This window comes from Setaria viridis, chromosome 1 (genome assembly GCF_005286985.2).
Source record: "Setaria viridis chromosome 1, Setaria_viridis_v4.0, whole genome shotgun sequence".
Lineage (NCBI taxonomy): Eukaryota > Viridiplantae > Streptophyta > Magnoliopsida > Poales > Poaceae > Setaria > Setaria viridis.
The window spans coordinates 33,715,354-33,785,395 of record NC_048263.2 but is presented as its reverse complement, the minus strand read 5'-3'; the positions used below and the strand labels follow the sequence as shown (position 1 = coordinate 33,785,395).

Here is a 70,042-nt window from a genome sequence, read left to right as displayed (position 1 = left end):
GCCACCGGTGGTAGTGTATCTGATCCATCCTCTGGCGTGGCGAGTTCACGCGGGATGACGCGCGATCCCTGCTTAAGTTCGTGGAAGATTCAGTGATCCAATCCTCTCGCCGAGCTCAGGACAGGCTCCCGCGGTGCTGGGCTGGATTCAGGCTTGCACGAGTAGAGACGATATGGTCCGGGACAGAGAACGCGTGCTGCTAGCTAAGCTGGGGGCTACGCGCACCTGCGATGGCGACGGCCTACTCGATCAAAAGCGACCGAAAGCGACCCGGTTAAGCACAGACCAGAACTAAACTACAACTCCAGACTTGCACTCAACATTAGTACTTTACAGTTATAGGGTGACGGTGGATATTCAATTCTTTCTTCACACAGTTCCCCCGTTCTGTAGTAGACTGATAACTGTACCCATCAAAACCCTGCAATGTGCCGAGGCGTAGTTATCCTGAATGAAGTTTTAAGTAGGCGCACATATTCTAGTCTCCAAATAAAAGAGAGCGATTTTTTCCTAGGAAATAATTGCATTTGAGGGTACTGAAACCTTCCCTTCTAATCCGAATGGGAGTCTGTTAGGACATTGCAATTCTAACTGCAGTTGTATATTTGGTATCAGTGGCAGTAATAAAATTCTTTAGAAATTGGTCACTCTGGAGCTTAGACCTTAAATGCTGCTGCATCTTACAATTTTTGACATTTTAATTTGTCAAACTGACTCAAATCTTCTGTCTGAAAACTGGGAGAATGCCCCTGCATATGAAAACTAGTAGTACAGCCAAAAGTAGCTTAGTTTCTGCTGACGGCATAATCTAACCGGGAGAGAGGAAGGAATAATCCCTGGTCTGGAGAACAGCCGGCAGGCCATCGCTGTACATGTCTTGCGCTAAACAACACGGACCAAGCCAGCCAATCATAAACAGCAGCCAAAACCACGCTGAAAAAGAACATAAACACAACAGCCTATTTCCTGTGGCGTGTATCACTCTCTTCAGAACAGAACAGCCCAATACAGGCTTCTCGGTGGATTCTTTCCGTCCAAAAGAAAAACACTTGCAGCGATTCCGTGGCAACAATTCCTCCTCCAAGCAAGTTTCTTTTTTATGTTCCTGGCTTCCTGTCTCTGGGTCTGGGACTTTATATAAAGCGAAGCAACTCCTGCTATAACAAGCACACAGCTCTCGGTTCTGCAACCAGATCTTGCACTAGCTTCCCTTGCCTCTCTACAGTCTGCAGCCTGCACGGCCATTGGCAATTTGGCATCAAGAGCCACCAGACCTTTCTCTTTTCTAGCTACCTCGGCGGCCATGGAGGCACTGGTCTGTGTGGCACTATGGGCTGTGACCTTGGCCATGGTGATGACTTTCATCATGTGGGCATACAGGTGGAGCCATCCGAAAGCCAACGGCCGGCTGCCTCCGGGCTCCCTCGGCCTCCCCCTTCTCGGGGAGACCTTGCAGTTCTTCGCGCCGAACCCTACCTGTGACGTCTCCCCATTCGTGAAGGAGAGACTGGGCAGGTACCCAAGCAACCAATCTTCACATGTTGTCAACACAAAGCAGCTAATAAGAAGATTGATACCATTTAATGTCTGAATTATTTGGTTGTGTAGGTACGGAAACATCTTCAAGACGAGCATCGTCGGGCGGTCGGTGGTGGTGTCCGCGGACCCGGACCTCAATTACTTCGTGTTCCAGCAGGAGGGGAAGCTGTTCGAGAGCTGGTACCCGGACACCTTCACTGAGATCTTCGGCCGCGACAATGTCGGCTCCCTGCACGGCTTCATGTACAAGTACCTCAAGACCCTCGTGCTCCGGCTCTACGGACAGGAGAACCTCAGGGCCGTGCTCCTCGCCGAGACCGACCGCGCCTGCCATGCCAGTCTCTCGTCATGGGCGAGACGCCCCAGCGTCGAGCTCAAGGACGCCATTTCCACCGTAAGAAGATATAACACCGTGTCTCTTTTAGCACGACCATCAACTTAGATTGCGTACTCTTGACGCACGATGAAATTAATTTCCTGCAGATGATATTCGATCTCACCGCGAAGAAGCTGATCAGCTACGAGCCGTCGAAGTCGTCCGAGAATCTGAGGAAGAACTTCGTGGCCTTCATTCGCGGGCTCATCTCCTTCCCGGTGGACATTCCCGGCACAGCCTACCATGAGTGCATGCAGGTAATATGCTCGCAGAACCGCACATGCATGCGGATGCAAGTTGAGCAACGTAGGGAGCAAGACAGCACACATGAATGTCAAGTCAAACAAACGACCGTTCACTCACATGCACGCGGTCAAATGATTCTGGAGGAATCTGTTCCGCTAAGCTTCTTACCACAGCGCTACACTGCTTTAACTGATCCTAAGTAAATTTCATGCATTTAGGGGAGGAAGAACGCCATGAAGGTGCTCAAGAAGATGATGAGGGAGCGTATAGCGGACAAGGGTAGGCAGAGCGAGGACTTCTTCGACGTCCTGATCGAGGAGCTGAGGAGGGAGAAGCCCGTCATGACGGAGGCCATCGCGCTCGACCTCATGTTCGTGCTCCTCTTCGCCAGCTTCGAGACGACGGCACTGGCACTCACGCTGGGCGTCAAGCTCCTGACCGAGAACCCCAGGGTGCTTCAGGCACTAACGGTTAGTACTGGACATTGAAAAACTCCATCCGCGATTGTTTACTAAACTCGACGTACGTGGTGTGTGCCTGATGAAGCAGGCAACAAGGCCTGGCTTGTGCCGGAAACAATTGACCAGAGATGATTCTGTGTTGTGTGGCCAGGAGGAGCATGAGGCGATTGTCAGCAACAGGAAGGACAGGGATGCCGAACTCACGTGGGCCGATTACAAGTCCATGACCTTCACATCTCAGGTGAGCCTAACCGGGTCTAGCTAGCTAAGATACCGCACGGATTGCTGAGGCAACTTGAACCGTTAAGAAAGCTTGCTCGACATATCTTACAGCCACGGTAACCAAATGGCGATATAACAACTTTGACAGAAAAATGCGATTGTGCAAGTGCATGGTCAGTGCTTCGTGCCTGTGAAACCAAATGCATGGTCTGCGAGGAAGAAGATATATACTAATTAGCTTAATAAGTAGCTAATAACAACTGTGAAAAAGATAATCATGTGCATTTGAAATTTTGAATCACTAAAAGGAACAAACAGAACCAAAATAGATTTGAGTATACAAAATGCAATTCTTAATTTAACTGACAGCCGGTTCTTTTGATGCTCATGAAGGTTATACTAGAGATAGTACGATTGGCAAACATTGTGCCAGGGATCTTTCGGAAGGCCTTGCAAGACATTGAGTTCAAAGGTACATATATTTATGAAGAATAATAAAAACCATGATATTTTTTAATAGAGAATACTTTTTTAGTTTTGGGATACTTAGAAAACATATTTTAGATATTTGTACATCCGGTGGATGCAGGCTACACCATTCCGGCAGGCTGGGGAGTGATGGTGTGTCCTCCCGCTGTGCACTTAAGCCCTGAAATCTATGATGATCCATTGGCGTTTAATCCTTGGAGGTGGCAGGTTTGTGCCCTTTTTTCTTTGTGCAAAATTGAAATAAAATATATCCATATATCTCCTATGATACTGAAAATTAGGGTTCCAAGAAGAGTAGAATATCGAATTAAATAGCCTCTATATATAAAAAAATAGTTTCAGATCACTTTAGGATTTTTTTTACAGTACCACCCATGCCCATCGAACCTTGATGATCCTACCTGAAGTCAAAAGGCTGCTGTCCACATTAAGGTGTATCATCATTTTAGCAAACTAACTAGCTACTAATATAAATGAGGATCCAAATAGTGGAGATTGCAATCAATGATATATATGTGCTTGAACTCTCTGGACCTTTTTCCATGTTGTAGCTTGCTTGGAAGGATATAAGAAGATCCCAGAAAGAGTATAAACACATGCATGGTATAGCCGAAAGTCCTAAACTCACTAGCATGCATAATTGGCAACCAACTGCACCAATCACCTTGGAGGAGTGAAGGCAGTATTGGAATATTTTGCAACAGATTGCATGTGATTCTGACCACCAAGCCCTAGCATGTCTGGGTTTTAGGGTTTTTGCCCGACAGTTCCTCAATGCGGCAGCAGGTGAACCATGTGCTATATATCACATACTCCCAGTGAAAAGCAGAAAAAGAAATGTCAAGGGGGACATAACACAGGAGTAAATAATCTTATCTTGCCTATCTAGCAAGGGGATGAACCTGGAACTGCAGTAATAAGCTCAGTTCTCTGTTTGTAGATTGCTACGTGATACGTCTACATTGGGATGGTCAAGTCAGCTTATGGGACAGCATATAGTCAAATGTTACTTAATATACGCTGTTCCATTAAAAAGAGACACGTAGCTATAAAGAAAGGAGGCAACCTTATTAGAGCGATAACAATAGAGACATTGTTCGCATCAAGCAAATAAAATGTAGCAACTTGGAATAAGATATTCTCATATAGGTAGAAGCCTCCATGCATGCATTCGTAACTCGTAAGACAAATGCATGAAAATAGTGTTCAGTTTTTTACTCACCAATTTATCTGAAGTCTGGGCAATTGTTGTGGGTATAACTTGTGCAGGACAAGGCGGAAATCACCGGCGGAACGAAGCATTTCATGGCCTTCGGTGGGGGTCTCCGGTTCTGCGTGGGCACCGATCTCAGCAAGGTCTTGATGGCAACCTTCATCCACTGCCTGGTTACAAAATACAGGTATCAGTACGTGAATACGCATAACATTGTTTTAGATGCTTTCTGAAAAAAGTGGAATTTATATTTAAAGATAAATCTGATCATTGCAGTTGGAGGACCATAAAAGGAGGGAACATAGTCCGTACCCCGGGCCTCAGTTTCCCTGATGGATTTCATGTTCAGCTCTTCCCTAAGAGCTGACGCCGCCTTCTGTCCCGAATGCAGCCGTGTTCTTTGATCGACATGGTTGCTTGCAGCCAACATATACAGCAATAATATAAGTGGAAAAAAAAAGATAGCATATTTAGGTGACGAAGCAGTATTATACATACATGAGCTCATTGTAGGGACCTCCTTGTTAGTGTAGTATAGTTTTGAGACCAAAGTATATATTTAGGCCTCTGATCCAAACAAGAGGTAGGTGTTTGTACTTTGGGTCCTCCCGTACGTCTGTTTCCCGTGTGGTGAGTGGTCTATGCGGTCTAACCATATGGTGTGTGTTATCTAGTGTTCATCTGTCATTGACAAGCGCTAACTTAGCGCTTGCCTATGTAGTCACCATGATGTTTTGGCATGGATGCACATTGCAGTGTTTCAAAAGTTATGATATACATAAGTTGCTCGGTTTTGTCTAAGTTTGAGCCAAAAATTTGTTACTATGGTACTACCTATATATATGCATAGAGATCGATATCTTGCAATCCAATCAATACATCACAATCACAAAAGAGAATTACCGTTGAGAAAAAAAACTAAGTCACTTTACAAATATGCAAACCATTAGTTAATCTAATATAAGATTTCAAGGGTTTCGGTCTCATTAGAGCAGGGAGACAGTTTCAATTTGAAGCATGAATCAAAATATTTTCTAGTCCCTTTTCGAACTGATGAAAATGAAATCCCTAGACGGCCGGACACTTTCCTCCGAGGGCAACCGAAAATTTGTGAGCGGCGAGGTACAGTTTCCTTACCGGACGGCCGCTCCGCCGTCTCCACTGCACCATGCGCGCGTGCACGGAGTCAAGAAGAGAGCTAGGTGCGATTGGTTGCCTGCACCACCTCGAATACGAGCTCCCCACATGCGAGATTTTCTGTTTGTTTGGTTTGCGCATCTGCTTGATCAGGCTCTGCACGTGCAAGATTTCCTCCGTAGCCAGGCTCAGCCGGTGCGAGCAAATCGACTGTATCTGTCGGGTCAGGCTCGCGTGGTGCAGGTAATTAGCCATCTAATGATATTATTAATACATTATTAGCACATATTAAATGATATTAATAGATTTCAATTAAAATTAAGAGTAATAAGATAAACTAAGAGCTATAAGATAATAGTTTCCCCGTAATAAATGTCATTATGATGATTATTTATATATTTTCATCTCATGCAACCCGTCCTCGTACTAGCAACCAAACAGCTTCTCGGGAGAGCCTGACTCATGCGAGCAGGCAAACAAACACCATGCTCTTGTATGCAAATAGGCTTGGCTATAGGGAGCCAGGTTGGCTGGTGCGAGTCAGGCTAGACTCCTCGAAGCAACCAATCGCACCCCTAATGCATTCGCCCTCGTCGCTCGTCGGCATCCATGCCTAAAGCAGGTAGCGCAGATCTGGCCTTGGTTTCCGCCGGTGCGAGCCATCGGCCGCCACCCGGCCACTGCTCCTCGCTCGCCTGTTCCGCTCCCGATCTCTCGGCGATTCGGCGTGCGCTCGCCATGGACACGAATGCAACGACGTGCCTGGCTGACGGCGGCGGTGTCGTGGCGCCGCGGACTCGGGCCGGCCACAGTGATTCGGCTGTTGATTGGGCTGTGGTTTCAGTGCCCCCAATGCAAGAAGGATGTGGGCTAGGCTAATATGGACACGGATGGAGTGGGCCGTCCACGTGGACGGTCGGCCGGCCCGGGCAGAAAAAAAGAAAATGACGAACGTCACAGTTCAGTCCCCAAACATGAAGTCAGCCCATCCTCGCAAAACAAAAGGAAGTCGGCCCATATGCATAAGTTATTTTTCACAACCACGATAATACAAAAACTATACCACATAACAATAAATATTTACTTGAACAGTACAAAATATATTATAAAGCAATAAGATTCAAAGATGGATAATCAAATATAATATAGAACATGCAAACAAACCCAAAATATTCTACCAAACAACAATTTTCACTACTAGAACAATACTAAATATACCAGATAAATATAATAGTAATTTTGCATTGGAACAATCCAAAACATACCACAGAACAATGAACTTTCGTATTTTTGAACAAACCAAACATAATAGGGAAAAAATTAATAAAATTGACCACCAGAACAGTGCAGAATATACATACCACTTAACAATGATTCATCATTACCAGATGCTAGATATGTCTCACTGACCACGTTGCTGTAGGTATGTTATTACATAAAAAAAGTGGAGATTTCCATGCCCCCCACTTGACTGCAAATCGAAAGTAGATTCCGAATAACTAAGCTCTGCAAGATATCAAATTTCTAGTCCTAAAAAGATATCGAAATTCAGCTTTGTAATAAAAAAAAACAAAGTTTCATATAGTATGGAGCTTTTCACGTTGGCTCATTGGCCGTCCCGCTGTGAAGCTATCTCCTCCTGGCCCCGCTGTTCCGATCGATCAAACTATCTACCTTCTCTTTGTTGGCTTGCTGGCAGCAACATTGTAAACGTCTTGCTGCATAAAGGCACGACAACGATGGGCCTGTGCCGTGTCTGCCAGTGACACTGAGGACTCGTGAAGAGGGGAGATTGTCAGAAGCGTAATGGCCTAATGGGTGAGCTTGTTATTAGCATATCTCCCACAGTCCCATTCTTTACCTCTCGGTCCCTAGTACCTAGATCAACCTATATCTATCTCGTCTCTTTGCCATGGCGGCTGTATGAGTCATGTGAGAGCAGAGCTTGAACTTCTCTAGGCGCCCAGTTCAGAAATCGCGGTGGGGCGCAGCAAAAACAGTGAGTCCCATGCCACGATTAGCGAGTGAGGTGAGGACTAGTGAAGGGAAACACGAGAGCAGGGCCGTACAGTGGCTGGTGCAAGGTGTGCGATGGTTCAGGGCCTCCAAAAATTAAGGGCCACCAAATCTTCAATTAGTACTAATTGATGCTTGATTAAATAGGAAAAAAACGCTGCCCATGTACCTATGAAAGCCCAGCAACTTGAAAGCCCAATACATATGCATGAATGCCCTTGAGGTCTTGTGACGCTAGCTGATTGAATTGATTTCACTGGTTTGGCTAGAACAAGAGGTAGGTTAGTTGCTTGAGTACTATCTTTACTATTTTTGCATTAATATTTGATATGTTTCTTAAGTATTATAAGAAATACCATTTATATAAGTTTTATACTTAAGTGAAAATGTTTCTTTGATTTTGTCGCATTTTCAGATTTTAGAGCCGCCTTATGAATTTCGTTCCAGGACCTCTAATTTGTAGGTACCTGCACGAGAGAAAGAGATAAAGTCTGCCTTTCGTGTGGGCGAGCTCGTTGACTCTGCATCGACCATCGAAGCCGTGAATGCAGAACACTCTACAGTCTAGCTAGTGACAAACCAGCCACTGCTCGAGATTGACTCGATCATGGGCGGGTCCCTCTTTAACGATAGCACTTGCCGAAATTCAGGCATAACAGCATAAGCCTTGGGCGATATCCCCGTCACTGACGCTAGCGGCTGATCGGCTACGCACATGCTGACATGACATAACGTTTGGCGGTGGGATATCCTATAAGCAGCAGGGTTATCCGAACTCTTTTCTGATCCGAACTGTGCTAGATATTTTTTGCTGGTGCAGCTTGCTGCCAAGCGCACAGCACGTGAAGGCACTGCATCTTTTTATGACGCCGGAATTTCCCCGGAATGGACCGCCCGAGCGCCCACCGGCTCGCTGATTGCGCCGTCGTCGGGCGAAAGAACGGAATACGACTGGGCACTGGCGCACGGCATGGGCCGCACGGCGCGCCGCCGCGTTGATCGAATCCTCCGCTCTGGAGTGGCCCGGCCAGATATTTCTCTTGGCCCTCACCCCTTGGAACCTTGAGCCTAGGAGCTGCAAGGCGCGTGGAGTCAGCAAAGCGCGGCGCTTTTGATCCGGGATCGAAATGACGTACGCGACCACCAATTCACACTTTCGTATGAACAAAATATCTCATTCTCTGCAGCACAACTTTGGGCCACCTTGGCCCCGTCAGTGTGCAGCCCATCCTGACGTGACCATGTCACTTGGGCACGTCAGCATTAGTTCGGTTGCCGGTAACAGATCGCAGTTAGTTACACGGCGACGGCGTTATATAAGCTAGCCAGCCAGCTTAGCGCCTAGCTTCGAGGCTCGCTAGATATTTCCAGCCAGCCGCGTTCTCCACCAGCAAGCAAGGAGACCACGCAGCAGCGAAGGCCGCGCGCGATCCACGCGTGCCTCCGCCGTGCGCGCGCGTCGCGTGCGGGGCCAGACCAGATGGACGACCTGGCAGCGCTGGCGCGCGGCGAGGGGTGGACGGAGGAGCGGCACGCCGCGTTCCTCGACCGCATGGAGCTCTCCTTCGTCCGGCAGGAGCTCGCCGGCAGCGACGTGCGCCAGGCGTCCCGCAGGCTGGGCCGCCGCCCCGCGCCGCAGGCCTCGGCTCCGCTCCCGCTCGACCGGCCCCTGCCCGACAGCGCCGTGGAGTCCAACCGGTCGGGGCCGGCGGCGGCCCGGCGACGCGCGGCCAACGACAACGACGCGCGCCGGCCCGTGGATCCAGCCGCCGCAGGTTGGTGAAGGCTCGCGCTTGCCTTTCGTATCGCAAGGTGAAAAATGTACGCGTCCAAGTCATTTGTTCCCGTGCATAATACAAGTAGCGCGTTGAAAGGCAGGAGTAGTACGATCACGGGCGTGTGATATGAGAATACGAGAGACGATCATGCTGTGACCCTTAACTCTGTCATGCGCCGGCTTTTTAGATGAGGCAGAAACGCAAACCGGTTGAGCCATGATCAAGATTCAAGACAGCGTTCCGCGGCGGCGTCGACATGACACACCTACTGGATCGATTGCTGCGCCACTGGCCTGTCTAACTGAAACAGGAAGCGTTTCTACTGATGTTCTTCTAACCATTTGTTGGTGCTAACTGTCTAGCTACTTGACTAGTTAGCTGTTTGTCACGATCTCGTTGAAGGAGACATAATTTGTAGGATGAACTGGATTTAGCGAATGCAGTACTGCGGTGATGTCTCCTTTTACCTCTCTTGTTTGCTTGATTTGTAGGTTTTTCACGAAACTCCTGAACAAGATGGTCAAACTCAGAAGAGAAGTCCCTTTCTACGAACGTAAAAGGTCCATTCTTTCTTGTATGGAGGGGATGATGTTTTGCTATGCATTCTTTGATCTCTGCTCTTTTTTTATATATACATGTTTTTATAGTTTGGGCAGCTTAGAGCTATTTGGCATTCAAATTCGAGATGAAGAGCTGTATCACTTTTACCAATCACCGAATTATTTACTGATTAGTTGTTAGCTTTAAGCAAAGCTTCTTTCTATCATGTGAAGGTGGTCAGACCGTCAGAGATCTAACAACCGCAGCAGCGTATGTGTAAAATCCGTAGTAAAGTACTTACCATTGGACAAAAGTACAGGTAGTTAGCAGAGATCATCGTGCTCCTAGCAGCAAGTACTACTCGCTATCATGCCACCCTCGTTTCGAACTTATTAAGTTCTCAAGCAACATCCTTTGTCGCGCCGTCCTCGCCAGAGTCAGAAGGTATTGAATTGAAGCTTCCTTGTAATATCTAGGCATGCAGAACACTCGTTGCAGAAAAATTGCTCGAACAAGAGTGCATTGATCTTTGCCAAACAGCTTGTTCAAAAAAATGCCTCGTCACGGGAGGAATTAAACCCGAGACCTTGCGGCTTGCCTATCAAAAAAAATTTACAAGCTCGTGTCCTGTCTACAGAAACCGCTGACGACTGGTACGAAGATATCGATGCACCACGGAGCTGATTACTCATCATTATCTAAAAAAAAGTGAGCTGATTAGTGTGCACAGCAGCGCCTACTTGGGATTGGGAGTCACAATATTTCGCAAATGGGCCTAGCAGGCCAAACATCACGGCAAAAATCTACCTACCAGCGATGCAGAATCTTGCCGACAGACTGGGCTGGTAAAGCCCGCCCAAATGCGTTGACCAGGCCTCTTTCAACCATCGTGTACAGAAAATTTTCTATTGTGAATCGCAGGGCTTTACCCTTGAAATTCTCTGCTGGCCGTGGGCCGCAGAAGGGACTTGGAAATAGTTTTAGTTTTCAAACCAGCAATCGACGCGCCTCGGTAAAACCTCACCAGCTGCGTCATTGCCCCAAGCGCAAGGGGATTTCCAACGTCACCAGAGGCCTAGGTTTTATACGCACAGCTCGGGCGGGACGCGCAATTGCTAATCCCCGCGGTGTGGTACTAAAAAGAAACCGACGACCTACTACTGCCACGATGATCCCCATAGAGTTTCGCCATTGGGCTATTCGCTCTCTGACCTTATGACGACCATGGGCCTGAAAGTCCGGCCCAGGTAATCACGGGCTCTAACTACTTCCGTTTGATCTTTAACCGGCGGGCTGAAATCGGATTCGCTCAGAAGTGGTTCATTTCAGAGCCGAGCTAAATTATTGTCGCCTTTTCCTTCAGCCCTCGTAGCGTCTAGCCCCTACGGAATGATCTTTACTTAACACTGTTCCATACACAGTCATCCTACAATTAGCCTTGCCTACAAGGAGTAGTGAAGTATTTTCTCGAACACTTGGCTAAATTCGACTGGACTTTGGAAACGAGATTAAGCTGTCGTAAAAGGGTAATTATCAGGTAGGGCACATGGTCTGAATCATGCATGCAAACCCACAGACAAATTCACAATCATTCTGAGTTCTGACAGGCGCTGTAGGTCGTGGGTCTTTCTCCCTTCGAGCTTATATATGGCCACCGCATATGCCATGTCTGGTGTCTGCTTGCCATCGTCCTTAACATCCAGGAACATTTGGGCTCCTTGACTTTCTGTTGGGCTAGCATTTCAACATAGGACGACCACCACACGCATGACTTTGTTGAGCACCCCCAGCGACCTTAAAGTCGTCCTGCCGACTTGTCCACATCTCAATAATCTGCCCTAAGTCAACCGCGAGGCAGAAGACGATGGTCCTCCACCCAACCAACTCCAAAAACCTAGATAGATTCTTGGTACATGAAGGATGCTAACAGCTTTGTCCGTACTCTTGGTTTGTGTTGTAGCCAGTGTATCTTTGTAAGAATCATGTGAGATTTCCCTGTTCCAAACAGGGTTACATGGTTGATGCCTCGATGAATGATGATGCTATGTGTGTTAAGATCGAGCAGGCACTGTTAAAATAGGGCCCTCTCGGTTCTTGGATCTGAACTGCCAGATTGGATTTGGTTTTGGGCGGGTGGCCTGCGGTTACACATCCATTCAGGGCCCTTGACTTGAGATGGGATCTGTGAACAAAGCTTGCTTGCATGGGGCCCCTGAAGCAATTGGAGTTGGGAGGTTTCGAGCTGTGCAGCTCAGGGGCCGTTTGGTTCCATGCTAAACTTCAACCCAAGTTACATCGAATATTTAGATATTAATTAGGAGTATTAAATATAGATTATTTATAAAACTCATTACACAGATGGAGGCTAAACGGCGAGACGAATCTGTTAAGCCTAATTAGTCCATGATTTGACAATGTACTGCTACAGTAACCGTTTGCTAATGATGAATTAATTAGACTTAATATATTCGTCTCGCCATTTAGCCTCCATGTGTGTAATTAGTTTTATAATTAACTCATATTTAGTCATCCCAATTAGTCTCCGAATATTTAATGTGACACGGATTAAACTTTAGCTCCAGGATCCAAACAACCCTGAGAGTCTTTGAACCTACTGAAACCATGTCAACATCAGCCTTGACCTCTTCAGGTCATGCTTCACTTTGCCGCTGTGGAAGGAAGACAACTACAGCATAGTCCTCCTCGTGTAGTCCAAAATATCATTTCATTTTTATCTTTAAAATAAATATAATAATTGCATGCATGGGCCATACGGCCCATTGTATTGGTTGCTGGTCGGTCTGGCCCGCCTGGTACTACACACACATGCTTTGAGCGTACGTCTCTCCAGCTTGAGCATGGATGGCGTGTATAAACTTTCAAATGGGCTCTAAATTTTGTTTTGTGCTAGTACGGTCATTTCACACTGGAAGCAGCAGGACGACGACGAGACAAGGTAGCTGCCTCCTGGTTGGGGCCCCACTCTCCACTAAGATTTGGGGTTGATGCATACACCCGGCGACAGTGATGCCTCGTTTGGTTTTTTCTCATTTGGCTGCGCCTTCGCAAACACGAGAAGCTAGAATTATTTTGTCCGTCAGCAACAGCTTTACAAGGGAGAGAAAAAAAATCCTGAACAATAAAGTATTGATGTGGCAGCTTCATTCCACATGCTCTTTTGGACAACTAAACCTTTCCAATAACTTGATAACAAGCTTTGCTAGTTGTAATATCATCACCTGATCACATGTGCAGTACATAATGCTTGCTAGCTTAGCTACTACATGTTGGCTGTCCCTGGGAATGTCGCGCGTCAAATCACAAGTTGGTGTAACTGCATCCACAGACACAGGATCTCAGCCGGAGCAGCTGCCCTAGAAGAGGGCTAAGGGATCATGCATGCCGCCTGTTCATATGAATGTCATGGATCGGAGCTGATTAGAAGAGAGGTTACGAGTGCTTGTAATGATGGATTATGCCACTGGGTATGCGTGTTAGGTGAGGCAGATACGCGAGGGCGATTTGATTTGACCCAGCTCTCGCACGCCGGCCGTGTCATTCCTTTTCTGATGCTCCCCGGGACTAAGTTTAACTATAAAATAACATGAAGTGGAGATGGTGAGGACTGAGGGGGAGATGAAGGTGACAGTCAGAGACTCGTGTTAGAAGTAGCTTGGGAGATCGAGATGGCGCATTGCCGCGCCTGTCTCGTCAGTTTCGGCCAAGTTTCCTGCAGCTGCACCAACGGTAAGGTTAAAAAATGGGAGCAGCTTAGCTTTCATAGTTAGGGGAATCCAAAGGAAGCTGCGTATACTTGCAATTGCAACGTCGAGAAAAATCTTCCTTTTTGACATCTACTTGTCTATATTTCACGGGTGTAATCTTCTTTGATCTTTTATATTTTAATCAACAGCTGGTGGAAAATACTACGACGAATATGCCTGATGCGACTGGAAAGACTTTAATTTGCTGGGATTTTACCGTGTCCTCCTCGCAACCGCAGTAATATCTTTTTTGAAAAGATCAACCGCAGTAATATCTGAACAGCCGTCTATCTGAACATAGAATAATTTACAGTGTGTAGATGAGACCATAATGGCTTTTTGGCGGTGCGAGTCTGCTTACATCTTTTTGTCCCGACCAAAAGGAGGCAATGCAGCGTAACGTATCCTTGAAGCTATCGTAGCTTTGCTCATCACCCAGTCCTCAGGTTCTCTATCCCTAGCTTTTACAAGTGGAATGCGTGACGCGCCAAATTGTGCTAGTCCTCTCACCCAAAAAGATGAGGAGTTTCAAAGGCGGATCAAATCATAAAAAGAAAGCCAGTAATGATATATCACATACGTCTTTTGCTCAAACTACCAAATAACTTCCCTAGCAACCACGCCACAGGGAACGAAGCTTAGCTTTTCTGAGTTTTTGTGCTACGAAAGTTCACGAGATTTGGCAGTACTTGCTTCCGTACTACTACATTCCATCGCAGGGTTTTGGTGTCGCCTTGCGCTTTAGAAATTAAAAGCGCTTCAGGTATGGAATGCTTTCAGAGTTCAAAAGACGTGTTCTGGACAAAGTCACAAAGATGAACGAAAAGGACGCATCCATGCTTTAGAAGCCACAACGGTAATTAAGTAGGACTATGATCGCAAAACCCTTTTTCGACCGGTTCGCTTTGTGGTACGCAGTCCAAAGCACATATGTTCAGCCAAAAGCTTTTGGAACAGTGTCGCGACAGTGTTTTGGCCATGTTTCCAGGGGGAGCTCAGCTCGATCGTCGGGAGCTGCATGTGTTTGCTCGGTCCTCTGTTGCCAAGCTATTTTGACGAGCCACCGCTTGGACCTTGGCATGCACGGCGAGCACAACAGCTCCTGTGTGCTGTCAATGTTCGTCTGCCATCCCGGAGATTGACATGTTCTTGTCCGAGCGATTCGCTGAATATTTTCAGACATCGACGATCGTTCGCTGCTCGTCTCGCTGGAGCTCACTTTTGACCTTTGGACATCTTTGTTCCAGCTAGCCGTCAGTCAGTCAGCCCATGAGATGAGAGTTAAGATTCGATCCGCCTCTAGTAGTCTACTTTATTCCTGTCGTTCCCTTGTTTGTCTATAAACATGTGTATCTGAAGTTTTGAATAGCAACGCACTAAGAAATTTTGTCTGAAAACGATTGACTTTGTTGAGACCTGCTTGACCTCTCGGCCGACGGTCACGCTTGACCAACCACTATTTTCCCCAGCTAGGACAAAGCAACCACTCCTTGTCCTCTCGCTGTACCCCTCATTCTCCCACTTGCACAAGTTTTTCAGCTCCCCATGAGCCCATGATCAAATCTCAGAACCTTACAATGCCCCCAAACAGCAAGAGACAACTCCAGAGAGCAAGGAGGAAAAACGAAGAAGAAGCTGACAACGATGACACGAACAATCGTAGAGCACCTGTATATACAAAACACTGACGTAACATGCAGCAGTACAGGCATGGATGGCGTTGAGCGCTTAAAAAAAACGGAGGAGAAAGTGGCAGTTGGCCTGCCTGATGCGAAAGCGGAGGTGCGCGGCAGGGATCCGGGGTGATGCGAGAATCCACTACCGCGGAGAGGGGGAGGTGGAGGCGTGCAGCCCACGTCGAGGTGCCACGGGATTAGACAACACCTGGGCCCCCTCCCCGGATTTCGTCGCCCGATCCGTCCGTCTACCGCGGTGAAAATTTTCTGTCACCGTGCGTGAACGACGGGCAGGTGAAACTGAAACTGAGACGCAGACGCTGCCCGATCCTCAGGGCGACACCTCACCGTCTGACTAGTCACTCTACGCGACGGCCAAGTCGTGTTACGTGGATTTCTGCCCTTTCTGGTGACGTTTACCAGCAAGAAACCGGTCTGCACGTTGGGCTCTGCTTTTTACCTGTTCAGGAACGCAACTCTCGGGCATAGTATTGCCGAACCAGCCAGAAATACACCGGGAGGAGATAACCAACAGGCAATACACCATACAGGCATGGCCACCGACCAGTGACAAAACCGGCTCGAAACGACATTTTCAAGCGAAATCTATGCGTCCGGACGTTTTCACCTTTGTGGAAAGGGCGGTGGCCAAGCACAGCAGCTTACCTGGTCCAGTGGTCCATTCCACTAATAAGTCACAGACAACCGTCTCCTGTCCCGACCTAACAAAGCGCACAAACAAGGAAGCGAGCCAGCCACACGTCGTCGATCGCCCTACGAGAAAACGCCTGTAAATAGGTTGACTAGGGCGTGCACTAGGCTACAAAGCCGCAAGTTTTTAAGGCACTCGCTCCGACCTAGAGACAAGAGGCCGGATATGGCAAGACCACCGCATTCCTGGTTGCGGAAAAAGCCAGGGCTCATTAATTGACGTGACCGAGAGATGAAGGCGGCTTGGTCCTAGAGGCAAAACGAAAAAAGACTTAGGGGTGGTTGGATACCTCCTGCTGAAGTTTAGCGCCTGTCATATTAGAGGTTTAGATACTTAGAAGTATTAAATATAGGCTAATTATAAAACTAATTGTATAGATGGAGTGTAATTCGCGAGACGAATCTATTAAGCCTAATTAGTCCATGATTTGACAATGTGGTGCTACAGTAACCATTGGCTAATGATGAATAATTAGGCTTAATAGATTCGTCTCTCGAATTAGCTTGGGGTTCTGCCATTAGTTTTATAATTAGCTCATGTTTAGTCCTTCTAATTAGCATCCGAACATCTGATGTGACACTACTAAAGTTTAGCACCTAGTATCAAACACCCCCTTCATTATCAATTAGTATTAAAGATAATTACAGGACATTTCATGAAAGGATGTGGACCGACACTTTCATGAAGGGCCAACTCGCATGTGACATGATGCCTTTCGGACATGTCCTTCCCCTTATATAAATATTTAACCAGATCATTCATTCAATCAATGGAGAGAATCCTCATATTCATTTTTCAATCTCTCTTTCAACTCTCAACACGTTATCGCTCACGTTTGCTCTGTCCTTCCATTGAGTTTGGCCAACAACACAAACTTGCTTGCTTCTGCAATAATGGATCGACTTCAACTATGGTGCTTTCCCTGCATCAAGTATTTAAATAAAATAACTGGAGGCATAGCTACATACCAAAATTTTAAGCTGCCTCACAAAGTTTTATTTGATCAATAAATGACAATTTCTGGAGTTTAAACTAATGCAATGACATGATGCTCATGTTTATGCATATGATTAAGTCTAATTACAATTTAAACACCCAGGGTGGTACACATACGGCTCCCTCCATTGCAGTTAGTACGTGAAAACTTGTCCACAGCCAAATATGTCCCATCTGTGTTTGGTTATGTTTTACACATAATAATATCACCACCTCAGCATACATCATGGGCATTAGAGACCCACAAAAGGTATTATTATCCATCATTCATATAATACCTTAGGTCTCTTATGGGGATTTGCATACAAGCCTGCATGTTGATAACACTTTAAGGATAATTCCATGCATTAGGGGGAGATTAATACCACACGTACAGTGCCAGAAATCCAAAATGAATTCTACACACATTGTCTTCACATCCACGTACATATCAAAGAATATATGAACCAACAGTTTAGAACATCTTTTATTTGTAACACATTACAAATAGCCTGCAAATGCATTTGCTTATCAAAAGTATCATCATATCCAATCCCTACAATTAGTGTGCCAGAAAGAGTGATGATCTAACAAGATCATTCAACTCCCAATTAAAATAAGAGGGGGAGAAGTATGGTCACTACGGATATAGCTTATTACAAGCATCCGCGGAAATAGGGGGAGACATCCTCCAAGATAGTAAATGCAAATCAACATCATGCATGTTGTTAGACACTATGGATTTTCAAATCCAAAGCATATGAATGTTCAGCATTCAAAAGCCCAGTATATGTGCACATAAGTTTAGGCACTAGGTTATTAGAATACCCTAACTTTATCATCGTGGGAAATGAGATAAGAGTTCTAAAGGGTTAATATTTCACATGCTATATTGGTTCCACTGAATCAATTATACAAAGACTGCAAATTGTCGACATATGCTCCTCAAAATTGCTATGCATCTTAAACTAGATCCAGACCAAAAGTCCTTGGCAGAGTGTATCAACACTCAAATTGGGTCAAAGTAAAGGTGGCAATTATGGAGAATTTCTCTCATTCACTGGTGACAGGTATTTACCACAGTAATATCATCTTCTCACAAATGCATTCTTTTTGAAAGCAAGATGGTAAGATAATGAGAGATTGTAGCAATGGTTTCATGTAGAGACCCAGCAGCATACCCTCATGGTATATGCGAAAATTATGTTCCCAAATTTAACCATTGGTAGATCAAATAACTTCTATAGATTTGGATATTCAAGTCCTCAACAGAGACTTCACATTCTAAATCTAAATAGAAAACGCAACATATATTGTGTATTACTCAAGTCACTTCATGACTTGAAACAGTCAAGTTGATTGTGGTACAACTAACTAAACGAGTACTTTCCGTAGAGGGATTACTCCAATCACTATGATTGCATGTGTGTTCATAAACAAATCCAACTTGGATCTTCCATCATCTCAACACACAAATAAAGAAGAAATCACTTTATGATGGAATTTGAGATGGAAATTTGGGTAAAACCAAATTATATTTAAGTATACCAACTTATACATATACATACATATATATATATATATATATATATCAGTTTATCCATATATTGTATACAAATATTTAAATAATATTGGAGAAGTATATATCCATCAACACTTGTGGTCATTCAATCCCTAAAGATGGATCAATATCCATTTCGACCCTGGGATGGTAAACAGGGTACCAACAAAGCACTTGTGCATTATACAAAAATGCAACACACCTAATACAACATTTGTACATACCTTACTATATTGCAAACTAGTGTAACTCCCAACAACACCAAACTGGTAGGAATCAAAAATAGATATCTACGGATATTGAAATGGTACCAAAAGATCTTAATTAATTTCAAGACTTGACAAAGTGGGATATGAAGATACTGACTAACTGATCCCCGTATTGCTAGATCATAAACTGATACAGATAATAAAGTTTTCATATGAGTCATCAAAATAGACTCTAATAGCAACTTTTATCGGTCATTCTGAAGCATCACATGTATATGTACGACTTCGGTGAATGATCAAATGTGATTCCATCTAATCACCAACATTTTCCATAAATGATAATGCAAGTTGTATTGCTTGGATGAAACCAGGTTACATATGAGCAATATCATATTGCACAAAATATTTTATCCTCATGAGTTACAAAGTGAGGGAATAAACATCTTACAAAATATACTCACTAATGTACTTATCCATCACTACATCGTAGAATGGTGTTTATGGTAAGTGGCGAGTGACAACTTAAATTTTGCAAGGCTCAAGGGGAGACTCCCTAACCTAACATCATATTTTACTCTTTTCCCTATATGAGTTTTCCTTATGAAGGTTTCTCATAGAAGGTTTTAATGAGGCAATATCAATATAAGAATATATACCATATCACCTATTTTCCTCACCGAGATTTTTAAAGGCAGTATTCAAGACATATTATATGTCATATCATGTGTTTTCTATAAAAGAGTTTTTAAGGAGGTATAAAAGATGTAAAATTCCTTCTCATATTTTCCTATTGGGTTTTGGGGAAGGTTATTCGAATATGATCCTCAGATCATAATATTATTGATCTCCAAACTTACTTATGAGTTTTCCTTTTCAAGGTTTTTCTCATATGAGTTTGAAATGAGACAATAATCTAAATATGCTATATAATTTTTTCCTTATATTTTTCCCCAGGGTTGTAAAGGAGTTTTAATGGCATATGAACATACATGTTGGTTTCTTCTCAATATTTTTCCCATAGGATTTTTGGAGTTTTTCCCATATGATAATCAAAGATGATTGAATAAGGATTACATGAAGCTTACAAGGAGCTAATTGATCAAGGGGAAGTGTCGTGAAATATTTTAATTAGTGATCAATTAGTATTAGAGATAATTAAAGGACCTTTCATGAAAGAGTGTGGACTTTTTATGAAGGACCAACTCCCAAGTGACATGATGCCCTTCGGACATATCATTCCCCTTATATTAATATGTACTTGTATAAATATGTAATCAGACCATTCATTCAATCAATGGAGAGAATCCTCATATTCATTCTTTCAGTCTCTCTTTCAACTCTCAACAATGGCCATTGCTGGGTTTTTTGTTCTCAAGTTGTTATCATTGATGATAATTAGTAGAAGGAAAAATTGTGAGTAACTACGGTTTCGTTGTCTGATTAAAAGTGCGCACAAGAACACTTATAGTTTTTTCTCAGAGAGAGATGCAACTTGCTTTAAAATAGAGGTAGCACAATACATCTTAATTTTACAGTAAAATCCCTAGAAAAATCAGAAATTACAGGAAGAACCCTACTGTTTATCTTCCTGCTCAAGGCTGAGCGCCAACACCAGATCCAAGATCGTGAGACTGCACATGGGATCTTCAAGCCACCAAACTCACTTGTCCAAATCAAAGGGTGGACTCCAAACATTAGCAAACTGCAAGAGATTCTCAGTGAAAGAGCATCAGCTGTTGATCACTTCGATTTGGCCCCATCACCGCCTTCATCCTCCATGGATGTGACCCATCCAAACCCAGAAGAACCAGCGCGCGGCACAAGCTTCCCCAGAACAAGCACCAGCACCTCCATCGAAGAGGGAAACCTAGAAACAGAGTCCCATCTGCAGGCAACCAGATGGACCCAAAACAACCTCACTAGACAAATCGAGAAAGAAGCCTTACCCGATTCATCCTAGAGGAGCAAAATCCACCTCACCATGTCACCGTCCCTGACCACCGATGAGAGAAACAACAGCCGTAGTGGAGGAAACACATTTTTTTTCCACCCAGAAGCGATTGAAAATGAAGGCGTCGCACCCTCGACAAACCCTAGCTCCATTGTCGAACTCCGAAGACGATCAAGACCTTGGCCTAGACAAAGTCCAATCTAACCTATATACATTGGCATGCCGATTCCGCAGCCCACCTCCCTCTCCGACGCCAGACTGGCCGTCAGAGAGGAAAGGGGCTGGCGGAATTGCCGCCGGAAACACTTCCGCCTCGAGGTCGCCCTTTTCTCCTCTGAGCACTATAGTAGGGGATAAGAACGAGTCGAGCAAGAACACTTATAGTTGGTGGGAGTAACAGGGTGCATTTTCCTTTCAACTTGACCTAGGTGTATATTTCTCTTGGTTTGAAAAGGCTGCCTAGATTCTTATAGATCGGCTATGTTCTAGGTCATCCTTGGAAAAATGTATCAACATCACAATATAGGTTTTTTGAGGGAATTAAAGTTACAGCAACATACCATGAGATTTTTATTCCATTATTTGTAGGATATAATGTGAAGATGCATTTCCTACTTGTTCCTCTTCTTATAGACAACACATTGTATTTAATGATTTGTGAAACTATTGTTAAGAAAATATCAATTTGATGCACAATGTGAGCACATAGTACAACAAAACAACATATATTTAACATTTTTTTAGTCTAAATTACTTGACAGTCCATAAGATGGAAAATGAATTAGCAATTAAGAATCCCCAAACCATATTTTTCAACCAAAAGACCATCAGCCACTAAGCAAATAACTATTGAAAAATATCTTAATTAGCTAAAAGAATCTTTGTTATATATAAAAATTTAGGGGGAAAAACTAGTATCAATCGCTATAAAAATAAAATTGGTAGGGCTTCTCCACTGGCTTTTGGTGAAGCCCTACCAAAGAGACAACTTCAAAACAGCTCCACCATCGAAGTCAGGGAGAAGTCACAAAATGACTTACATTAAAGAGAAGGAGAAAAAAAGTGACTTCACCGTCTTCTCCACCCTCTCCAAGAATTATTGCTATTGAGAAGTTGTTTTACTAAATATTTTTCCAAAACGGCTTCAACTCCACTAGAAAAGTCACTCCACCAGAGGAATCGGAGCCGAAGCCAATTTTACAGGAGCGGGAGGTCTAATAAACGGACCTATATCAATACATCAAGATAGGATGAGAATATGTGATGGACTAACTTCCCTAAAACCATCTAGTGACTGCAGTAGCCCCAACCTAGCAGGCCAAAGTGGCTGCACGTACTGTTGTGTAGCCCGTGTCACCACAAAACCATGCGACCACTAGTAGAAAATAGACCTTCCATCCAGCGTAATATGTCTTGGTCGTTTTTGGATCCGGAACTAAAAGAGCTTTAGTCCCAGGTCAAACGATCACCACGGACGGCCATCGACAACGGGAGCTTTAGTCCCGATTGGTAATATCAACCGGGGCTAAAGAGCCCCCTTTAATCCTGGTTGTAACGGTTAGTGGGGACTAGGGAATCTAGTGGGGCATTTAGTCCCGGTTGAAAACACTAACCGGGACTAAAGGCCATCCATTTAGTTCCGGTTGGTAATTCCCACCGGGACTAAATGGATGGCCTTTAGTTCCAGTTGATGTTACCAACCGGAACTAAACACCTCGTCTATAAAAGTCAACTTCTTCCTCCCCAAACCCGAGCCACTCAGACCGAGAGCTTCGGGCTCCTTCTCCATGGCAAGCAAGCAAGCAAGCTTAGGGAGGTGCTGCCTCATTTTTTTTCCCTTATTTTCATGGGAATTTCACTCATCCAAAGTGTTGTAAAGGTTAACTACTTCATCCTCCCTTCATTTATTGTTATTATGCTTTGTTTTATGCTTTAGAGATAGAGAAAAATGAGTTTTTTTAGAATGAGGGAGAACGGAGAGGATTTTTTATTTATACATATTTTTGAGCTAGAATTTGATGGATAGCTTGCTTGTTATATGTGATTCTTATTAGATATTGTTGGCGCTAGAAATCACTGATCGAATTCCTAGCGTCGGACACACGACCCGGGAGAATCTGCTTCGCTCCTGTTCGGGTGAATCGCCCTGGTGCGGTTCGCGCGGCGTGCCAGCCAATCTGACCTGTTGATTGGCAAGGAAATAAACGTATCAGTTCCCAGGGGTTGCGATCGGCTAGAGTTCCGATCTCAGGAGAGCTTATCAGCGAATCGGCCGATTTACGGTAATGAAGGAAATCGGCTATGAGGCAACCGATTACCAGGTGACGTTTGTAGAGAAAACTACTAGAGCAATCTAAACAAACGCTACGGTAGCAACACTAGGAACAGATCCGATCGGCTATGTAGAAAGTAATAAATCAAATAACAAGATATAATAAAGCCGAAGGTTCTAATTCCAAGCTGGATAACTGGTGATAAAGCTAGAACAACAGGTAAAACCTAGAATTCTAGTGAATATCGATAACTAGTGAATAAATCTAAACGAAACAACAGCGATGCGCCCAAAGTTAAAGCTTAGAAATTACTCGATAAACGAAACTTACAAGATCAGCCGGAGGTCAAGTTGATGCAGCCCCGCCAACCCGTACGAACTCGTGAAAAGAAGAAAAGTATTGGTGAAGTCGCCTGCTTGAAAGTAAGTACGAGGAAAAAGTAGTTTGTTGTATTGAGTTGATTGTTGTTTTACAGATCCATAAGGGTGGCTATTTATAGCCCAGTACAAACGACTTCTAATCCAACTAGAACTCTATCTCTAACTTTAAACAGAAAAACTCCTTATCCGACTAGAACTCTATCCCCAAATCTAAACAGAAAATGAATATTTGCAAGTACGATTCGTACTATCTTTACGCGCTTCATGGGCTGACCTCCTCTTTCATCTTCATAATCCTTTTTAAGCCCACATCGGCCCAATCACCCCTTTAGCAAGGAGGTAACCGATCAGGACCCACACGTCAAGGGCTCAAACCCATCCTGACCCTGGGCACTAGGGTCGGACGAGGCGGAGATCCTCCTTTGGAGGGGTCGGGCGCATCCGACCCCAAGCCTCAGGGGTCGGGCGAGGCGGAGATCCTCCCTTGGAGGGGTCGGGCGCGTCCGACCCCAAGCCTCAGGGGTCGGGCGAGGCGGAGATCATCCCTTGGAGGGTCGGGCGCGTCCGACCCCAAGCCTCAGGGGTCGGGCGAGGCGGAGATCCTCCCTTGGAGGGTCGGGCGCGTCCGATCCCAAGCCTTAGGGGTCGGGCGAGGCGGAACTCCAAGGATCAATCGGCCGATCCTCGATTGAAGCATCAAATGGCCGATCCTTGACTGTAGCAGCAATCGGCCGATTCCTAATCGTCGCCCTTGTATCTCGCCGCATCTTCCGATCTTTTCTTCTCCTAACGCCGATTTTACATGTGTCAAAATCTGGCGTCAACAGATATATATCTTGATCGATATTAGGTATGGGAAAAAAATAGAGTAAATATGTTTTTAATATTTAGTCATTGCAATAAAATTGAGGTAAATAAATTGTAGGTGTAAAAAATAGAATTTGGTCATTGCTATAATTTTTTGGATAGTTTGCATGTTAAATTAGAGTGACATGAAAATTACACCAGTCAACTTAATGCTAGAATTATGGAATAGGATAACAAAGATACACTAAAGACTACAGACGCTCCATATTGGACTTCACGATGTCAAGAATTCAAAAATAATGGTAGAACAGAAGAACTTTGAATCCACAAACTCGGGCTGAATATCATAAAGAATCTTGAAATAGTTTTTCAAACATCTTTTGGAGCCACATTCTCATAATAGAAGTATGGGGGCCCAATAGTCTGTTCAAGCAGAGATTTGTTCACCGACCTTGACCCATCAGCTTTTTGTTGGTTTTGGCTTGCCAAAATGGGCCATGCTCAGTGAACAGATTTTTTGCCTGGACAGGCTATTGTGTGCCACCATACTTCTATTACGAAAATGTGGCACTTGCTCCAAAAGATGTTTGGATAATTATTTTAAGATTCTTTAAGATATTCAGCCCGAGTATGTGGACTAGAAGATCTTCTAGTATACCATTAGTTTCTAGTACTAGAGGAGCGGAGGTGACTCTCCATAGACTTCGGAGAAGATTGAGTCATGTGCAATTCTGTTATGTTGTACCATTATTTTAGGATTATTGACTATGTAAAGTCCACTATAGAGCATCTGTAATCTTTTAGTGTATATATATCTTTATTATTTTGTTCCAGAATTCTAGCACTTTTCTTTTTGTTGACCTAGTGAATGATATGAAGGTTGATTGGTGTAATTTTCATGTGAATTGTTTTTATCTTTATGAAGGTTGATTGGTGTAAATGATCAATATTGATCAAGTTCTTTATCTAATACGAAGATTATGTCCATTTTTTACGTAATACAATGGAGATGGACCGGCAGTGGATGTATAACGTGGACAGATAGATCAAGGATTTTGTTGATGGCTTGTATTATTTTCTCGAATTGGCCAAAGCTAACAAGCCACAGAAGGGATTCATATATTGTCCATGCTTCCAATGCAGTAACAAGAAGAACTACTCTTCCTGGGGGACTCTTCACAACCACTTGTTTAGATACGGTTTCATACCTAACTATTTAGTTTGGACTAAGCACGGCGAAAGAGGGTTTATAATGGAAGACGACAAAGAAGAGGAGGATGATAACAACATTCCAGACTAGGCTGCAGGCGAAGCTTTTGCAGATACTACAGTGGGCAGGCCAAGCTATTAATAATTAATTATTTTCTAGCTTCTTATATTTAATTGTTGGTGTAACATTCACATATTTTCAAATTACAGATGCTGCGGATTAGAGAAGAACTCTTGGTGAAGGAGAGACTTTTGGCAATCTAAGAAACTCTCATGGATTTCTGCTAGACGATGTGATAAATTCCAAAGGAGAATTTTATTATGATGGACATTCAATAGTCGAACTGAGCAACACCACGACGGGAGGATCCTAAGAATGAAGAGGACAAATTATTGTATATATGGTAATTGTATAAATACTAGTTTGATGTGTATAATATACTAAGAATTATATATATAGTAGTTATAATTAATATTATGCATATACTATCATGAAATATATATACGACATGCATACAATACGAGCGTATACATGTAAACAGTGTACGCTAAGGATGTATACGTATATTTATACATACATACATACATATGTGTGTGCGAAGCAATTAGCATTAATATGAAAGAATTTAGGGTAAAAAGAAAAAAATCTTTAATTCTGATTGGTAATAACCGAGACTAAAAAGGAGATCTTTATTCCTGAATTATTAGTCCGATTGAAAAATTGGTTTTAATTTTTTCGAGAGATACGAGTAACCGAGACTAATGCTCACTGGTGGACCCGTGCCCCCAGCGTGGTGCATCACATGCACGCGGCCTGAACCCCCCTCAACGCACGATACCACGCATGCATGCACGCCGCTGTGGGTGGACGAGGATCGAGTCGACCGGAGAGCCGCAGCTCGCGCGCTCTCCTCCTATCCTGCTATCAGTACCACCAGCCCACTACCGGGCCATTCGGTCGCGGCGCGATGATAGCCGGATGCCGACGCTATAGACCCTAGAAAGCCGTCCTACGGCTGGCTGCTGCTTGTACTACCAGACACAATAAAAGAGCCCGAGAAGCTAGCTTTTCGGCGTGGCAGCGACAGCGAGCGAGCTTCATTCAATTCGTAAAGGATGGCGGCAGCAAGCAGCCGCTCCGGCCTCCGGCTCTCCGGTGATCCATCCCCCTCTGCCCCGGCATTGTGGTGGAAGTCAGTGCGTGCCCTGCCGGCCGGATGCGCCATGCATGATCCCTTCTCCCCTGCCATGGCTTGTCTTTCTTTGCGGCTGCAGCCTTGCCATTGCCAGGCGGTGTCGCGCGCGCGCACCTGCCTCCTCCTGCGGTCATAAATTAAGTGGCATGCCCAGCGGCCGGTCCGCCAGTACGTCGTCGCTACCAAGGGCAGGACCGCAGGATCATACTACCATCTCTCGCGTAGTATTGGTGTTGGTTGGGCAGGAAAGTTCATCGGCCTTGTCGGTTGCTGCTGGCTCCTTGCCGCAACGGGGCGAGCACGCTGTGCCCGCCTGCCCTGCTGACCCTTTTGCTTTCCACAGAGACCACAGAGACCACAGAGTATGGGTCATCAGGTTTATACGTACGGTATGAACGTGGACGTGGTGCGTTTTCACCACCCAGTCAGTTAATCCCCACACGCAATGATGGCCTGATGCAGTGACAAGATCGCCGTGCAATCTTTGCGGTGCGACTTCTGCGCTAAACAAACCCGAGCAAAAGTTATATTCGCATTTCGATCGGAACCGCCGATATTCCGGCCACGTAGTAAGAGGAATTTTCAACGAAGCAAAAGGTGGCGAATGGTTAAATAACATAAGCATTCGACCTAACAGATGTAGTCTCAGGCTTAACCTACTCCAAAAGGAGAACCGTCCTCCGTAGATTAAACGGCACAGGTCATCATTAAGGACCGGGGGGGTAAACTTAAACCTAGCTTATCCTCTCAGCAGAGCGGGTCATGTCCCCAAAGCAGCCGCGTAATCGCCGGCAGCTTTATTCCCTTCAGACCAGTCACCGCCTTTGCGACTAAACTGATCACGCGGGCATCGCATATACTACTGCCATTACGCTGCACTGAGCAGGCCGATCGATCGATCTCACTCAAAGGGAGAACAACCTACCTGCGATCCAAAAGCGGTTTCTTCTCGCCTTGCGGCTTTTGACAAAAGCAGGGGTTGGGTTAGATGATGGATTATTAACAATCAGGCGGCTCAATTCCATCAGCCTCGTACTTGTCCGGAAGCGCGCGGGGTGATTATTACCCGCTTTCGCGTCGCGTTTGCTTCTGGGTCGGCGCGTTCTGGGACGTGCGCCGCTGACAGAGCGAGCAGCCGAAAGGGGAGCCGCGGTCGAGCTCGCGCGCAGAAAAGACAGCGAAAAGAGGGATAAAAGGGAGAACCGAACTATCTAATGTATGGCAAAGCTAGCTAGGTTTCTTTTCGATCCTGTCTTTACCCAGCTGCTTCTCTGCTTCCTCGTGTCATATCGTCTTTTTCCCCGGACGACCCTGCCTTTTTTTCCCGTCTCCGAGGGCAAGCCACAGTAGATGGGGTAGGACGCAAGGAGACCGTGCTTTTGGAAGCAAAGGGGGGTCAGATAGCTAGATTGGATTAACACGGACGACGCTCTGCGCTGCAAAGTTGCGCGCGCCCTCCAGCCGACGCGCAGCAAGCGATTGCAGTTGTAGGTGAATGGGGACACGGCGAGGGAATTTCCATCGATGGATCGCCGCTGGCAGCCGGCCCCGACGCCACACCCCGACAATAATGGTACGTGGCCATCATGAGCCCCACCCGCACTCGTTCGGCGGCAGCGGCAGCGGCCAGGGCCTGCCCTGGGGCGCGCGGTGTGGTGCGGTGCGGTGCAGCAGGAGGAGGAGCCGGCTGCGGCTGGCAGTCCCACCGCACCCGACCCCATCCGAGCGCGCGCACTAGCGGCGGGCGGCGGGGCCCGGGCGGCCGGGGTGAGCGGCCACGCAGCCCGCAGGCGTGCGCGGTCGCTTTAGCGCCTGTCGGGGCGGGGGGACCCGCGCGCGCCGGGGCATTCGGCATCCGGCATCCGGTAATGCCATGCCCGCCCCCGGTTGGGTTGGCCCCGCCGGCCCTCCCCTCCCCCGGTTCCCGGTGGCTGACAGGGTGAGTGCGATCTCTCTCCGCCTCCGCGCGCGCGGCCACCCGCGACGCACCGCGTGTTGAGTCTCTCCGCCCGCCCGCCGATGGTAGGGGTCGGGAAGTTGCCGCCGCGGGCCCTCCGCTCCACTACGAGCCGAGCCGAGCCGAGCCTTCCCCTGACCAACGCTCATTCGCTCGCGCGTTCCACACACACCACCACCACCATCCGGCACCCGCGCCGCTGCACCTGCTGTAGCCGCGGGTTCTCGCGAGGCCTTTTTGACGCTTATAATCGCGGGGGTCAGCGCGTAGAGCAGAAACCGGGGAAACGGACCAGGTGCTGATGCTTGGACCGGGGGTGGTGCGTGAAGACGACTAGCGCGTGCAGGTAAAGGCGTGTGTACATATCCGTACTCCGTATCGTACCTCGCCGTAGTTCACTAGTAACTTGTACTACCAGTGTCTTAAATTTGAAGAAACCCTTGGATGAAGAAAAAATCTGGCAATGTTGACCTCCACAACACTCTAAGCCCCTCACTCTAGCTTCTGTTGCACTCTTCCACCTCGTTCACACATGCTCCATCTGCTCTGCTGTGCCACTGGCGCCATACAACACTCTCGTCTGACATGTCCTCCGGTTTTCCACTGCTGTCAAGCCCCACCCAGCCACTGAGCCGCACCCTAGATAGGGGCATAGGGCTGCTAGACGGATACACCTCCCGCAACTAATCCTAATTTGATGGTAGCTAGGCATCGTACGTGGCGTATCTGCTGTAACATGCAATGCGAGCCACCATAGCCCCCTATTGTGTCGCTCGGATAGCCGGACGCAAAGAGAAATGACTTCGTGTTAGAGCAAAATTTTGAAGTTGACCGACAACAGTGGATTGATCTTATTCGTAGAAGCTGCTGGCGCCGAAATTAAATGAGGCAGAATTGAGTGCTCCGCGGCTAGGTGTGTGCTTAATCTTTTGCATGGTGGACCAATCAAACTTCACCCTATTTCTCAAGTTAGCATCGAGGCTCCTACGTCCTACCAATCGATATTCGCAGTTTGAATTTTGACATTATGACAAGTTCCAAACATTAAGCTGGTTCAGCTTAAAAACAATATACATGGATTCACTAGACATTGCATTACCAAAATCTAATTTCTTCCTCCTTTTCGGCTGCCCTGTGATATTATTGACCACGCTTAAAGTCTCTGGTGGAGCCTCTTCTTACTTCTGATTCACTATGAGAATTACTTCTGATTCACTATGAGCAGTGATTTTCTGAGAGAACTAATTTTTTATCTGAATGTGATTCTTGAGGGTAAATTAAGGATGAGGCGATTCTATGCATGAAGTGGTTCGGAAGAAGCTAGTCTTTTGAGCTCTTAGAGTGTATTTTAAAAAAATCATTTTAACCTAAAACCATTTATACGTGAATACTGTTTGGTAGAGCTGCTCTTGAAATAAGCCTAGAAGCTCTGCCAAGACCCTTAGATTCAGGATTTATCGATGCACCTTCATTCTCTGGTGAGACTAGAAGATAAAATGCACAATACATATTGGTTAGTACTCTTTTGGGACGGGCACATAGAAGCAACTGAAAATTTGTAAATGTTCGCGTGATGAAGTAAATCAGATATACTAACAAAAAGATTATGATTGTGATAAGAATTACCAAGTTGCGTTTTATTTCAACAAACAAATTACTACGGCGTTGATCATCGACCCAGGGTTCTCGAGTTCAGAATGTGTTAGGCACTAAAAACACCTCGGTTAGTTGCCGGCACGTGGCACGGTGTCCTACGCACGTGCATGGCCCCACGGACCATCATCCTCAGGGGGCTGCGCGGCTGCCCCTCTCTGTGTTGACTGCTGTCACCAGTATTTCGGGGGGAAAAAAAACTGCTGTCACCGACTGTTTTTCCCCCCCCCCCCCCTTCCTCTCCGGACCTGCCCAAAACTCGCTACACGTACAAAACACACTCCAAGGCCTACATGAAAGAATTTTGACACATTTCCAGAACTGCCAGGGCACCAATTTCCCTTGCTCTTCCTCCTCCCTTCGCTAGAGGCATAAAAATATTGCGAAAAAGAATCCCACTATCTCATGACATATGAAGGAGGAGACTAGAGAAGGGGGGAGCAATTCCACTCGGCCATCCACAGGGCATTCCTCCTCCCTCGCCCGTCCCATCCAGTAGGCTCCTCCTCATCTTCCTCCTCCCTCGGCCCTTGTTCACGCGGAAGAATCGCTGGCGAGGAGCGCAATTGGGATCCTTGCATGCATGGATGCGGCGCAGTGGCACCAGGTAAGCTAATCCGAACAAACATCTCGATCGAATCGGCGATAGCTAGCCGCGAGTTGCGTCGGGGGTCATGCGTACGAGATCTCTCACCTGCCGGGATGGATCTTGGCGTGTCTTGTTCTTGGTCGGTTCTTCCTCTTGCTTTGGCCTGCCTTGGTCACGGAGCTCTCCTTTCGTATAGAAGTATGATGATCCATCTCGCCGGCAGGCTTTGTTGTTCTTGGATACCGCCATGGCGAACCTTTTATTCTTTGTGTAGATCTATGCGTGTATCGTCATCTCCTCTCTGTGGGCGTGCCGTCTCCTCTCCATTGGCTTCGAGTTGAGGGCCTTGGGGCCTTTAATTCTCCCTTGTCTCCCCTTTTAATCCTTGAAAGGAGCACACGCACCGCCTTTCTTTTCTTTGTTCCTCCTTTCTTTCCATCTTATCCCCCTTTCCAAGCTCTCATCCTTTTTATCCCTCTTTTCTCATATAGCTTTACTCTCTCTCTCTCTCTTCCAACGCCTTGCATCAAAAGAGCAGCCATGTCTTGGGTGATGGAGTAAGTAGCAGTGCTACGCCACAAACGCAACCCTACAAGAGCACAAACAAAGTTGAGTTTTGTGCTGTGCTGTGCTTCTCTCTCATCTTTTCCTTGCTTTTTTTTACCTTTTGTTTGCCTTTTTCCCCTTCTCTTTAATCTCACTTTGTATCCATTTGCTTGGTTCTTTGTTGCACTGTACCATAAGGATCCTCAGACCTCAACTCATATACCCCCTTCTATATGCTATCTCTTCATTCTCCTATACTACATGTTCTTGCTTCATAGGAGTAGTTCTTGGTTACCTCATTATTAACATTGTTCAAGCTTACAAGCTTGTATTAGTAACATCTAATGATGAGCAATATGTGTCCATCACCAGGGGCTAGGGCTAGGGAAGCCCATGGAGGAGATGCTCATGGCTGGAAACACAAATCCTAACCAGAACCCGAATCCCCCGCCGGCTGCTCCCTCAGCGGCACCAGCCGCCCAGAGGGCTCCTGGCGCTCCGGCAGCAGCCCCGCCAGCGCCCGCGGCCGCGGGGGCTGGCGCCGGCACGGAGCGGCGGGCGCGGCCGCAGAAGGAGAAGGCGCTCAACTGCCCGCGGTGCAACTCCACCAATACCAAGTTCTGCTACTACAACAACTACAGCCTGCAGCAGCCGCGCTACTTCTGCAAGACGTGCCGCCGCTACTGGACCGAGGGCGGCTCGCTCCGCAACGTCCCCGTGGGCGGCGGCTCCAGGAAGAACAAGCGCTCGTCCTCGGCCGTGTCGTCCGCGGCCACAGCCGCCGCCTCCACCTCCGCGGCGGTGTCCGGCACGATCCCCGTGGGGCTCGCAGCCAAACACCCCAAGCTGATGCACGAGGGCGCTCACGACCTCAACCTGGCGTTCCCGCACCACAACGGCCGCGGCCTGCACCCGCCGGAGTTCTCGGCGTTCCCGAGCCTGGAGAGCAGCAGCGTGTGCAACCCCGGGGCGACCATGGCGGGAAACGGCGCCGCCGGCAGGGGTGTAGGCGCGCTCTCGGCGATGGAGCTGCTGAGGAGCACCGGCTGCTACGTGCCGCTGCAGCATGTTCAGCTAGGGATGCCGGCCGAGTACGCGGCCGCGGGATTCGCTCTCGGCGACTTCCGCATGCCCCCGCCGCCGCACTCCCAGAGCGTGCTTGGGTTCTCGCTGGACACGCACGGCACGGGCGGCGTTGGCGGCGCTGGGGGTTACAGCGCCGGGCTAGGAGTGCAGGAGAGCGCGGCCGGCAGGTTGCTCTTCCCTTTCGAGGACCTGAAGCCGGCGGTGAGCGCAGCTGGGGGCGCAAACAACAATGGAGCCGATCAGTACGAGCACAGCAAAGATCAAGCAGGCGACGGCAGCGGGGCCAGCGGCGTCACCACCGGTGGCCACGAGACCCCAGGATTCTGGAGCAATAGCATCATCGGGAACGGCAGCAGCAATGGCGGCGGCGGCCCTTGGTAAGGCGGCGCGCCATGCATGGCGCATGCACGCGCCGTTGTCAGCATGTGAAGATAGGGATAGAGACAAGGATCGGAGTTAATAAGAGGTGGAGGTGATTATTAGTGTTCACATATGGCGTTTGATCTCTCTGGTTGTTTGGTTTCTATTTTTTTTTCTCGGTTCTTGGTGTTGTTCATGTGTGTGGCGATCGACTTGGGGGCTAACACAGCAGGATATACAGATTATTAAGGGTGGTGAACCGGTGATTTACAGCTTCTCTTCGCCAAATCGATCTACCATTTCTGATCGTGTAATCCATTGGAGAAAGCTGTTAATCATGTGACAATGTTGTGCCTGTAGAATATGTATTAATTGAGCAGCTTTTTTTTACAGTGTTCTAAGTTAAAAGCACACCGTACGGATCACGAAGGTTTGCGTGCGTGGTACTGTGCTTTTTAAATCTTGATAACACGCAAGTTGATTAGTCGTGTATGTATCATTCCTGATCGATTATATTGGTTAAAACTCTTTCTTCTTCCTGCGATTTTTGTTTTCCTTCTGCCTGCAGGGAACATGCATAATGCATCAGTGATCATATATATTGTGCTACAGTTGGTTAATTGGTTTGGTATAGTGTCAGAGTTCTAGATCAGTAGATCATGTGAGGGAGCATACAATGCGGCTGTGCTGATCTATACTGAGGGTACCCCTGTAACAGTCACATTTTATGGTTGGCTCATTTGTATCGTGTTCATTCAGCCCTTATGCGTCCTTAGCTTGTACGAGCCATGTATTTTTTTTAATCTTCTATACAAGGAGTATGTGTGCTGTTATTCTTCGTGCAACATTTTATTTTATTTTTATTGATACCTGTCATCTCTCTCTCTCTCTCTAGATCTATCTCCATTGCCATCCGTGCTAGCTCTTTTCTTGTTCTTGCTAGCAGGGTAGCTCTGAGATGTCATATCTCGCCATCATCACGAAACCAAGAATCTTCCAGCCATGAAAAGCACTACCAGGAGGAGGAAGAGAGGGCCGTCGTGGAGAAAGGGCCGGCGAAAGGAATATGTATGTATGGCAAACACCATGCTTTTGCACCTCCTGTCTCTCCACATGGTACTGTTATCATATGTTAGGCCATATGCGAGGTGCTCGTGCAGGCCATTTGTACTATAACCCATATTATTTTCTAATCCAAAAGGGTGCCCCCTCCTCATCACCATTATGCTCCTTGCCCTCTCCTGACATCTCATGTCAAGTGTATAGGAGATGAGCATTGCACTATTGTTTTTTTAATTATTTGCAGCGAGTTGGGCATGCATTCACTTGCAAAGTTCTTCAACTGCCCACACCAGAAAGTTGCCATCAAATTATTCTTTCACCCACTTTACCATTTCCATGTACATGCTCTGGCCTGGCCTGTGCGTGTGTCTTCTTCAGTGGATGGCCAGGGCCCTATAGCAACACTGCACCGCAGCCCTTCTTAATCGTGTGGGTCCACCAAAACATTCTCCTAGGGATGAGGTCCTGACGAGTACAACTCCACCATTGTTGGCATTTGGTCACCCTACAATAAATAAACTACCCAATGCAATATGAATGTGCTGATAGAAACTGGTCGTGGAGGAGGATAAGGTATGCTAAATTTGGGTGTGTGTGCAGCGCAAGTGTGCAACCATGCCCTACAGTCGTAGGAGGTGCTCCATCCTTGGTTAAAGTTTAGCTCGGGTCACATCGGATATTTGGATGCTAATTAGGAATACTAAATATAGGTTAATAATAAAAATAATTGCATAAATGAGGACTAATTCGCGAGATGAATCCATTAAGCCTAATTAGTCCATGATTTAGCACATGTGATGCTACAGTAAATATGTACTAATCATGGATTAATTAGTCTAATAGATTCATCTTGTGAATTAGTCCTCATTTATGCAATTATTTTTTTCCATTAGCTTATATTTAGTACTCCTAATTAGCATCCAAACATCCGATGTGACCCGGGCTAAACTTTAGCCAAGGATCCAAACACCCCCGTAGTAGGTCACTGAGGCACTGACCCATATCCTCTTGTTTTGTTAATCATAGTTCCCTGAGTTAAACTAAGTTGAGATCTTATAATTAGTGAATTTATCTACACTATTTAGGTCAGTAATTATTATACATTACATAAGTTTATTTACCTGATTTTTGAGAAAAAAATATATAAAGGAACATTTTGAATGGCATAACAATGAACACGGTATAAAATTTAAATATAAAGGAGAATGACTGGTCTTATATTTTGAACGTTCTCTTGGATAATGAAGTGAGGAAAATAAATTAGGAGAGAACGAATGAGGTATCTGTAAATATCATAGGCAAGGTACACTATTTTTACATAAACTGAAATATGATATTTCATTATTTTGATAAATGAATATTTTTACTCTGATTTTTCATGGAGAATACATCTATATAAGTACAATTTTACAAGCACATATATATTCTGCATTCCAACAATCAGCTGCTGAGGTGCATCCCTCATATCACTAAGTGGCAGGAGTTTGACACAGAAAAAGTCCATGTTGAGTCTAAACGAAACGTGTTCTGTTATAGTTTATCCTTGTTATATTTTATTTAGATTTTTATTTTTTATTCTCTATGTATGGTCAAAAGAAAATTTTATCAATACTGCTATTTCATCTTGCATTTTCGTATATAACCATTTACATTCACTACAGAAATTCAATGATTTCCATAGTGTGTGTTTTTTGTTTGCATTGTGAATGGCCAGTGGTTTTGTTAAATATTTGATTGTGACTGGCCAGAGTTTTTTTTGGCAATTTCTCAAATAGCCAAAGCTTTCCTTAGCCTAATGAGCCCATTCTTGATAGTTATTTTTCAAGTGACTGGCCTTTTTCTGTTGGGAAATGTTGGTTGGGGATTCTTGGCCACTTTGATAAAAATAAATTAAAAAGAAGAACAATAACCTTAAAAGGAACATAGGTAAATTTTTTATATCATGTATTCGACCATATGTAAGGCATGGCTGTGATAAAAATAAATTCAAAAGAAGAACAATAACCTTAAAAGGAACATCGAGTACTACACAGCTATGCCTTACATATAGGGTGGGTGGGCCAATTGACAAATAGAGTATCACTCGACCCGTCTTTTGCTTACAACGTGCAATGTTATTTCTCCTTGACCAGCCTTTCAAAAAAATTTCTCCTTGACCAAGATTTACTATATAGGAATGATGCAAAGTGCCTTACTCAATAAGTGTCAGTCTGAATGCCCAAATCAACAAGGTACTAGTATTATTAGGTAAGGAATTAGATTAAGGGGGTGTTTGGTTTCCTTTGCTTATTTTTAGCACGTGTCACATCGAATGTTTAGATATTAATTAGGAGTATTAAACGTAGACTACTTACAAAACCCATTACATAAGTGGAGGATAAATGGCGAGATGAATCTATTAAGCCTAATTAATCCATCATTAGCAAATGTTTACTGTAGCAACACATTATCAAATCATGAACTAATTAGGCTTAATAGATTCGTCTCGCCGTTTAGCCTCCACTTATGTAATGAATTTTGTAAACAGTCTACATTTAATACTTCTAATTAGTATCTAAACATTTGATGTGACGGGTGCTAAAAATAGTCAGAGGAATCAAACCAGACCTTAAAAATCCTCTCCTCAGCTCAATAAAAAAAACTAGGAAAACGAGGTACGAATGGTGGCAGAGACAGGATCTAACTTGGAGACGTGCAGAACGCTTCCCTTGCAAGCATAAAAACGGCAGTGTACACACAAGGGGAAGGCCGGAGTGCGCGGGAAATGTAGTTCCTGTCAGGAAGGGCCGGCGTGCGTGCATGTACCCGGTGCATGCGACTGCTGTCCATTTATAAACATGTTCTCCTTCGTGGCAACAATGGCTGGAACAGAGCACAATCATGGAACCTCGGGGGAGTCAGCAGCAGCCAGTGTGCATCTGAACGCCATTACTCGCTGCGCAGGAGTACGTACGTTCGTGCATGCTGGAAGGAAGATCCACTAGCTAATTTCTTTCTGAACAATAGTTTTATTTTTTCTTTCTAGTAGTACGAAGCAGCAGGAGTCTCGAATGAATAGATGCTTCACCGCTCCAGTCCATACTGTAAACGATGTTGCATTTCTCCTGTGTCAGTGTGTAGTGTAGTTCGCTGTCGCCCTTCACAAGGAAGAAAAAACAAGAGAGGAAGAAACAGCCAAGACACTGGAGCGCATGCCTCGCCAGAAAGAAACATGTTTCATGCGCGCACTGTATACCCGGCAGCTGAATAAAGACGGGGAGGGGAAGGGAAGCATGCCATTGCCACGCACTGTGGCAGGGGAAAAAGGCCGCGCCAACGCCAAGTTTTTCCCCGCCTCGGTGAAAACGCGTGTCTGCCGGGGGCGCAGGGAATCGCGGGCGGTGGCAACCGCTTTCACCGTCGTCAGCGCGCGCACTCGCGCGGACACCGCGATCCCGGCGGACCCCGGCCGGCAGCGGAAAAGCCGTTCCATTCACATCGGTCGGCCGGCCGGCAGCGTCATGGCCGATCGAGTCGATCGACGAAGCGAAAACGAACAAATTTTGCTAGTGCCCCGCTGAGAAGGCGTGAGCCAGCAGCCGCCCGGGCTCTGATGACTCCGAAGACGACAGCGATTCAGCGAACCTGTCTCGTACTCTCGTATCTACCTGTGCCGGCTGGGCTCGCCGGCGTTGTGTAGCACGCGAGCCATGCCGTGGTGTACTATTTGAGTCACCACCTAACGCGTATGTGCAGTTGCGCACGGGTTGTGCTAGCAAACAAGTGCATGAACTGACCATGGGATGGGATTTCCTGTCCGTCGGGAAGAGTGACCCGGCCGTTAGCTGTAGCATTGTAGCAAGTAGCAACAACAATGGTGGAGGCCGTCTCTGGCTGAGGCCGCCGAAACAGGAGTCCAAATCAGGGGACGGCCACGGACCACCACCTGCTGCAGGTGTCTGCGCTGCGTCTGCTTGCGACTTGTGGATGCTGGGCAGTGGATGTCACTGTTGCCGCGTGGCGCGCGTCACCCTGCCTGACTTCATCTGGAAGGAAGCTGCCTTCTGATGACTGCTAGACTTGCTGGTAGACTGGCCGTACCGGTAATTTGGTAAGCTTACCCTATCCCAGGAGTTTTACTGTGAACCTTCGTCCGGCATATAGCCGGCGTTTGAGTTGCTTGCTACCAGCAGTTCAGCACCCTTCCTTTCCTGCACTCGGAGTACCCAACCTTCTGACATACCAACCAGCCCAGAGGGTTGTTCCACCAACAATTCAGAGTGGAGCCACGCGACACACGATTCGGGCCATGATTCGTCTGATTCGTTCGTGCCAATGTCAGGCACGCACAGAGTTTTCCCACCGAAAAACGGACCTCCAAAACTGTTTGCACATAGACCTCTTTGCCTGTGCAAAACTGTTTGTAATAATTTTGCCCCTCTATCCATCATCACCCATCCATAGACACGGCCACCACTGTATTGCTATCTTGGAATTATGGTAGCTGAGAAAAGTATTGCTCTGCAAGAATGATACTGTACATGTGGCAACTGACAGATGCTTGCAACGAAGCATATAGCAACATTAAGAGTCTACAGAATCCGTGCACACAGCAGATGTACAGCAGCGACATTTCCAGCCTCTGAGCATTTCTCTATACAACGACCACGGCCCATCTGTTAACAACTTTTAAACACTACTCACTGGTACTCCCATGAGCCCAACTAAGCACTAGAAGGGGAACATACAGACCACTCTGGAAAAGCATATAGGTAGATGTCGGCTGAAGGATGCCGCTGCTTAGTTCTCAGCATTTATTCCGAAAATCCGGACCTTGTGCATATTCGGTAGTTTGGCGACCACAAGCACGCTAACCGCAAGGGTATTGAGGAAGAGCATAGGTTGTTGGTAGTCCGTGGTGTGCAAAGCTATCAAATACCTGTCAAGGAAATGTGGGAGAAAACAAGCTGCAGTTAGTAACAATTTTAGGTAAGAAGAAGCACCTAGCTGAAAGTATCACTGTGGCCAGTGCGCATCATGAACAAAAATGGTGCGATTTTGCATTATATTTCTCATTCGCAATTAGCACAAGAGTAGTAATGAATCAGGCATGAAAAACAATCTGTAATGTTTATTCTTTAGGGTTAACTACAGTCTAGCATGCATGCTCACCATGTGCTGAAAAGATTAACAACAGGAGAACCCAGAAGTCACATGAAAGATCAGTCTATATTAATTGCTCTACAGCTCTACAGTTTATAACACACTCAAAATTATTGAACAGTCAATGATGTTAATGTGTACAAGGTGACAAATATCTGTCAAAACTATTGCAGCATTGCACTATCCTGAACACCATTATCATTATACTATGCAACTGTAGGTAAAGCATTGAATTGTACACATTATCGCAGACAGATTCGAATGACTAACACTACAAGTAGAAAAAGGTGCCCCGCCACCTATAAGGCAACATTCAAGGTTTATCTCCCAAGCAATTCCATTGATCATGATGTTTATTCCAAGACACAACCAACTATAGCTTTATGTTAATGCTACACACAAAGCTGTTTTTCTTAGTGCAGTTTGTTCCTTTCTTGACAGTGATAGAAAGATATGTTCGTGCTTTATGTCCAGAGTACTGGCGGGCCCTTCTAGAAGTTAAAACGGTCTTAAAGGCAGGTAGAATGACATAAGACAATTACATAGCCTACTTTAGAACCATTATTAGAAGGAAAAGGCAACTTTCCTGAAGTTGAAAGGGATAACTCAGAAAGAGATCACCACAAAGTTGAAGGACCAAATTTAATTTCTCTAGTGCTTCCAAGTGTGGGTATGGAGAACCAAATTTAGGACAATACAAAATTGCCAACTAGGCTTTCAACAGAAAGTGTGGCTGCTGCACAAAATGACGATTTCTTAAACTATCATATTATCATTTAATTCATTTAAGATGGTCATTTTACTCTTAGTAGCAAGTAGAGCAATATTCCTAGGTAAAATAGTGTCATCAAATGGGTGTGGAAATCATAATTCTCTTCAGTGAGAAAAAGATAATGCTACTCCAGCCTTCCACGTCGTGCAAGCGTAAACCAGGTACTCATATTGAACAACTGAGATCATTAAAGGGACATGCACAAAGTCTCTTATGTGATAAACTGATAACCCGTTATAACAGAATCATATCACTGCTAAAGTCATAGTAATCAGCTACTCCATCCATCCCAAATTATAAGCCGTTTTGGCTTTTCTAGGTACATAGCTTTTGCTATGCACCTAGATATACGCTACTATGTATCTAAGAAAAGGCAAAACGACTTTTTATTTGGAACTGAGGGAGTACCAAGCATAAAAAGGCAAGCTCAATATTGCCACAGGAATTGTCCTGACTCTATGCCAGAAAGCTATAGTAAGAATGTTTTAATCTCCGAAGGGCAAAGTTATCCCTATTTTTCTCAGACAAGATCATCAAAGAGGATTAAATTGGCAGTGAAGTTTTCATTTCATTCCTTGAGAACCATGATAATAGTTGCATGTGTAAACAGGTCACACTTTACAATCAGTGATTTTTTTTTCCATGATCTGTATCTAAGGGATGGTTCTTAAAACATGTCTTGCAGGGTACCTACATGAACAGATGGCATCCCAGTTCCATATTACCAGTCAGCTAGGCTGTATGGTAACTACTATGTGAGTGGCTGCCTTGTTTTGGTTTTACAGTGATGGCAACACATTCAACTATAAGGGTTACAGCTCACAGCACCCTACATAAAGTGTCTCTGAGTAGCATATTTCTTTAATAAAGAGATGATGATATGCATATGACTATATACCAAACTAAGAAGTGGCACATTAATGTCACTAGAGATTACACATAGAAAAGATTAATGATTTGTACAAAGCATGGCTAGAAGTTATGGACCACACGATAAACCTCAAACAGCAGTTGATGAGTAGTCTGGATTGCATTTCTGAATATAAGATATTATCGACAGATCTGGGGTCATGCAGATTACACTTTCCATGATATTATAATATTAGTAATAGGCTACTATGGTAGCAAACAGTGAGATTTCACAAAAAAATGGCCTCAATTTGAATTTAGGAAATACAAGATATCATTGACAGGTCTAGGTTCATACAGATTACAGTTTCCATGGAAAATTTTAGCAATCGAATAATTGTGGAATGGATTGAGAAACGGCATATAATTGCAGCAGCTGCAGAACCATTTTTTAAGAACATGTAGTGCACTTATGGAGTATACTTATTTGGCATTATAATACAATTGCCTTAGATCAAGATGCTATGGAGGATTATGGAATATTCCTATTAAGTCAACCATCACAAGAACTACATCTACATCAGAGAGGTGTACAAACAATTCAATATGAAAACACAGAATGAGTGCAAATTATAACAAAAAATAGAACACCTATGCATTACCTAATGCATTTGAAAGGAATTATACTTGTCATTTAGTATTATTGAAAGATAATCATATTCTATAGAATTCAGGATCTAGCAGTTTCAACTTTCAAATATCTATAGCGACATTGTGATCTGGGTCAAGGAAACATTTTGAGTGTATGGATCACATAGCATTTCTCCTAAACTTAGCCAAAAGGAATGAAAATTCAATGGAACACAGAAATATAACAGGCATATAACCGTCAGTACTCACAGGACTACAGGAACGACAATGAGGAACTTCCTGTTACGAGTAAGCTGCTTGCCATTGTCCATTTGTTCCCACCAAGTCAATGCATTGTACATTCCCTGGTCATCAGCAAAAGGTGTTCCTTTCTTCCAATGGAAAAAATGGTATGTGATCTGAAAAATAGGATTCAATAGAAAAACATTCCCGATGCATAGAGTTATTTGGAGGGAGTCACATAGAGAAATGTTTAAGAGACAGTTTATGAAACTTCAAGAAACTGTACCATGTATCCACTAATAAAGAGCACCTAATGTGTACATGTTGTATTGCTCTTGATTTGAAAGAAGGCATGAAACATTTAAAACACCAGTACGCTAAAAAAGTAGAGATTCCATTGCAATGTTATCTGGATTGTCTTTATATGAGAACATTAATAATCTGAGGCAACAACATATTGAATGTGGGATTTCACAGTACTGTGTATAACAACGTTCCTAAAGAAACAGGATTACATGTGAAAATAAAAGAACAAGTAGCAGTGTCATCAGTCTGGGTATTTATGTTAATTTGGCATATTCGATCATTTTGAATTACAAACCTCCCTTCCCAATGGTACAACACTACCAATTTGAATCAGATATTTACCAAGAGCAGGTGTGGAAAGTCACCAATGTCATTCGCACAATTGATGGCAACATGGATCTTTGTTTGTGCTCTTGACTATATGCTCACTGCTTCGAACAGAACCAACTAATTTTGTTTGCTGAAGCACCATGAATTCACACTAGCTACCAGCCAAGCCTAACTGTAACAACAGAGGTATACCAATATTCACCTATACACACACAACCTCCAACCGAGTTCTGCCAGGTGGATGAACCCAAACTACACTCCTGTATGTTTGGATGTCCTCATCTATCCATTGGGCAATCTAGGGACCACGAAACGAGCTCAGCGCGGCATACGTGAGCAAACACCGTACGAGCATCAGCTACACAGGACGGCCGTATTAACGCCCTCCGTGAAAACCACAGCTGGGCCGACCGAGGCATTCGTCACAGCCTCTGGAGGAGTTCAGATCCACAAAGCCACCACGCCGTCACGATTTCAGCAGCAAACGGGGACCCCGCACGCACATACGAGGCTGGAGGCTAAGGAAGGGATTGGAAGGGGCGGTTACCGCGAAGTGGAAGAGGTTGACGACGGTCCAGGCCGTGCCGGGGGTGCAGCCGAAGACGGAGAGGACGAGGAGCCAGGAGAAGAAGAGGATGAGGATGTAGGTCGTCCAGACGCCCGGGTACATGAACCACTCGGTGTTCTTGTTCAGATCCGCGGGCGGGAACGTCTGCACGTACAGCTTCGCCATCGCGGGGGTGCTCCCGAGCAATCCCCAGCCGCCGGCCTGCCTGCCCGGTCGCTCGCCTCGCGAGAACCCCTTCCGCCCGGGCCGACGGGGAGAACGGCAGGAAGGGGGGAGCAGCAGCGAGCTGTGTGGGAGCGTGCTTGGCGGTCCGCTGCGGCGGCTGCGGCCGCGGTGGCGGGATTTATAGGCGCGGGATCGGAGGGGGACGAGGAGAGGGAGGGATGGAGATGGAGGCCGCCGCGGCGTTCAAAGATGGGGGCGAAAAATTAACGAGGCGGTGAGAGGGACGGGTGAGATGGAGGAGGAGCGGGCGCATGGGATGGAACTGGGGGAAGGAAGACGAACGTCGCCAGCGGGGACCCGGTCAAAGATGGAGGGAGGAGAGGGGTTTTGGGCTCTCGTGGGCCGGCCTCAAGTTTCGGCCCATTTTCGATAGGATTCGCGCTGGCTGGCCGTGCACTGTACTTGTGCTACGTCTTGTTGCCGGCCGAGCCGCCGGTCGGCGGTGGTGGTGTGAACTTTGTTCAACGGCGCACGGAGGGGGCCGCCGCCGGCGAGAGGTCTGCCGCGGGCCGTAGCCGTGCCGACCATTGCCGTCTCAAAGATGGCTCGGTTAATGAGCGATTGAGCGTGGTACAGTGCGACGAGCACTTGGGCAAGCAGATCGTTTTCTTCATCCGTTTGACTCAAGCGGCCAGGAGAGCAGCCAGCGCCCAGTCCTCGAATCGTGTTTAGAATTCGAGGCTGCTCCCCGCTCATTGTTCTTCTGCCAGCCAAAGTTGTCAGCCACAGGTCGTTGATACAGTCAAGAAGGGCCAGCGGGAGTGAAATCTGCTGCGTTCCACAACGGTGGGACTCTGGGGACTAGTCTGGGTCAATCTCTGGACCTGTTCTCGAACTCTGACTGCCATCAGGATTCAGGCAAATATGGAGAATTGGAGATGGACGGACGTGCTTGGAGGCATTTTCCGGAAATGCGACTGTTTGCGGGTGATTCTTTTGTTTTGATTCCACCTTCTCCTTATTTCGGCCATCTGGATCGCTTCAGAGAAGTCGGGAGTCAGCTCCTATTCACATCTCACGATGCGAATTGTTGTGAATAAACTTGTAAAATACAGGCCTTATGCTGCAGATCCAAGCGTTCAACATGCAAATTTGCACCAAATAATGCGTTGATATGCTCGGTATAGTAATTTAAGGGGGAAATGCTTTTTACAATTAGAATACATCCTTGCATCTGAACGATCCGATGCATTTATGAGCTTCCTTCTCCGAGCGATGTCAACTGTTCAATCATCGTAAGTACTAAAATACTACTCTTTTCATTTCAAATTGTAGTCGTTTTGTCTTTTCTAGGTGCACAGGGAACTTTGGTGCAAGAAAGGGAAAATCACAGCTCAGAAGCCAAAATTATTTGGCACACTTGCTTCGAAATCCAGATGAAACGAGGCAATTCTTCACACATTTTTGTGCGTCTGACTGCACACAAACTAACCAGTATAGGTTCACACCAGTGTCCACATTACAAGCGACAACATCACATCAATCAATATATTCCTAAACTCGCAACATGAGAATTTGTACACCTTCTAACTGAATTTTCTTCTCAAACCGCAATGTGCGTTCGCTACATCCTTAATAATTGTCAGTTCTATCAACACCTGAAGAAGGTCATCACCAGCCATTAAATCGGCACTCCAAATGTTACGTTAATATTTCTTCAAATATTGATCATTGCTATCTCCCGGCAAGGCCAACTGGAATTGATATTGGAGATTGCTGATGCTCCGCAAAAGATGGAACACCATTGTTAATGACCTTGGTTAGCTGATCCGAAGATCGATTGAGGCTATTCTGCTGCAGTAACTGAACAAGTGATAAAAATATATCCATCCTGGTCACGTTCTTGTTTGCCTGCAAAACCACCAACACACTAAAATGTAAGCCGAGAAGCTCACCGGAAATGGAAAAACATTCCAAATAAAGAGCTTATTTACCTCAACAAGAAATCGAGCCATTATCTTGCCATCACGAAGTTCCATTAGTCCCTTCAAGATTGTCAGTCCAAATCCACGTATGGTGTCTGCTATCTCTAGGAAAAATCCACGTTCCTCACATAGCATCTGTTAAATAGCAAATGTACCATCTCAAACTTCAGCAATGTGCAGAAAAAGAACACTAGGCCACCCATGATTTGGAAACAATACCTCGACAAGCATCTGACCAGGCGGTGCAAGATCCTCAACAATTATTGGGCAAACCATAGTCTGCCCTGCAACCTCATAGGCCCATGTGGCACCTCCATTGATTCCAGCACTTGGGTCGTCTTTCAGGACAACACCACTTGAGTTATCGTTCAAGACAGCGCTACTATCCTTGCTTATCATCTTCACAAGAAAAGAGATTAAATCAGAAACAAGAACACTAACTTGAACGGTCTCAGTTTTACAAGGTTTAGTTATCTGCATTATCCAGCATGACATACCTTTGGTTCATCAGCTTGCTTAATCTTTTCTGCATACTTTGTTACACTTTGTAGAAAGAGCATATGCTTGATTGTTCGGTCCAACAAAGCATCAATGCTACACTGTTGTGCAGAAGAAAAGATAAGACTCAGCCAGCAACCACCAGGTTAAACACAAAGAAAGATATTGTGGCCAATTCTTACCTTTGCACTATTTGGGACTATCTCACGTAACTCCTTGACGCGCTCTTGTATCTGCTGACGGTCCTTTGGTCTTGGCCGCGTGCTTTCACCTGGCCTAGCTCTTTTTTTAACAACCTTCACTCCTTCAGGATTATTTACCTGGCTGACCTTGGAATTTGCAGTGTTCAAACTGACACAATCATCCGTAGACAAATTCTGCAGTGACACTGGGGTTGCCTTTGATGCTCCAATTGGAACATTTTCAGATGTACAGCTAATGGAAGGGAGTTTCAATGCTGGTTCTTGTGCATTGCACACTGAAAATGAATCTTGAAGGTTGTACCTTGGCAATCGACAGCCTGAGACAGAGCCAGCTAATGGATCAGTGCTAGCCATAACTGGGCTAATATTGCTGTCAAATCCAAGCAGCTCCTCAAAGATAGTTTCTGAAAACAACCCCCTCTCTTCAACTGATGATGGACCACTACTTGCCTGTTCTGCAATAGAGTTCATGCCAGTAGCACCGAAATGTGAAGTGTTTCCTGCTAGTAGGGCAGTGTCATCCCACCAATCATGCATGACAGGATCAAATGTTGTGCCTTCAAGCAAGCCATTATTTTCATTGTCTCGTTTTTTAACTTGTTTTGTTGCTCCTGTAGCTTCTCCCCATATTTCATTTGGTAATTCGTGGAGCTCACAAGCATAGGAAGTAGACCCAGTAGTACCGACCTCTTGGATCACATCACTTTGAACAAACGGGGTGTCATTGTCAAATAAAGTGGATTTCAGCTCAGTATCTGTAGAAAATATTGATGTGTACGAATCCAGGAAGCTTGATGATTTTTCACTTTGTTGGCAGTATCGTAGCTTGTTAGGTGTGGATGACAGCTCATGCTCTATTCTCGGAAGATTGGCCAAACTTGAATAACTTGTAGCTGCACTTGCCAAATTAAAACCAGGCTGTCTAGTGGATTTGATTTGCTGTGCATTCTCTGAAGTATAACTGTGCCGCAAATTGCTGTCACTTTGAAAGACTTTAACACTGTTTATTGACTTGGAATTCACTGGCATGGCCACTATGTGAGGATTCAGGCCACTGCAACTTTCATTGGAAGTGAAACCATTAAAAGAATGCAGGGAGTGATTACTTGAAGCAATCGAAAAGTTCTTGAGAGAATCTACAGTTATTGTGTCCTCCAGGAGCCTTGCGTTTTCAGCTTCAGCCTTAATACTTACAAGACCCTCTGTGATGCTTGAAGAATTAAGTTGAAATTGTGGATTGTACGTGAAAACATCTTTCTGAACATCTCTGGCTGAAGGGTGCCATGAAATACTTTCCGTCAGAAAAGCTGCACCTTTAACTTGATCCAGAAACTCCAAGCTTTCAGAAACCTGTAAATGTAATTTTTTTTAACATTCGTGAGAAGGTATGCACATTATGATGCCTTAGTTGCAAACAAATATCAACTAGTATTGCACACATTCTTAATTATTTAGTAGTGCAGACAAGAAATGCTTCTCAAATGTTCATCTTCTCGAGATCTGGCATGAATCCAGAGATAGCATCTTCAGGCAAACTCGTACAAAAAATTTTCTAACCACCAAAACAATGACACCATGACCATGTCTAAGTTGCTTTCAAAAATTAGCATACTAACCTTTTGCATGGAACCGAACTGTGCCACACCAAACGCCGGGATAGGTACTACTGCAATAGTCTGTAGAAGATGTGTCCTTTTCAGCGACTGGTCTATAATTTTTTTAATATTTAAATAATGAACTGATTTATGCTCCAAATATGCATAAACTTTAGAGCGAACTGTTACAAGGAAAAGAAATAGAGCAAAAACCTTTATTCCGCTTAGGAACTGATGTTGCCACCAAGTATAACCCTACAAGAAGGTAAGCTTCCTCTGTTAAAACAAGGAAATTTCTTACTTTCTGCAGCAAATTAGCCGAAATGATGTACACAAACTGGACGAACTAGTGGATTTTGTTTTGACAACCTATATGTTCATTCATTTGCTCAACAAACAAGCATTTGGGTGTCATGGCATTATCAACATAGAAAAAACAATTGAGGAAAATGGTTTGTTTTGGCCTTTATCTATGGTTATTTTTTAGAATTTCCACATGTGGTGCTATACTAATAATATAAACTAGTAAAATGAATCATAAAAATTACAGTTTTGACACAGAACCTAATCAAGGAAGAACATAGAAGGAAACATCTACCTGAAATAAACCTAGGTTATCTGCATCGCTTATCTGAGACAAACTGAAGGGGATATCATCACAAATCCATTGGTACTCCCCACTTATTAGAGCTCTTCCTATGACGCTGCGATAAAAGATGAGATAATATCAATAAGTAGTTGGAAGTAATAAATCCTCAACGGAGAAGCGAAAAATTTCAAGTATCATTCAAAAACCTATGACAGAATAATTGTCCAAAATGATGCAATGGGAAAATATGTCCCAAATAATTCGGGCTTCTAGTATTCAAATTATCTGCTTAGAAGCATAAAAATTTGCGGGCACCAAGTTATATCAACCTAAAAGACTTGCATTTGAAAAAGATAAACTGAATAAAGCATGAATAAGATAATTTTGCGTACCCTTCTCCGACAACATGGACTTGATTGACCATCTTCTCCATCACTTTTCTTGCTTCATCTTCACAGTGGCATTCTCCTATTGTAAGCAGCCTAAAATACCAAACCAAGCATCAGTGGAAAGAACCAGAATGTGTAACTAACCGGCAGGTAACCAGCTACTGCGCAGATATTATGGGAGCAAGCAAAGAAACATGACAAATTACGAGAGAGAAAAAAGGAAGAAAATGAATGATGATCGACAACTTTTACGATGCCCCAAACAAAAAAAAACAGATATCTACAAAAGAGGAGACAATCTTTCTGTCATTTTTAATGCAGCGCAGAATCCTTGTCTAGGAAAGGGAGGAAAAAGGAAAGGAGCAACTTTTTACAGCCCAGAAGACTTCAGCATTCCGTGCACACAGTTTTAAGCAGTACAACTACAGGGAGACAGGTTTTGCAGCTGCAGGCAGAGATACCACTAAGGGAGGAATATATGTGCGCATGACCCCTGCTAATACAGCACGAGAAAAGAAATGAGCATACAGAAGCTATGGAGTTCAGATAGCTTTCCCTTGTTCCATTTCTGAAAAACTGAAAAAATATGGACCCATTTCTACCAAACTAAACTGCAGTCTGCAGGCTTCAGATCCCAGCGCGCACTTTGCTAGCTGTATCGTTACTTGCAAGTTTTGAGTACTCATTCGTTGGAGAAACATGGGAGAGGAAAACAGTCGTAGAACGCTCCAAAGCAAAGTGTCACGAAAATTTTGGGAAGCCAGGGAGTTACATGCACAAAAGCTGAAACAGTTCCGAACAAACCGAAACTGGGCGCGGAGAGCATCAAAATGTGCGCCGTCTCCCGTCTCCGCAGCCAGTAATCCAAAAACACAGAGAAAATTTGATGAAACGCCCTAGATTGAGAATACAGTTGGAGTTTGTGCGGAATTGTGGACGTCCCGTGTTCGTAGCCACGCGCTTAGCAAAAAGACTAGGGACTGAGAGTGCAGCGCAGATCTACTCTCACTCACCGCGGGTCGCGACGGTCGGAGCGCCAGATCGCCGCGTATGACCAGCCCCCGGCGCGGCACAGCGCTCCCAGCGCCCCCGCCATGGAGGCAAACCGCGCCACCAGGTCGTGTCGAAGCGGGCGGGTAGTGCTACTGCTAATCCGCCGGGAGTGCAAGGGTTTAGGCGCGGAGCGCGCGCGCGCGCGGCGCGATAAATGAGCGGGAGCGAGGGGCGAGCGGAGGGAGGAGGAGAGGAGAGGTGGGAGTGGGACTGTGGGAGGCGCAGCGCCGCAGCGGGCAGCCGGGCGGAGCCTTTAAACTAGTGGAGGCGTGGGGCAGGGTCGCAGGGGCCAGCCCATGGCCTCGGCCGGGTGACGAGGTGTGGTGAGGTGAAGAATGGGATGGGGAGCGAGCGGGCGGGTAGGTCTGGTCGTTTTCCCGTGGTTTTGGGGGCAGTCGCCCCGCCAGCCAGCGGCGCAGGACGGTGCCGCCGCGCCGGCCAGTGCGCTAATGGGTAGCCACGACTGATCGGCTGCCCTGTTCCCTCCGGCCGGCGGTGTAAAGCGCATCTCGGTGCGCAAGCTAGCTCGTTGAGAGTTTCGATCAAGCTGAAAGTAGTAGCAAGGTGTAAGGGCTTTACAGGCGCATGAGAAAAAATTCTGAGAATGATAACCAAACCTTGATCGGTAATATGATTATAGTTGATTTACCACAACTTTTTCGCAGAGATCCCCAAATCTTCGGCGAGGTTCAATTGAATCGATGCAAAATTTAGCCATGATTGAAAATGAACAAATTAAACTTTCTTTCTCCGAAAAGAACAGACCACTGATGATAATGATATACAATGTGCTTGTTTACACCCTACTACCAGTAGTCTACTACTTTTCCAAAAGAACACCGAACGGATTTCGACAGTCCACCTTGTGTCTCTTTCAGCTCTTTTTCCGCCAAGATCCAGATCGGAGTCCTACATCCATCTTTTGCATGTATGCGGCATATAATCAATTTCAAACGTTCAATGGCATCGGGTTTTTTAATCTAAGCTGTGTCTAAGCACGTAGATGCAATTAGTCCCGATCACCGGCGTCATTTTCGTCGCCCACACTCAAAGAGAGATCTGGTCTGGATTACGCGAGGTATAATACGGATTTAAGTTAGTGGTCAGTGCTCGCCATCGGCCGAAACTTACGTGCGGTACTACTGCACCGTGACGCGTACGTGAGATCAACATAATTGAGCAGCGTGGTAAAGCCGGGAAAATGGGAAGCGATAGACACCAGTCAAGTTCACCAACTCCAAACGAATAGACAAGCATAATTTCTTGTCTCGTCTGTGGAATGAATAGTTAGCTGAAACAAGAGCATCTTCTATGGTGTATCAAAGTTGATGTTGCGCTCCCGTTTTTTCAATAATTCCTCCTAGATGTATGGCACATTCTCTTGATCATTGCCATGTACTCCTACCATTGTTTCGATTTTCATGACTACCGGCGATGATCCGTGTCTTAAAATAAGAAGATTTTCATGACTATACACGAAGGGATATATGTGCAGTTAAGTAGACATAGTCTGGTACTCTGTGATGTGTGTGGACATGCAGTGCTCCTACATGCACAACACCACCGTCTATCTCTGTCTACAGTGCATGTCTAGCTAGGGCAAGTACTACTGGCACCTTAGCATCATTAATTTCATACATCAATATGCATGAATGTTGTCTAGGACATGAGCACATTGCATCCACTACGACCTCAAGAAAACTCCCATTGTGGCAACGCAAACCCCACGTATTTGAAGGAATCTTGACTAAGATGGTGGCTTTAGAGAAGCTCATAATGAATGCGCATTCCTACAAATTCACATAGGCACGGACCCCACAAAAAAATAAACAAAGTAATTGTCCAATGTACAAACATACCCATAATATTATGATTTTCATTTATTTTTTTAAGATGGAAAGAAGGTTTTCTCATTAAAGTGAAATTAAACTAGTTTACATATTTAAGCTCTTACACACGTTCTTTCTAGCCCACATCACCAAAAACTACACTAACCCAAAAACCTGTTACACACGACGATTCATGATCATATAAGTTTGCTACAAAAACTGTTCTTGTTTCCTGGTTCTACACGAGGAACTGGACCACTGAAGTTTACAGTACACTGTTGCTCCTAACCCAATGATATGTTTGGTCACCTACGAGGCTACGACTGAGAGGCTGCTATCAGGCTACCAAGAGAATATTTCTAGGGTTCCCTTCCTCCCCCGCTCCTTTTGAGGTGATATATGCCTGCAACTTCATGATTGTCCTCCGCATACCCTAACCATTCCACCATCATCTTGCTGGTTGGTTGGTAAGGCAAGATGTAAAAGGATGGGACTGAGGACAATGCAAATCTGATATGCTAGCTTTTCCAGCATGCATATAGTTACTACAACAGGAGCAGGGCTTGAAATCTTTCTGATAATAATGTAGGTGTATTTCTTTAGTCGATCACAAGGTTTAGCGTATCAGTTCGGATTATGCACCGTACCACACGCTGCCATTTCAGTTTTAGGGCATATATATCAGTTTATATTAGAGTTATATATGGTTGTTCCATATAATATGATAATAACAAAGATAATTTTATTCATATATTTAATGTTAAATATCTGAAGCACAAAAATCGGCTAATTAAGCAGGACTCACAGGAGGCCAGAGCCTACTACAAGACCCTCAAGCATCCACCACCAATCTTGGCATTAAGGGTCATAATATTGTCCCCCCAGCCAAAAGCTTACCGTATATACTCCGGCTAGGTCAATGACGCTACCTAAGAAAGTGTTGCTTTTGCAGATCAGCTCTCACATTTCTCAGGCCACACACCCGCTTTGTGAAAAGAAGAGAAGAGGACCTGGTAAAAAGCAGCGGCATGTAGGTTTTAGTTTCGTCCATATATAATGATACGCTACTCACTGGATTTTAGATGTATGTACTTACCAGTACAGGGCCATATTTCGTACATTGGATCAAATCAGAAAATATTAGACGCGTGCAGAACTCATAACTAATCCAATGGTAGAATGCTCTACGATTATCGTACTCGTGGTCGTTAAAACTGCACATAAAGGCAATGGCTACAAATTATTACTCCCTCCGTTCCAAATTGTAAGTCATTCCAAGAATCTTGGAGAATCAAAGTATCTCAAGTTTGACCAAATTTATATGATAATATTATAACATTTATGATGTCAACTAAGTATCATTAGATTCTTTATCAATTATATTTTCATAATATATCTATTTGATGTCATAAATTTTTATATTTTTCTCTATAATTTTGGTCAAACTTGAGATGCTTTAACTCTAACAAGATTTTTAAAATGACTTACAATTTAGAACGGGGGAGTATATATCCTATTAAATATGGTGACATGTTAAGGACTGATAGAGGTTCCAACTTCCAAGAGAGCACACCCACCGGACTTGAACCCACACCAGGCCGGGAAACTACCGTTTCTAGTAGTCACATGTGCTCATCAGTCATCACACTATGAAGAGGTTTCTGCCTTCTTTATTCTTCAAATTAAGGAAATGGTGGTGTATGTATGTGCCATGGATTTGTATGGTCCACTCAGATACACAATTTAGGTACAATATTAATTTGACTTGCTAACACTATTTGGCTAAGCATCATGCAATCATTGACTAGTGCTCTATAGTCTAGATATAATGCCGTCCTTTCCAAAAGAAAAGAGCTCATGGTGTTGCACCATATTAGCAGCACCCACATCAAATCTTTTTTTTTTGAAAGATGCAGCACCCATCAAATCAAACAGTATACTGCAGATAGATAGAATCATATAATGAGCACTGTAACCATCTTCGACCCACTTGAAATATATATAAAGTATACTTGACGGGTGACTAATGACCCCTTAAAAATCAGTCCCACTGGCTCGCTATAATTAAGTTGATCATATACTAGCGCAAATCATCAACTCCCCCAAATGAAGAGCCCCTCACTATCTGTGATACCAGAGTGGCGATATATCATGTACTGTATGTGTATTGTAGGGCAAACTAAAAAAAAATCAGATTTGCGCGTAGGCAAAAAGTCCTGCCTTACATGTAACCCTGTCGTGGCGTAGGCAGACAAGATAAAATTGGCGCGGTGATGATACGTCGAGGCATCGATCGAGCTGATAGATGGTCATTCACTACAGTAACCGCAGGCACGCATGATCATGTGAGCCAGGGCATATTGGGCATCATAATATTCTGACCTCTGACTTCTGACAGGGACAAAACGAAGGAAATCATTGCACCCACTATGCATGCCTTCTGTGCATATCTACCACTAACAACAGTCTAATTAACACACCAGCATGCATGATTTTTATTCTTAAAGTAAGCATGCATAGTAATTAGCTAGTAGTACTATGTTTAGAACTTCAAATATACTGTACAAGCATGTTAACGTATACTAGTGCTGATGAGATATCATATATATCTTCGTATTGCCGGGGTGCATTGCATCTTGGTTCTTGAACGGTCATGCATGGACTAGAAAGCGGCATCGTAGAGTAGTACATGACAGATCTTCTAGGATTCCATATCATATGCTCGACAACGACCTTAGCTGACTAATCAAGCGTACGCGTACAGCAAGCTGACAAAAGCGCGCCGTTATCCCCCAACCGTAGCCGGCGCGTCGCCGTCAATCGCAAGCAATAATCCACAGTCGCACACGGCAGATCGAGTGATCGAAATCGAAGACATGTACGCATGACCAGTGGCGCCCTCCATTTTTAAGGAGAAAGGAGGAAGAAGAGCAGCCACCTAGGCGCCATGGCTGGCTCCGCCACTGCATGTGACCAACCGACGATATCCCTGATGGGTGGCGGGTATGACTAGTCGCAAACGCGACGCCCTGGGGATCACGTAACCTTCTCGCTAGCGTCGGGTGCGCCAAGGGCTCGGTCGCTCAAGCATGTCGGCTCTCGGTTGCGGCCAAAGACCAGCGGACGCGCGAGAAGGACGGGCGCCCGCGCTGATCGATCATTCGATCTGACGGTCACGTTCGGAGATCCCGCGCGCGCTGGACGGTAGCGTTTGGACGATCGGGCGTGTAGGCCGGGATCGGAGCGGGGAGAGACTGATCGATAGACGATGGTCGATGGCTACGGCCAGTACGTACGCGCTCCCCGTCGTCGCGACGCGGACTTGGGTGCAGTCACCAGTCAACCAGAACGACGCGCGTACATCTCGCTCGTCCTGGTCCGTCACTTCGTCGTCTGGGCTGGATCTTCCTAGCAGCTAGAGCTAGCTACATGGCGTCATGGCTGGCAGACCCGACGGCCAGCGATGCCAACGAAAGCGATGCACTAAGCACGTACTACCAGCGCCTAGGGATGGCAACGTGGAATTCCCCGTCGGGGTTGCCTCCCCCATCCCCGTCCCCGCGGGGAGAAAAAAATCCCCGTCCCCGTCAATGCTTGCGGGGTGCTCCCATCCCCGTCCCCGCGCGGGGAATTAATTTTCAGGTATAGAGAGCTTCAAACATCTCACAAGAATAATGAAGAAGAAAAAAAGATAGACCAATCACACTCCATATACAACTCTACATGCAACTTACCTTCTCGCTGAGCAAACAAAAGCCAAAAGCGAAAATGTGATACACATTTCCTTGAAAGCTTCATCCGGCATGTCATTATAACCTTTTTGTCTTGTTGCCATTATCACCCCGTAGATCATTGCTCCTCTGCAGGACTGCAAAATTGCAGCACAAGCCTACAGATCCAGGGAGCTCGTTGCAGGTGGCTGCAGCCAGCGCGTCTCCTGGAGTCCTTGCATCGACTGCCTCCAGTCTGGGATGGAGGACGGGCGGAGACGTCGAGGGATGGGGGTAGCAGTCGGCAGGCTGCGGACGTGGTGCCCCCCAGCAGCTTGCACCGGCGGCCTCAGCGGCTGTGGGCAAACGGGGACGGAGAAGGAGAGGTGACGCGCTGAGCCGCTGAGAGTAGCAGATGCGCCGGCGCCACTGAGTGATGGGGAAAGGGGAGGGAGGGGAGGAGAAGGGAGTGATTTCACTGATTTGGATAAGATTAGGGAATTAGGGTTTGGCACATCTGAATGGACCGGACTGCAATGGGCCTTGTTCTCCAGCTGAAATCAGGATCCCCGACGGGGGCATGTTTTCGTGCGCGGCTATACGTCATCGAAGGCGACAGATTCGCAGGCATTACCTGAAGGAGCGGTGCCGTATCTCAACTAATATGTGTGTGGGTCTGAACAAATCGCGCGATGAATATATGCATGCAGAGGAATCAAACAAACTAGCTGATATCATCGAGTCCCAAAAATTTCATAGGACTAAAAAATTCCGTAGATTGCTAACCGAATATCCAAATTAAAAATTAAATTCCGATTATACTTTCTTATAACAATATCTTCGATTGACTATATTTGGATGATTTTTAAAAAAACTATTTTTAAATATTAAATATTAATTTTTATTACTACGAACAAATTTTTGAACACTAAGAACAAATGATTGTTTCATACAAACAAAATATTAAATATCACGAACAAATAACTAAATACAGCGGACAAAATATGAACGAAAAACTATACGATGCGAAGAAAGTATTAAACTTGACAAACAACTAATAGTGTGGTAAAAAAAGACTGAATTATTATTAGAAAGTTAAAGAAAAGGTACTTAGATTGTTAACCGAGCATCTAAATTATTTTTTATTACATCAAGATGTTTCTTATAATAAGATCTTAAAAATAACACTATACGTAACTTGTCTGGTGAGATTTATTTTTCAAGTATATTTCTTTTTCAAAAAATTTCAAGTATATTTTAATATAAATAATAATTTTGGTCACTGTGAACAAATATTTGGATAACATGAACAAATGATTGTTCTGTACGAATAAAATATAAACACGATGAATAAATGATTATATACAGTGAACAAAATATCGAATATCAAGAACAAAATTATTGTATGATGCGAACAAATTATGTGAACTGACGGAAAATATTTTGAATAAATACATTATGAACATAGAATAAATATTATAATCCATAAATAAATAAAAATAGATAACTTTAAATATAAGAAGTGATGGATGAATAAATAAAAACAAAACAAAACTAAAATAAGAGTATGGGTGAAGAAATAATAGATAAAAAAGAATAGAATACAAAATATAACAATAAATAAAAACATTAGATAGGGAATAAGGGAAAATCAAATAAAATAAAAGATAATAATAATAATAAATAACTAAGCAGATACAAGTAAGATCTACATACCTCGAACAAGTTGCAGTAACTCATAGAACAAGTATTTATAAACCTAAAACAAATTATATGAACTCATTTAATAAAAAATTGTACATTTGGAACAAATACACTATAGACATATAACAATATTGTAATCCACGAGTCTATATGCTTGACCAGTTTAATCTTTAAAGCGACCAAATAATTTAACACACAAACAAATAATATAAAGTAAACATATAATTTCACACCACAAACAAACAAGTGAATATATATATAACAACTACCTTTACTAAGTAATAACAAGAATTCTCTACTAGTATTAATAGTAGAAACAAATAATAGAAACTTAACATCACGAGCAAATTATTGCCTACATGAACCGTGCACAAAATATTAAACATAAAAAATAAATGATTACATGTAGCGAATAAAATATTAAATATTAGTAAAAAATGTTTGTATGCATCGAAGAAAAGATTAAACATCGGGAACAAATGATACTAATAAACAGACTTCACATTTGACACCACGAACAATAAATACCTATCGTAAGAAAACATATCTACATAAGTAGAAATAAAAAAGAGAGAAATAAGAAGAGAAATAAAATAGAAAAGAAGAAGAAGAAAAAAATAGCTGCACAAATGCACCAAGAACCTTTGCATGCTGATGTACGGAGAGGGCGCGTGCAAAAAAAATTAAAACAAGGAACAAAATAATCCAAAAAAAGAACAAAATAAAGAAAATAAATAAATAAAAAGGTGAAGACTTGCACGATACATGGATGCTTGCACCGTTGCGCGCATGAGGCATAGCCTCGCCGCTGTCCAGCATCGAGCAGTACGCCTGAGGCGGCCCTGCTAGCGCAGATCAAAAAATTAATTGAGCTAGTCAACCAAACGCTGGCCCATCTACAATCCTTCCACCGACGTGTGCTGTTTTGTCTTCAGTTGACAAACGCTATACCATTGCGTATGCGATGTATGATCTTTTGCCCGTTTAGATCACCGTCTCCATCCCCTGATAGAGAAATTCCCCGTGGGTAATCGGGGATCGGATCCCCGTTGCCATCCCTACCAGCGCAACTGTATGCACGCGTGAACTGACGTTTGTGCTGCACTGCACACTGTTCGTTCTTTGCCTGGCGGGCGGGCCATACGAGAGGCATGGCACGGTTGGTAAGCACGGACCGTAAGGGGACGGGTGCAGGGAATTTTTACTGTTTGTCTGACTGTGGGTAGGGAATAAAATTCCTGGGACGACTGGTGGCGCTGGGTTTGGTTCCTGCTCATGTTCACTGCTCACGGTCTCCGAGCGGCAGTGCCCCTGCTGCCCGCAAGTGGCTGTGGCTCCACGGACGGGGCGGACCACCAAAGAACAGTGGAAAGGAAAAGGGCAGCAAGCAACAGGGACGTGGCGAGGTCTTTTGGCTGGGGCTGCTGCTGGGCCACCAACGAGCTGGACCACCCCCACCAAAATTTGGGGATGGAGTGGTGTCCTGAATATTCTTCTCTAGGGGTGTTTGGTAGTACATGCATCGACGCGTGCAGTCCGGGGCAGTGCTGCTGCTGGGGACTGCCGGACTGGGGTATGGGTATCCTTTTTTACATCGCTTCCAAGTGTTTTGATCTCAGCTCAAACTGCTTGTTAACCTGTGACGAATGTTACTGCGATGCAGCAACGTAATCTTCTCCGTTCTGTGGGGATGCAGAAGTGTGGTCCTCTCCTCTCCCCGGCGCCGCCGGCCAGCCGCCCAGCCGAACGCCCGAACCCGACCGTTCCTCCCGTCGCACCCATCACCACCACCTCGACCGCCGCGCCGGAGACACCTCACGTGGCTAGGCTAGCTCCTCCCGGCGCCCATCACCGGCCGGCCGTCGTCACCGCACCAGTTTGCCTCCGCTGCCCCGCGCTCGCCTCGTTCCGCGCGCCTGGCCGCGCCCCGGCGCCTGTCGGCCACCTGCCGCCCACGCAGGGCGCACGCTGGCCCCGTCCCCGCGGTTGGCATGCACGGCCGGCCAACACGTACCCGCGGCCATCATGCCGCATTGCTGCTGCTCCTGCTCTCGGGTCTCCCCACGACCCCACCCCTCCAGGCCCGGCCCACTCGAACCGCCGCCGCCGAGGAAGAACACTCGGCGTCGGCGTGCACGCGGTGCAGTCCCCCCGCGCGCTCGCGTTTCATTCGCCCGCTTTTACCGGTAGTTGGCGCGTTCCGGGCCGGCGCTCTGGGCCGGGCGGCTGTTCACTTCCCTCTTCTCTCGTCCACTCTCCTCCCTGGACCCTGGCCACTGCCACCTTTTTACGTACGTGTTGGTTCGGCCCGCCGGTGCGTGAGCGAGCCGGCATGATTGCCGGCGCTCCACGCCTTCGGGTTGTTCGGCGGTTGGCGCTTTGGCTTTGCTCCGTTACGTCGGGATCGATCGGCCGGCGGTGCTGTGCTCCGTTCAACATCATAGAGGAATGAGTGTGTCCGTGAACTGTTTGGTCACTCCTTTTTCTGAGTTTCACATGTCAGTTGAGAAACAGTAGTGTAGTACAGCCTCAGAGAGTACAATATGCATGGACCAAACAATGGATGTGCAGCTACGTTACTAGTAGTATACGTGCTTTTGAGGTTTTGGAGACATGTGCTGTTGTTTGGATCTCAGATCGCGTGATTCCGGGTTGATCAACGATCTCGAAGGCCTACGACCCCCCCCCCCCCCCCCCCCCCCCCCCCAAAAAAAAAAAAAAAAATCTCGAAGGCCACCTTCAGCGTGATAGTTCCCGAAGCCTCACGATTCGGACGTCAGAAAAAATGAGAGTTCAAGTAAGCGTGCCCGGGCTTGGTTACCACGCAACTGCGCGCGGAACAATTGAGCCGCCAGGCCCGAAGAAGAGAAAGGGACGAATTAGCGAGAAAGGATGGGCCTTGGCCACTCTCTCACATTGTCGAGAGTCCAGACCTGCATCGATAGCGTATTTTTGCCGTGAAGGCATGAACTGATAGCATTGCTTTCAATGGCATTTCTGCATGCTGCCACCTCTGATCACGGGAGATGGCTCCGTGTGGCTCCGCCAGCTAGGCCTAGTTGCAAAGTATTGTGCCCAGGTGCTGCTGTACAGTAATCAACTCAGAGGCGCTTCAGGATCTTGATACCAGTCAATCCTTTGTTTGTGTCGGGAACTCAGGACAGAAACTTGTAATTTTTTTTTTAGCTTGTGTTTAGGATAGGCAGGGTCTCAGCTTTTAAATCCTCCAGTGACAAGGCAGTATGAACAAAAGCCGTTTGGCAAAGAGCGTGATATATGCTTGTTTTCTTTTTAACGAAAGACATGTTTATTGGCTGTTACTTCAGGGCTATACAAGAATGTCAAAACGAGGGTGGCCGCCGTCATTTATTCAGATTTGTTTTTTGTTAGGCAGCGGAGTGCTGCCGTAGTGCAGTGTAGGAGCAATGGAGCATTGGTGTAGGCTGCGGAGGGCTGACATAACCAGTACCGAAGTTCTATGAGTTTTATAGTTAAAACTAGATCCGAATAATCCTTGCTATTTTCCTAAAACAATATAGACTCTGGCTTGTCATCCCATCTCTTCTTGGCTGCCGCCAACAAGCAAGTCACAGCCAACGTCAGAGATCAAACTGATCATCCGCAAGCTTTGTAGCATTGCAAACTACAGCAACGCTTCAACTAAACGAGATTATTAACGTTTCTCATTTGTATGGGTAACATAAAAACTTTCCAACATGAAATCCAAACATCCATGATTATGTTCATATGAAACGCTAAACCTAAATAAAATCATTATTTATCCGGCAACCACTTTTTCCGAGCTCCTTCAATAGCCTCTTCCCGCATCCTTGTCAACTCATCAACCAAATGTTTGTACTGAGCTTCAATCAAAACAAGCTCCCCGTTCAGCACATCTTGATTATCAGCATTAGAAATTGATGAACCACTGCTGGCCAACTCCAAGCAAGGTGATGCTTGATCTATATGGAAAATCGACCTCGACCCATCACCCAAAACATGGCTGAACTCTAGCTTATTGATTCCCTCTTTGTACCCACCACAGTCCATAGTAACATAATCCTCTGCTCCATAATCGCTCACACTTTTGGAACTCCCAGGAAGTTGCACAGAAATGACCGAACCTTCAGAGCCCTGTGATCCTCCTAGGTTGGTTGCACTTGAGACAGAATCAAGATAACCATTTGATGATACGTTCACATCTTTTGGATGCATCATACCATCAACTAGTGCATAATCAGGGACCAACTCTGATAGTTCCTGGTGGGAAGTGATTACAAGCTCACTTTCAGACTGCCTACATACGTATAAGTTTGGTGCTGCATCATTTACTGGCCTCCAACCAGGAACAAGATTCGCTACCAAAAGGTCGATAAAATCAGCAATGAAAGTAACATCGCAGTCTGCTAACTCCAATTGTTCAACCATTTCTGCGGCTACAGACATAGCTGTATCAGAATCCAGGTAGAAGAGAAAATGGATATTCCTTGCATGACCTACAAATAGAAAGGCAGTAAGGCACCACGGATACACAGAAATTTAAGTTCAAAAAGAAATATATCAAAGTAAGCCATACCAGACAAATCAGCAATTCGCAGAACCAGTGACACTGAGTTGTTATCAAGTTTCTCGCCCTTTAGCTTTAGTTCTGTATTTTTGTTAGTTCTAGTGAACTCCAGGACTGGTGTATGTGGAGCAACACAACCATTCTCCTTGCCTGAACTAGCAGAGGTGGATTCACAAGTGTCAACATCCATTTGCAAAGACAATAGAGGAATATCTACTGCTTTGGGTGCTGGAGATGAAAACTTTGTGCTAGCAGGTCCATGTGTAGTATCAGGGCAAAGAAATGGGTCTTGCAGGAGTTGTTTGGCAGACGACCTCTCAGAAGCACGAACCAAACATTTTTCAATGAACTGTTTTACTTGAGGATCAGCAATTTTAGCCAATGCAGCAGGTTTAACACCCTACAAATATAGAAGGGTACATTAGATAAAATAGTGTGATAACACAACTCTACACACAAGTCAAGAAGCACTTACTGTGGATACTTTCTTAAAAATCTGGGCCGGATTCGTGCATTCACTGTATGGATATTCAAGAGTAAAGATCTCCAACAGGCACATTCCAAATGAGTATATATCAACAAGTTCGTCATAACTCTCATCATAAAGCTCAGGTGCCATGAATTCCGGAGTGCCTGCAGAAAACAAGACAAACACCCCACATGATAGGAGCATATCAGGTAAATCAGAAAGGAACCAACATGAACATATGGGCAATAATAATTAATGTTGAAAAAAATACATCAAGAGTAGCACAAGGACCACAAGACCATTTGTCACAGCCTCACAGGCATATAAAAGGACTTAAACAATCATCTACCCTCTATATGTTAGTGTTAGCCTAATATAACAAAGTGCAATCAGTTATCACAGAGAAAGCAACCCAAGGCCACAGGTACAAAGCAAGCTGATATAAAGAGCCGTACGTCATGAGAACTTAAAGGCCTTGTATTTTAGGAATGACACTTATGCATGCAGCAGATGTCAGCAAGTTGGACCACTACATGGCTAATTGGCTCTGCATGTGGATAACACGCCAACAGGTAAATTTCGTGCTCAGATCCAATCAAGAATCCCCAGGAACAAATAATCCTCAATTCTCCTTTGAGTAATCAGTAAATAGGGAATCACTTTTAACACGCTAACAGATTACTTCAAAAGCTTTGGTGATATAGTTGAAATGGTCACCTAGATTGTCTCTCCAGACTGAAGGACACAACATCATCAAAGATTTTATTATAATAACATTGAGAATTTGAAGCAATGAAGTGATAAGGTCATTACCAATAACACTCCTCGCTCTAGTTGTTTGCATTACTGTGGCTAGTCCAAGATCTCCAATCTTAACTTCTCCGTGATTTCCATTAACAAAAATGTTATCACACTTCAGGTCTCTGTGGATGATTGGAGGTTGGTGGCTATGCAGGTAATCCAACCCATGAAGAATCTGCCTCGCCCAATTCTTTATTGCCTTCAAGTTAACACGTGGGTGTTTCTGACGGTAACTAAAAATGCACAAAGTTGTAGGCATCATTTTTAATATGCATGGAAGCAGCAACAAAGAATGATTATTAGTACTGGTTACTTACTGCCTGAGACTTCCAGATGTGAACAGCTCTGTGATGACATTAATTGTTTTATTATGGTCATCAATCCAGGAATAATAAAACTTCATTACATTTCCATGCTTGAGAGACTTCAGAAGATGGACTTCCGTGTAGAGCCTATCAAGGTTATCTGGACATTGCATTACCTCATCTATGTTGATCTGATTCCATGCAACCTCTATGCCTTCAACCTCATCAAATGCCTTGTAACTACAAGGTATATGAAATTTTAGACGTACCCCAAGTTTGTATTCTAAAGAGTTGAAGACAGTATAAAAAATCATAATAAATCAGTTGTCATTATTATTGCGTAGCAAATTTCCAAGCATGTCTCTGCAAAATTGCAGTACAAAACACTACCATGTTTGCCATGTATCAGTAATGCCTTTCTACTGATGTGAGAGAGAAAGAGGTGGAGGATATATTTTTAATGATGATCTACTGTCAACTACCAAAATCCTAGAGGAACCAATCAGCTCAACATTTCCACAATTCCAAGTCCCACCCCCACAAAATTATCTACTTTTAGAGATGTTGATTGCAGTGTTTGCTATAAGCTTGTAATCAGCAAAAAATCCAAAAACTTATATCTATGGTCAATTGCATCTTGCAGGTTTGCATGATTTTTGCCCTCGATATTTTGAAGGTTAGACAATTAATTGCCAGCAAAAGAATCTATTTAACAAGGAAATATAAAGTGGACAAAGAGGATGCTGAGGAGCAGAGGGCATACACAGTCTTGAAAGCTCCTCTCCCCAGAATCACATTGTACTGCACAAGGAAAGAGAATCAGATCAATACAACAGGCAGGATCATGTCATTTCCCTTGATCGTTTTGCATGACATACATTCATAATCGAGCACAAAAAATTGGAACCTTCCAATTTTACAAATAATTACAAATCCATTATTTCGAATAAATATTTTTAATCAGAACCATATCAGCCAATAGACTACATACGTATAAGCATAAAGAGTTGAAGCTTTTCTTTAAATACATTTTTTTCAGTAAATTACATTGTGCGATGCAACATGCGATTAGACCATTTCACCGAAAGCTTAACATAATATCATGGAGATGTCAAATCACATTCACATCAAACCAACCTAAAATGTACTACGAATCCATGACAGAATAAAGCCGAAAAGATTTGAAAAGAAACTCACGCGCATGTATCGCCCGGTTGGATCTACCTCCGCGTATTCAGCATCGAGCACCTCATCCCCACCACCAAACACCTCCATTCTGGATCAGCCCCAACGAGCAAATGAATCTACGAGCAAGAGAGAGGGGAAGCGGAGAGAGAAGGACCAGCGAGATCGCCGGAGTAGGCGGCGGTCGGCGCGCGGCTGCTACGCCCTGGGCGCGGCAGCAGGAGAGGAAGAGGTGGCGGGTGCCGGGCGTTCAGTGAAGGGCTCGGAGAACGGGGCGTACGACGGCCGCATGCGGAGGCAGCGTCGGCTGCGCAGCGACGACGTCGGGTTCGCCCGTCCCGCAACGCCCATGGCCCGGCACCCGGCGGAGGATACGCGGCAGACGCAGCACCTCATTCTCCCTCGATCGGCGTCCTCTCGGCGGCGTACCCGGAACCCATGGGAGGGATCTTCCCCGCCGCAGCGGCTACAAAAGCGGGGAGGCGGCGGCGGCGCACATGGAAGGATCGGGGCCAGGCGAGGCTGGGCTAGGGTAGGGCTACGACGGATTTGGCGGTGCGGAGCGGAGGTCTGCACGGGGAGGAGATGGGGATGGTGGGAGGCGACGAGGAATAAGAGGGAGGTAGGTGGTGGTGGGGAGGAAAAGGAGGGAGAGAAAGAAACAGTAGTTCGGCCTGGGGATGTTCGGTTTGGCTGGAAACGGGAACCCCTCTCCCTGCTGGTTTCTTTTTGCCGCTGGAAAACAAAACAGGATTTCCGTTTGAACTTCAAAAGTTTGCTGAATTCTCGTTAAAAGCGTCTTTCGTCCGTGCGTGAGCATCAATCTCTTTAGATGTCTACTAGGTGACGACAGGATCTCAATGCGCTTCCTGGCGTATGAATGAATATGATTTTTGAAGTACTAATCATGTAACAAATCGTGCACGTACATGTTATACAAATTTCTTAATGGATTGGAGCCGGATTCGAATGGCTTCCTACATCTGTTTTTCTAAGGGGGTGTTTGGATCCTAGAGCTAAAGTTTCGAGGCTAATTAGGAGGACTAAATATTGGTTAATTATAAAACTAATTATACAGATGAAGGTTAAACGGCGAGACGAATCTATTAAACCTAATTAATTCATCATTAGCAAATGGTAATGGTAGCAGCGCATTATCAAATCATGGACTAATTAGGCTTAATAGATTCGTCTCGTCGTTTAGCCTCCATCTGTGCGGTTTTGTAAATAGTCTATGTTTAATACTCCTATCTAAATATTCGATGCGACAGGGACTAAAGGTTAGTCCGGGGATCCAAACACCCCTGGATATACGGAGGCAAAGGATCGAACTTTCAACTCATATCAAATCTACGAAATCATTGATGAGAATATCAAATCTTTATCCAAAGTATCGGTAGCGGACATGACGGCGATAGCCCATCTTAAAAAGAATCCACGGGAATAGACACAACGGAAGGCAAGATTCTTTCTGACACAATTGACGAACGACAGGATCAATCAAAACGTCGTCCTCCAGCTTCAGGCCATCTGGGCTCAAAAGGATTTGTTTGGGCCTGCCCGGCCCATTTAACTTCTTTTTTTCATATAGTATAGTCTCTCACTCTCTCTGGACGCTGGCCAATTACAATGCAACTTTCAGAAATCAGGAAGCTTTCTTTTACATCCCAAGAGCTACGCTTGTTGTAAAATTATAACTTCAAGATTGAATCGATGGTCTTCAAATAGCATCAAAATCATAAGATCTTAAATGTATAAATCGTATAAAAACATATATTTATCAAGTAGAATCATTCAGGCGATTTGGCGCTTGCCTTCGTGAAAGAAGTGGCTAGTAGCCTAGTAGGCCGACAAGTTGGCAAATTGCAAGTTTGAGCCCAGAACCAGCTGGTGTGGCGACTGTCATTCTTTTTGGCCCAAGAAAGCATAATGCCAGAGAATTCTGCATCAGCCGCAAGCATTTGTTGCAGATGCATCAACAATGTGGGAAATTAAGGGGGTGTTGGGATCTGGAGCTAAAGTTTAATCCATGTCACATCGAATATTCGGAAGCTAATTAGGAGAACTAAATAAATATGAGTTAATTATAAAACTAATTACACAGATGGAGGCTAAACGGCGAGACGAATCTATAAAGCCTAATTAATCCATCATTAGCAAATGGTTACCGTAGCAGCACATTGTTAAATCATGGACTAATTAGACTTAATAGATTCATCTCGCCATTTAGCCTCCATCTGTGTAATGAGTTTTGTAAATAATCTTTGTTTAATACTCCTAATTAATATCTAAACATTCGATGTGATAGGGACTAAAGTTTAGCACGGGATCCAAACACCCCCTAAGGTGTGTAGTTATGTATAGGTGGAACTAGAAATTTCGTTTATTGCAGCTCACATAACTTAGACCAGTAAAACTATAGCCTCAAGCTTTTATGTTTTACAGTATTATTTTTGCAGCTGTAACTTCTTGATGTTGATGCATGAGAGGTCATCTGTATCAGAGCTAGTCAAAAAGCTAGGGACATGTAAAATCCATGAATTTTTGCAGATCGATCCAGCTTGGGAATTAGACTGCTCACAGTTTCCAATCAGTCCAAGCTTCATCCGGTGGGAGCTGTCACCAGGTGCGTAGTACTCTGACGCTGAGAAGACAAATCGTTTCCTAGGAATGTGACTGAAACTTTGCACCGACGGTTACTTTCCATGCGACCATTGCTTAAACTGCAGACCAAGTTGATGGCTCAAGAGTCCCCCAGCGCTAGTTTATGACCGCGTATCTTTAGGCCTTTCCGCATGTTGCTCAGAGCACATGAGAAGCGGCACCGAAGTTTTAAGGTCGCAGTGTCTCCCGACATATATCGCACAGTCCTATCTCACACAGAAAGCTCAATTCATCGCTTTGCGTGTATGCATTACCCATCCCGTTAAATATTCCGCAAAGGAAAGCATTATCCCTAACCAATTGCCCGATCCTGAGATCAAACTGAGCGAGCTCGTGCCGGCCTAGTGGCCCGTCAGCTTTAGTTCTCTCCTCTCCTGCTGTTTCAGATATGCCTGGGTCGTCATCATCGCCTACCTGTTTCTTCCTCCAGTGCAGAAGGTTTGTACTCCACTACCAGGCGCCGGCCGGGCCGAATCCCATCCAGCTCCGATCCCTCTCTGAACCATGTCAAGTAGCACGGAGATGAGACGACGGCTCTCCTTTCCGTGCTCCTGGACTAAATAATGGGTTGCAGCACGCCGCCACGGCACGCGGAAGTGCGCCAGGACCGGGACGGGTGAAGAGGTAGTGAATGGGAGCTTTTTAAAATTCTCCGAAAACAAGGTTTATATCCTGATTGCTATCCGAAACACACCTTGCGTCTAATCGTCAAGATGACACAAGGCAACTTGTGACAAGCTCACCCTAGGAACGATTACAAATGCTCAAAGTATAGCGGAAGCAAAGCAAGCGGAAGCAAAGCAAAACGAGACGCCGAAAAGATTGCACCAGAGAAAAGCAAAGATACTACTAAACCTTCACTTGTCTAAGCATCCTTGAATTGATTAATTAGGCTAATCCCAATGGAGAGTTTCATTTTGATGTTTCCAAGATAGCCACATAAGCAACATGAAAATGAAATTGTGTTTGAAACTACCTCTACAATGCAAAATTCCATGGTGTAGTTTCATATGCACTACATGCAAGACACAAACTATGTTGGTAACTGCGCATACATGGTTTCATCTAGATGAAACCCCTCTTACCTCTCTCCTCATTAACTCACTATCACATCATCAAAAATGCTGACATGGCACCCTAATTAATGTGGATGAAACCTCTATGAAACCTGCACTGGGATTAGTCTTAGAGACAAAGCAAGGTTAGCATGTGACAAACTACCGAACAAACTAGATAAGGTGATAAAGGGAGGAGCTGAGCCGCTAGCTGGGCTGGAGTGCCAGGCCGCGTACGCAACTGGGCCTTCGCTCCGCTCGGCTGCGCCCGTTCACCGACGCTAGGTTGCCGGTCTGCCAAGCGCTTGTCGCGCGTGCCGCGCATGTGAGCATGGGCACCGCGCGCTGCTCGCAAGCTGCCGCCCGACACACCTCTATTCCTGTGCACAAACAAAGAACAGAAAATAACACAAGAACACTGTTGGAGGTATACCCTAGAGGCAATCATAGTGATGATGATATTCCCTTGTATCCATGTTTTATATTGTGTTCCTTGAATATCCATTAAAGGCTATTTGAATTGATTTGCAATTATGTGAATTGTGTGTGAAACTCTTTACGTGTATGGTTATTCTAAAAGTTATCCCTGGTCGGAGTTCATGTGAGGACACACAGAAGTATTAGACTAGTACATGTATTAGTTGATGACTATGTTTCACAAGTTATAGACATGGAGATGTCAAACTAATAATGTGAGCACGTGTAAAGACATGTGCTAGGACTGACCCAACGCGAGTTACATAGTTCTCTCTTTACACAACGTGTACACTTTGTCCTTAGATCTGAGATTGTCGCATGTACTCAAGATGTGGATCGACTTACTTAGGGGCTATCAAACGCTACACCGTAACTGGGTAGTTATAAAGGTAGTTTCCAGGTTTGTCAAGAAGCATGCTGTGAGGCATGGTCAATCAAGATGGGATTTGCCCCTCTCTATTTGAGAGAGATGTCTCTGGGCTCCTCGAGTGATCGGATCCGAAAATGCATGGCCATGCTATGTGAGGTTAAGACTTAACCTAGAAAGGGATTCCGAATCACAGGATCGAGAAAGAGAGGTCGGCTTGGAGCTAGACCAAATATCGTGAGGCAAAGGAAACAGCATGTACGTAATGTTATGATGGTTCGTCTGATATGATCTTCGTGTGCGTATAGGAGTTAGCATGTCTTGCTAGAGGCTGCTACTAACTATTGACCGAGTAGGAGTACTCGGGCCATGTCTATACGTATATGAACCTATAGGGTCACACACCTAAGTGGCTGGAAGCCCAATTCGGATATGATCTGAATTGGACCAGGTTTAGGAGTAGTAATGGGTCTCAGACCCAGAGGCTCGTTAGGAACCCCTATATATTGAGGGGTGGGGGGCGTCCTAGGGTTCACCCTTTTTTGGCCGAACCACAACCGCGCCCCTTCCTACGCCCTCGCCTTTGTTGCAACTCGCGAACCTAGCAGTCCGGCTTGCGATGCTTCCTCCCCGCACGTGTGGATACCTTGGAAGTGTTGCATCCGCAACACTTGGACGAGCCGCCGCATGAGAGCTCCGACGAGGAACCTGATGAGCCGGCGCACGAGGAGGACGCCGCTGCACATGGACGAGCTGTTGGACGCGGACGTGTTCGACTACACTACAACGATGTGTGATCGACTACACTACCCCGACGCGCTTCATCAACTTCCACATATGCGCGTCTAGTGGATTTTGAAGAAAACCAAACGCCCTTCAAAGGACCGGTTTTGAGAAAAACTTAAATTCACGTTGAATCCATGAGGGATTTGAGTGGAGATGGGTTGCCGATCTGCCGAGCACTCGTCGTGCGTGACGCGCACGTGAGCGTGGGCACCGCGTGCTGCCACCCGACTCACCTCTATTCCTACGCACAAACAAAGAACAGACAAGAACACTTCCCAAACTTCCAACGAAAAATACTCCCTCAATACTCCGCGGATTCAAATGAAACTTGCGGATTTTGAAGAAAACCGAACGCCCTTCAAAGGACTAGTTTTGGGGAAAACTTAAATTCACGTCGAATCCGTGAGGAATTTGAGTGGGAATGGGTTGCCGGTCTGCTGAGCACTCGTCACGCGTGCCATGCACGTGAGCACGGGCACCGCGTGCTACCCACGAGCTGCCGCCCGACGCACCTCTATTCCTGCGCACAAATAAAGAACAGACTAAGAATACAAGAACACCTCCCAAACTTCCAATGAAAAATACTCCCTCAATACTCCGCGGATTCAAACAAAACTTGCAGATTTTGAAGAAAATTGAATGTCCTTCAAAGGACTGGTTTTGGGGAAACTTAAATTCACGTCGAATCCGTAAAGGATTTGAGTAGGGATCTGTTGCCGGTCTGCCAAGCACTCGTCGCGCGTGCCACGCACGTGAGCATGGGCACCGCGTGCTGCCACCCGACGCACCTCTATTCTTCTGCACAAACAAAGAACAGACAATA

The 70,042-nt window shown here is 45.2% G+C and overlaps 6 protein-coding genes and 1 non-coding gene across 10 annotated transcripts; 3 read left to right on the top strand and 4 right to left on the bottom strand.

Annotated features, from left to right (window-relative positions):
* The first annotated feature begins 1,049 nt into the window (after positions 1-1,049).
* On the top strand, positions 1,050-5,347 carry LOC117845538 (cytochrome P450 87A3). 2 transcript variants are annotated; one of them, XM_034726599.2, is made up of 9 exons: positions 1,079-1,515; positions 1,609-1,933; positions 2,023-2,172; positions 2,380-2,631; positions 2,774-2,863; positions 3,238-3,316; positions 3,434-3,540; positions 4,603-4,733; positions 4,823-5,347. In XM_034726599.2, the coding sequence occupies exons 1-9, from the start codon at positions 1,304-1,306 to the stop codon at positions 4,911-4,913; spliced, it is 1,437 nt and encodes a 478-aa protein (XP_034582490.1). In that variant the 5' UTR covers positions 1,079-1,303; the 3' UTR covers positions 4,914-5,347. The 2 variants fall into 2 exon arrangements, with proteins under 2 accessions (XP_034582498.1, XP_034582490.1); XM_034726607.2 differs by lacking the exons at positions 4,603-4,733; positions 4,823-5,347 and adding an exon at positions 3,885-4,596 and having other exon boundaries at positions 1,050-1,515.
* Positions 5,348-8,743: 3,396 nt separating this feature from the next.
* LOC117838932 (uncharacterized) lies at positions 8,744-10,243 on the top strand. 2 transcript variants are annotated; one of them, XM_034719246.2, is made up of 2 exons: positions 8,744-9,511; positions 9,969-10,243. In XM_034719246.2, exon 1 carries the CDS (start codon positions 9,180-9,182, stop codon positions 9,480-9,482), a length of 303 nt encoding a protein of 100 aa, XP_034575137.1. In that variant the 5' UTR covers positions 8,744-9,179; the 3' UTR covers positions 9,483-9,511; positions 9,969-10,243. The 2 variants fall into 2 exon arrangements, with proteins under 2 accessions (XP_034575137.1, XP_034575069.1); XM_034719178.2 differs by having other exon boundaries at positions 8,847-9,474.
* Positions 10,244-10,936: 693 nt separating this feature from the next.
* LOC117841813 (U4 spliceosomal RNA) lies at positions 10,937-11,071 on the bottom strand. The gene has a single exon (XR_004637394.1). It is a non-coding gene; the product is annotated as a U4 spliceosomal RNA (small nuclear RNA).
* A 19,506-nt stretch (positions 11,072-30,577) lies between these two features.
* On the top strand, positions 30,578-33,311 carry LOC117866617 (dof zinc finger protein 2). Of its 2 annotated transcripts, none has more exons than XM_034750877.2 (2): positions 30,578-30,947; positions 31,848-33,311. In XM_034750877.2, the coding sequence occupies exons 1-2, from the start codon at positions 30,924-30,926 to the stop codon at positions 32,940-32,942; spliced, it is 1,119 nt and encodes a 372-aa protein (XP_034606768.1). In that variant the 5' UTR covers positions 30,578-30,923; the 3' UTR covers positions 32,943-33,311. The 2 variants fall into 2 exon arrangements, with proteins under 2 accessions (XP_034606768.1, XP_034606777.1); XM_034750886.2 differs by lacking the exon at positions 30,578-30,947 and adding an exon at positions 30,954-31,537.
* Positions 33,312-38,463: 5,152 nt separating this feature from the next.
* Positions 38,464-43,301, bottom strand: LOC117866604 (uncharacterized). Its single transcript, XM_034750858.2, has 3 exons — positions 42,803-43,301; positions 41,647-41,795; positions 38,464-38,901 (listed from the first exon to the last, which is right to left on the bottom strand). The coding sequence occupies exons 1-3, from the start codon at positions 42,986-42,988 to the stop codon at positions 38,763-38,765; spliced, it is 474 nt and encodes a 157-aa protein (XP_034606749.1). The 5' UTR covers positions 42,989-43,301; the 3' UTR covers positions 38,464-38,762.
* Positions 43,302-44,380: 1,079 nt separating this feature from the next.
* LOC117866596 (transcription factor bHLH157) lies at positions 44,381-49,533 on the bottom strand. Its single transcript, XM_034750846.2, has 10 exons — positions 49,261-49,533; positions 48,251-48,340; positions 47,868-47,973; positions 47,483-47,524; positions 47,291-47,350; positions 45,654-47,024; positions 45,471-45,572; positions 45,193-45,372; positions 44,983-45,108; positions 44,381-44,899 (listed from the first exon to the last, which is right to left on the bottom strand). The coding sequence occupies exons 1-10, from the start codon at positions 49,341-49,343 to the stop codon at positions 44,723-44,725; spliced, it is 2,337 nt and encodes a 778-aa protein (XP_034606737.1). The 5' UTR covers positions 49,344-49,533; the 3' UTR covers positions 44,381-44,722.
* A 10,665-nt stretch (positions 49,534-60,198) lies between these two features.
* Positions 60,199-64,547, bottom strand: LOC117866577 (probable serine/threonine-protein kinase WNK4). Its single transcript, XM_034750824.2, has 7 exons — positions 63,883-64,547; positions 63,449-63,486; positions 62,698-62,925; positions 62,393-62,613; positions 61,586-61,743; positions 61,120-61,510; positions 60,199-61,039 (listed from the first exon to the last, which is right to left on the bottom strand). Exons 1-7 carry the CDS (start codon positions 63,958-63,960, stop codon positions 60,318-60,320), a joined length of 1,836 nt encoding a protein of 611 aa, XP_034606715.1. The 5' UTR covers positions 63,961-64,547; the 3' UTR covers positions 60,199-60,317.
* Between the last annotated feature and the right edge of the window lie 5,495 nt (positions 64,548-70,042).

Coding starts and splice junctions, on each gene's coding strand:
- LOC117866577 (XM_034750824.2), bottom strand. CDS start 63,960: ATGGAGGTGTTTGGTGGTGGGGATGAGGTGCTCGATGCTGAATACGCG. Junction 62,926..63,448: donor AGAGGAGCTTTCAAGACTGT/GTATGCCCTCTG, acceptor TATACCTTGTAG/TTACAAGGCATTTGATGAGG. Junction 62,614..62,697: donor ACATCTGGAAGTCTCAGGCA/GTAAGTAACCAG, acceptor GTGCATTTTTAG/TTACCGTCAGAAACACCCAC.
- LOC117845538 (XM_034726599.2), top strand. CDS start 1,304: ATGGAGGCACTGGTCTGTGTGGCACTATGGGCTGTGACCTTGGCCATG. Junction 2,173..2,379: donor CCTACCATGAGTGCATGCAG/GTAATATGCTCG, acceptor TCATGCATTTAG/GGGAGGAAGAACGCCATGAA. Junction 2,632..2,773: donor GGGTGCTTCAGGCACTAACG/GTTAGTACTGGA, acceptor TTGTGTGGCCAG/GAGGAGCATGAGGCGATTGT.
- LOC117866617 (XM_034750877.2), top strand. CDS start 30,924: ATGGATGCGGCGCAGTGGCACCAG. Junction 30,948..31,847: donor ATGCGGCGCAGTGGCACCAG/GTAAGCTAATCC, acceptor GTCCATCACCAG/GGGCTAGGGCTAGGGAAGCC.
- LOC117866604 (XM_034750858.2), bottom strand. CDS start 42,988: ATGGCGAAGCTGTACGTGCAGACGTTCCCGCCCGCGGATCTGAACAAG. Junction 41,796..42,802: donor TCAACCTCTTCCACTTCGCG/GTAACCGCCCCT, acceptor CCTATTTTTCAG/ATCACATACCATTTTTTCCA. Junction 38,902..41,646: donor ATTGTCGTTCCTGTAGTCCT/GTGAGTACTGAC, acceptor TTTCCTTGACAG/GTATTTGATAGCTTTGCACA.
- LOC117838932 (XM_034719178.2), top strand. CDS start 9,180: ATGGACGACCTGGCAGCGCTGGCGCGCGGCGAGGGGTGGACGGAGGAG. Junction 9,475..9,968: donor CGTGGATCCAGCCGCCGCAG/GTTGGTGAAGGC, acceptor CTTGATTTGTAG/GTTTTTCACGAAACTCCTGA.
- LOC117866596 (XM_034750846.2), bottom strand. CDS start 49,343: ATGGCGGGGGCGCTGGGAGCGCTGTGCCGCGCCGGGGGCTGGTCATAC. Junction 45,573..45,653: donor TAGTCCCAAATAGTGCAAAG/GTAAGAATTGGC, acceptor TCTGCACAACAG/TGTAGCATTGATGCTTTGTT. Junction 45,373..45,470: donor AGCAAGCTGATGAACCAAAG/GTATGTCATGCT, acceptor TTTCTTGTGAAG/ATGATAAGCAAGGATAGTAG.